The sequence below is a fragment of the Dendrobates tinctorius genome, unplaced genomic scaffold, assembly GCF_039654945.1.
Source record: "Dendrobates tinctorius isolate UK_male_01 unplaced genomic scaffold, ASM3965494v1 ptg000449l, whole genome shotgun sequence".
Classification (NCBI taxonomy): domain Eukaryota; kingdom Metazoa; phylum Chordata; class Amphibia; order Anura; family Dendrobatidae; genus Dendrobates; species Dendrobates tinctorius.
The window spans coordinates 142,957-215,045 of NW_027362111.1; positions in this window are offsets into that span (position 1 = coordinate 142,957).

The following is a 72,089-nucleotide window of genomic DNA, read 5'->3' on the forward strand; positions in this document are numbered from 1 at the left end:
ATATACAGCGCTCCTGTGTATGTCACCGGTGAACACTGTATTACCTGTACACTATATACAGAGCTCATGTGTATAATGTCACCATTTATCACTGTATTCCCTGTACACTAACACTATATTCAGAGCTCGTGTGCGTAATGTCACTGGTGATCACTGTATTACCTGTACACAATATGCAGAGCTCCGGTGTATAAAGTCAACATTGATAACTTTTACCTGTACACTGACACTGTATACAGAGCTCCTGTGTATAATGTTACTGGTGATCACTGTATTACCTGTACACTAACACTATATACAAAACTCGTGTGTATAATGTCACTGGTGATCACTGTGTTACCTGTACACTAACACTATATACAGCGCTCCTGTGCATAATGTCACTGGTGATCACTGTATTACCTGCACACTGTTCACTATATACAGAGCTCCTGTGTATAATGTCAATGGTGATCACTGTATTACCTGTACACTATATACAGAGCTCATGTGTATAATGTCACCATTTATCACTGTATTACCTGTACACTGACACTATATACAGAGCTCCTGTATATAATGTCACTGGAGATCACTGTATTACCTGTTCACTGACACTATATACAGATATCCTGTATATAATGTCACCAGTGATCACTGTATTACCTGTACACTGACACTATATACAGATCTCCTGTATATAATGTCACTGGTGATCTCTATTACCTGTACATTGACAATAAATACAAAGCTTCAGTGTATAATGTCACCAGTGATCACTGTATTACCTGTACACTGACACTATATACAGATCTCCTATGTATAATGTCACTGGTGTTCTCTGTATTACCTGTACACTGACACTATATACAGAGCTCCTGTGTATAATGTCACCAGTGATCACTATATTGCCTGTACACTGACTCTTTATACAGAGCTCCTGTGTATAATGTCACTGGTGATCACTGTATTACCTGTACACTGACACTATATACAGAGGTCCTGAGTATAATGTCACCAGTGATCACTTTATTACCTGTACACTGACAATATATACAGAGCTCCTGTGTATAATGTCACTGGTGATCACTGTATTACCTGCACACTATATACAGAGCTCCTGTGTTTAATGTCACCATGGATCACTGTATTACCTGTACACTGACACTAAATACAGAGCTCCTGTGTATAATGTCACCAGTGATCACTATAACCTGTACACGGATACTATATACAGAGCACCTGTGTATGTCACTCGTGATCACTGTATTACCTGTACACTATACACAATATACAGAGCTCCTGTCTATAATGTCGGTGGTGATCCCAGTATTACCTGTAAACTGACACTATATAGCGCTCCTGTGTATAATGTCACTGGTGATCCCTTTATTACCTGTACACTATACAATATATACAGAGCTCGTGTGTATAGAGTCACTGGTGATCACTGTATTACCTGTACACTATATACAGAGCTCCTGTGTATAATGTCACTGGTGATCACTGTATCACCTGTGCACTATATACGGAGCTCCTGTGCATAATGTCACCATTAATCACTGTATTACCTGTACACTGACACTATATATAGAGCTCCTGTGTATAATGTCACTGGTGATCACTGTATAACCTGTACACTATATACAGCACTCCAGTGCAAAATGTCACTGGTGATCACTGTATTACCTGCACACTATACACTATATACAGAGCTCCTGCGTATAATGTCACTGGTGATCACTATTACCTGTACACTGACGCTATATACAGAGCTCCTGTGTATAATGTCACTGCTAATCACTGTATTACCTGTAAATTGACACTATATACAGAGCTCCTGTGTATAATGTCACCATGGATCACTGTATTACCTGTACACTGACACTAAATACAGAGCTCCTGTGTATAATGTCACCAGTGATCACTATAACCTGTACACGGATACTATATACAGAGCACCTGTGTATGTCACTCGTGATCACTGTATTACCTGCACACTATACACTATATACAGAGCTCCTGCGTATAATGTCACTGGTGATCACTATTACCTGTACACTGACGCTATATACAGAGCTCCAGTGTATAATGTCACTGCTAATCACTGTATTACCTGTAAATTGACACTATATACAGAGCTCCTGTGCATGTCACTGGTGATCCCTGTATTACCTGTACACTGACACTATATAGAGAGCTCCTGTGTATAATGTCACTGGTGATCCCTGTATTACCTGTACACGGACACTAAATACAGAGCTCCTGCGTATAATGTCACAGGTGATCACTGTTTTACCTGTACACTGACACTATATACAGAGCTCCTGTGTATAATGTCACTGGTGATCACTATAACCTGTACACGGATACTATATACAGAGCACCTGTGTATGTCACTCGTGATCACTGTATTACCTGTACACTATACACAATATACAGAGCTCCTGTGTATAATGTCACTGATGATCCCTGTACACTATACACTATATACAGAGCTCCTGTGTATAATGTCACTGGTGATGACTGTATTACCTGTACATTACACACTATATACAGTGCTCCTGTGTATAATATCACTGCTGATCACTGTATTACCTGTACACCGACACTATACACAGAGTTCCTGTGTATAATGTCACTGGTGATCCCTGTATTACCTGTACACTGACAATATATACAGAGCTCCTGTGCATGTCACTGGTGATCCCTGTATTACCTGTACACTGACACTATATACAGAGCTCCTGTGTATAATGTCACTGGTGATCACTGTATTGCCTGTACACTATATACAGAGCTCCTGTGTATAATGTCACTGGTGATCACTGTATTGCCTGTACACTATATGCATCGCTCCTGTGTATAATGTCACTGGTGATCACTATTACCTGTACACTGATGCTATATAATGTCACCGGTGATCACTGTATTACCTGTATACTGTACACTAAAGACACAGCTCCTGTATTACCTGTACACTGACACTATATACAGCGCTCCTGTGCATAATGTCACTGGTGATCACTGTATTACCTGCACACTATACACTATCTATATACAGCGCTCCTGTGCATAATGTCACTGGTGATCACTGTATTACCTGCACATTATACACTATATACAGAGCTGCTGTGTATAATGTGACTGGTGATCACTATTACCTGTACACTGATGCTATATACAGAGCTCCTGTGAATACTGTCACCGGTGATCACTGTATTACCTGCACATTATACACTATATACAGAGCTCCTGTGTATAATGTCACTGGTGATCACTGTATTACCTGTACACTGACACTATATACAGAGCTACTGTGTATAATGTCACTGGTGATCCCTGTATTACCTGTACACTGACACTATATACAGAGGTCCTGTGTATAATGTCACTGGTGATCACTGTATTACCTGTACACAATACACTATATACAAAGCTCCTGTATATAATGTCACTGGTGATCACTATTACCTGTACACTGACAATAAATACAAAGCTTCAGTGTATAATGTCACCAGTGATCACTGTATTACCTGTACACTGACACTATATACAGATCTATGCATAATGTCACTAGTTTTCTCTGTATTACCTGTACACTGACACTATATACAGAGCTCCTGAGTATAATGTCACCAGTGATCACTTTATTACCTGTACACTGACACTATATACAGAGCTCCTGTGTATAATGTCACTGGTGATCACTGTATTACCTGCACACTATATACAGAGCTCCTGTGTATAATGTCACTATGGATCCCTGTATTACCTGTACACTGACACTAAATACAGAGCTCCTGTGTAGAATGTCACTGGTGATCCCTGTATTACCTGTACACTATATACAGAGCTCCTGTGTATAATGTCACTGGTGATCACTGTATCACCTGTGCACTATATACGGAGCTCCTGTGTATAATGTCACTATTGATCACTGTATTACCTGTACACTGACACTATTTACAGAGCTCCTGTGTATAATGTCATTGTGATCACTGTATTACCTGTACACTAACACTATATACAGAGCTCCTGTGTATAATGTCACTGCTAATCACTGTATTACCTGTAAATTGACACTATATACAGAGCTCCTGTGCATGTCACTGATGATCCCTGTATTACCTGCACACTGACACTATATACAGAGCTCCTGTGTATAATGTCACTGGTGATCCCTGTATTACCTGTACATGGACACTATATACAGAGCTCCTATGTATAATGTCACTGCTGATCCCTGTATTACCTGTACACTATACACTATATACAGAGCTCCTGTGTATAATGTCACCAGTGATCACTATAACCTGTACACGGATACTATATACAGAGCACCTGTGTATGTCACTCGTGATCACTGTATTACCTGTACACTGTACATAATATACAGAGCTCCTGTCTATAATGTCGGTGGTGATCCCTGTATTACCTGTAAACTGACACTATATAGTGCTCCTGTGTATAATGTCACTGTGATCCCTGTATTACCTGTACACTATACAATATATACAGAGCTCGTGTGTATAATGTCACTGGTGATCCCTGTATTGCCTGTACACTATATACAGAGCTCCTGTGTATAATATCACTGGTGATCACTGTATTACCTGTACACTGACACTATATACAGAGCGCCTGTGTATAATATCACTGCTGATCACTGTATTACCTGTACACTGACACTATATACAGAGCTCCTGTGTATAATGTCACTGGTGATCACTGTATTGCCTGTACACTATATACAGAGCTCCTGTGTATAATGTCACTGGTGATCACTGTATTGCCTGTACACTATATGCATCGCTCCTGTGTATAATGTCACTGGTGATCACTATTACCTGTACACTGATGCTATATAATGTCACCGGTGATCACTGTATTACCTGTATACTGTACACTAAAGACACAGCTCCTGTATTACCTGTACACTGACACTATATACAGCGCTCCTGTGCATAATGTCACTGGTGATCACTGTATTACCTGCACACTATACACTATCTATATACAGCGCTCCTGTGCATAGTGTCACTGGTGATCACTGTATTACCTGTACACAATACACTATATACAGAGCTCCTGTATATAATGTCACTGGTGATCACTATTACCTGTACACTGACAATAAATACAAAGCTTCAGTGTATAATGTCACCAGTGATCACTGTATTACCTCTACACTGACACTATATACAGATCTATGCATAATGTCACTAGTTTTCTCTGTATTACCTGTACACTGACACTATATACAGAGCTCCTGAGTATAATGTCACCAGTGATCACTTTATTACCTGTACACTGACACTATATACAGAGCTCCTGTGTATAATGTCACTGGTGATCACTATTACCTGCACACTATATACAGAGCTCCTGTGTATAATGTCACTATGGATCCCTGTATTACCTGTACACTGACACTAAATACAGAGCTCCTGTGTAGAATGTCACTGGTGATCCCTGTATTACCTGTACACTATATACAGAGCTCCTGTGTATAATGTCACTGGTGATCACTGTATCACCTGTGCACTATATACGGAGCTCCTGTGTATAATGTCACTATTGATCACTGTATTACCTGTACACTGACACTATATACAGAGCTCCTGTGTATAATGTCATTGTGATCACTGTATTACCTGTACACTAACACTATATACAGAGCTCCTGTGTATAATGTCACTGCTAATCACTGTATTACCTGTAAATTGACACTATATACAGAGCTCCTGTGCATGTCACTGATGATCCCTGTATTACCTGCACACTGACACTATATACAGAGCTCCTGTGTATAATGTCACTGGTGATCCCTGTATTACCTGTACATGGACACTATATACAGAGCCCCTGTGTATAATGTCACTGCTGATCCCTGTATTACCTGTACACTGACACTATATGCAGAGCTCCTTTGTATAATGTCACTGGTGATCACTGTATTACCTGTACACTATACACTATATACAGAGCTCCTGTGTATAATGTCACCAGTGATCACTATAACCTGTACACGGATACTATATACAGAGCACCTGTGTATGTCACTCGTGATCACTGTATTACCTGTACACTATACATAATATACAGAGCTCCTGTCTATAATGTCGGTGGTGATCCCTGTATTACCTGTAAACTGACACTATATAGTGCTCCTGTGTATAATGTCACTGTGATCCCTGTATTACCTGTACACTATACAATATATACAGAGCTCGTGTGTATAATGTCACTGGTGATCCCTGTATTGCCTGTACACTATATACAGAGCTCCTGTGTATAATATCACTGGTGGTCACTGTATTACCTGTACACTGACACTATATACAGAGCGCCTGTGTATAATATCACTGCTGATCACTGTATTACCTGTACACTGACACTATATACAGAGCTCCTGTGTATAATGTCACTGGTGATCCCTGTATTACCTGTACAGTATACACTATATACAGGGCTCCTGTGTAAAAAGTCACTGGTGATCACTGTATTACCTGTATACTGTACACTATAGACAGAGCTCCTGTGTATAATGTCACTGGTGATCCCTGTATTACCTGTACACTGCCACTATATACAGCGCTCCTGTGCATAATGTCTCTGGTGATCACTGTATTACCTGCACACTATACACTATATACAGAGCTCCTGTGTATAATGTCACTGGTGATCACTATTACCTGAACACTGATGCTATATATAGAGCTCCTGTGTATAATGTCACTGGTGATCACTGTATTACCTGTACACTATATACAGAGCTCCTGTGTATAATATCACTGGTGATCACTGTATTACCTGTACATTGACACTATATATACAGCTCCTGTGTATAATGTCACTGGTGATGCCTATATTACCTGTACATTACACACTATATACAGAGCTCTTGTGAATAATTTCATTGGTGATCATTGTATTACCTGTACACTATACACTATATACAGAGCTCCTGTGTTTAATGTCACTGGTGATCACTGTATTATTTGTACACTGACAATATATACATAGCTCCTGTGTATAATGTCACTGGTGATCCCTGTATTACCTGTACACTGACACTTTATACTAAGCTCATGTGTATAATGTCACTGGTGATCACTGTATTACCTGTGCACTGACACTATATACAGAGCTCCTATGTATAATGTCACTCGTGATCACTGTATTACCTGTACACTGACACTATATACAGAACTTGTGTATAATGTCACCAGCGATCACTGTATTACCTGTACACTGACTCTTTATACAGAGCTCCTGTGTATAATGTCACTGGTGATCACTGTATTACCTGTACACCGACACTTTATACAGATCTCCTGTGTATAATGTCACTGGTGATCACTGTATTACCTGTACACTGACACTATATACAGAACTTATGTGTATAATGTCACCAGCGATCACTGTATTACCTGTACACTGACTCTTTATACAGAGCTCCTGTGTATAATGTCACTGGTGATCACTGTATTACTTGTACACTGAAACTATATAAAGAGCTCCTCTGTATAATGTATAGGAGTAACCCCGGCACACTAATAACATGAAAGTAAAGTCTTCTCAACGACAGTCTTTAATTGTTGTGATTTTATTGATTGTGAAAAAAAAGGGTGGTGTTACAATCCAAAAAAGGGTGGTGTTACAATCCAACGTTTCAGCTCTACATCTCGAGCTTTCATCAGGGATATGACTAGATCCTTGGTTTTGAGGTGTGTGTATAAGTGGTATAGGTTTGCCTTTGTAATCCAGCTGCTGGAACGGTACCTATAGTAACCACGATGTGTAGGGTCAGCACGTGACTCCCGTCCTTGTGTCCTAAATCTAGTCAGGTGTGGAGGAGGCCGACTTCCGGCCTCCTCCACACCTGACTAGATTTAGGACACAAGGACGGGAGTCACGTGCTGACCCTACACATCGTGGTTACTATAGGTACCGTTCCAGCAGCTGGATTACAAAGGCAAACCTATACCACTTATACACACACCTCAAAACCAAGGATCTAGTCATATCCCTGATGAAAGCTCGAGATGTAGAGCTGAAACGTTGGATTGTAACACCACCCTTTTTTGGATTGTAACACCACCCTTTTTTTTCACAATCAATAAAATCACAACAATTAAAGACTGTCGTTGAGAAGACTTTACTTTCATGTTATTAGTGTGCCGGGGTTACTCCTATACTTTAGTCTTGTTTTTTCCCAGAGCACCTAAGTTGGGGTTTGAGCCTGTCATATCTACTTTACCTCTGTATAATGTCACTGGTGATCACTGTATTACCTGTACACTATATACAGAGCGCCTGTGTTTGATGTCACCAGTGATCACTGTATTACCTGTACACGAACACTATATACAGAGCTCATGTGTATAGTGTCACTGGTGATCACTGTATTACCTGTACACTATATACAGAGCTCCTGTGTATATAGTCACCATTGATCACTGTATTACCTGTACATTGACGCTATATACAGAGCTCCAGAGTATAATGTCACCAGTGATCACTGTATTACCTGTACACTAACACTATATACAGAGCTCGTGTGTATATTGTCTCTGGTGATCACTGTATTACCTGCACACTATACACTATATACAGCGCTCCTGTGTATGTCACCGGTGAACACTGTATTACCTGTACACTATATACAGAGCTCATGTGTATAATGTCACTGGTGATCACTGTATTACCTGTATACTATATACAGTGCTCCTGTGTATAATGTCACCATTGATCACTGTATTCCCTGTACACTAACACTATATTCAGAGCTCGTGTGTATAATGTCACTGGTGATCACTGTATTACCTGTACACAATATGCAGAGCTCCGGTGTATGAAGTCAACATTGATCACTTTTACCTGTACACTAACACTGTATACTGAGCTCGTGTGTATAATGTCACTGGTGATCACTGTGTTACCTGTACACTATATACAGCGCTCCTGTGCATAGTGTCACTGGTGATCACTGTATTACCTGCACACTGTTCACTATATACAGAGCTCCTGTGTATAATGTCAATGGTGATCACCATTAACTGTACACTGACGCTATATACAGAGTTCCTGTGTATAATGTCACCGGTGATCAATGTATTACCTGTACACTGTATACAGAGCTCATGTGTATAATGTCACCATTGATCACTGTATTACCTGTACACTGACACTATATACAGAGCTCCTGTATATAGTGTCACTGGAGATCACTGTATTACCTGTTCACTGACACTATATACAGAGCTCCTGTATATAATGTCAACAGTGATCACTGTATTACCTGTACACTATATACAGAGCTCCTGTGTATAATGTCACTGGTGATCACTATTACCTGTACACTGACACTATATACAGAGCTCCTGTGTATAATATCACCAATGGTTACTGTATTACTTGTACACTGACACTATATACAGAGCTCCTGTGTATAATGTCACTGGTAATCACTGTATTACCTTTACACTGAGACTATATACAGAGTTTCTGTGTACAATGTCACTGGTGATCCCTTATTACTTGTACACTATATACAGAGCTCCTGTGTATAATGTCTCTGGTGATCACTATTACCTGTACACTGACACTATATACAGAGCTCCTGTGTATAATATCACCAGTGATCACTGTATTACCTGTACACCGATACTATATACAGAGCTCTTGTGTATAATGTCACTGGTGATCCCTGTATTACCTGTACACTATACACTATGTACAGAGCTCATGTGTATAATGTCACTGGTGATTACTGTATTATCTGTACACTATAAACTATATACATATCTCCTGTGTATTGTCACTGGTGATCTCTATTACCTGTACACTGACACTTTATACAGAGCTCCTTTGTATAATGTCACTGGTGATCACTGTATTACCTATACACTGACACTATGTATAGTTTTCCTATGTATAATGTCACCGGTGTTCTCTGTATTACCTGTACACTGACACTATATACAGAGCTCCTATGTATAATGTCACCAGTGATCACTGTATTACCTGTACACTGTGCAAAATGTACAGAGATCTTGTTTATAATGTCAACGGTGATCACTATATTACCTGTACACTATATAAAGAGCTCCTGTGTATAATGTCACTGGTGATCACTGTATTACCTGTACCCTGACACTATATACAGAGCTCCTGTGTATAATGTCACTGGTGATCACTGTATTACCTATACACTGACACTATATACAGATCTCCTATGTATAATGTCACTGGTGTTCTCTGTATTACCTGTACACTGACACTATATACAGAGCCCCTATGTATAATGTCACCAGTGATCACTGTATTACCTGTACACTTTACACTATGTACAGATATCTTGTTTATAATGTCACCGGTGATCACTGTGTTACCTGTACACTGACACTATATACAGATCTCCTATGTATACTGTCACCGGTGCTCACTGTATTACCTGTACACTGACACTATATACAGCGATCTTGTATATAATGTCACCAGTGATCACTTTATTACCTGTACACTATACATTATATACAGAGCTCCTGTGTATAATGTCACTGGTGATCACTATACCTGTACACTGACACTATATACAGAGCTCCTTTGTATAATATCACCAGTGATCACTGTATTACCTGTACTGTTGTGAGTTCATTTTCCCCTTCATTACTGAGGCCCGAGGAACTCCCTCTTCTGGTAAAGAAAGGTAGTGAGCCTGATTATCAAACACCTGAGGCTGATGATGATGACTGGCTGAGTGGAGTTACTGACTGGATATTATGCTGCCGACGCCCTTCTGCCCTGCGGGTGATTTCTCTGTGGGATCCTTGGAGACCAGTCTGAATTCCTGCTCCTCTAAAGCTAAGTTTGCTGCTCGGCCTTTTGCATTTGTGCTTTGACTATGTTTTGCTTTGTTTTTCTGGATTTCTGCCATTCCCTGCTGTGGTGTGCTGAATTCATTTAGCTCTGTCTTCTGAAAACAAGTCATGCGCCAAGAGATCGATGAGATGTTAAGGCTGGGGGTGATTCGACGGTCAAAAAGTGCGTGGGCTTCACCTGTAGTCCTCGTGCCTAAGAAGGATCGAACCACGCGGTTCTGTGTGGACTACAGGGGGCTCAATGCCATCACAACCTCTGATGCCCACCCAATGCCGCGCATCGAGGATTTGCTTGAGCGGTTGTCGAAAGCCAAGCACATATCCATCATGGATTTGAGTCGGGGATACTGGCAGATTCCCCTGAGCCCTGAGGCGCAGGAGAAATCCGCCTTTATCACCCCCTTTGGACTGTACGAGTCCACGGTCATGCCCTTCGGCATGAAGAATGCCCCTACCACTTTCCAGCGGATGGTCAACCACCTGCTTCGGGGACTGGAGGAGTACGCAGTGGCGTACTTAAACGATATTGCCATCTTCAGTTCCACCTGGGAGCAACACCTTCAGTACCTCCAGGAGGTGCTCAAGCGTCTTCACCAGGCAGGCCTGACTATCAAGCCGGGAAAGTGCCAGATGGGCATGCGCGAGGTCCACTACCTGGGGCACCGGGTAGGCGGGGGTTTCATGAGTCCGGAGCCAGAAAAGGTGGACGCAATTGTGTCCTGGCCCACCCCCAGGACCAAGAAACAGGTGAAGTCCTTCTTGGGCACTGCAGGGTACTATAGGCGGTTCGTGCAGGACTATAGCGCCTTTGCCAAACCCTTGACTGACCACACCAAGCAGAGGCTACCCCAAACAGTCAACTGGACAGATGACTGTGAGGCGGCTTTCCAAGCCTTGAAAGCAGCCCTGTGCGACTCACCAGTGTTGAGAGCAGTCGACAGCAGTCGCCCGTTTCTGGTACAGACCGATGCCAGCGAGTTTGGCCTCGGTGCTGTGCTTAGCCAGGTCGACTCGGGGGACCAAGAGCACCCCGTGTTGTACCTGAGCCGGAAACTTTTGCCGAGGGAAGTGGCATACTTGACCATCGAGAAGGAGTGTCTGGCCATGGTGTGGGCACTGCAACGTTTGCAGCCCTACCTGTATGGGCGTGCCTTCACGGTGGTAACAGACCACAACCCTCTGAGCTGGTTGCACACAGTGTCGGGAACCAATGGAAGATTGCTCCGCTGCAGCCTTGCCCTTCAACAGTACGACTTTACTGTAAAACACAGGAAGGGCAGTGAAAACGGCAATGCCGATGGGTTGTCCCGCCGGGGCGAACCCACGGAGGTGCGCATGGCCGATTACCGAGAGGTAATGCCTCCTTAGCGCCCTCTTAAGGGGGGAGGTGTGATATACAATGCCTGCAAAATAGGTTTTTCTGTTGGAACTTTCTAGAAAATCCAGCCCTCTATGACCATGCAGGTTGTCAGCTCATGCAGCACCTTCCCCCCTCCTCTTTTCGCCCATGGCTCACTCACACACTGACCAGTGCCCCCCTGCCTGGGCTAGCTCTGTAACCTTAAACCAACTTCCTCTCGAAGAGCAGGGGGAAGGGATCCCTTTGTTGGGAAAAACACAGGCTGTATGCCGGTATATGGGAAACATAAAAATAAGTCATATTACGAAAACCATACACAGCAGAGATATGAAAAACATATTTTTGTAACCTGAGCTGTCCCAGCTTCGATACCGCGTATCTTTCGAAGTTCTACCCTGTCCAGAACATGAGATATGATTTGTCCCCAAATGGATGGTCATATCGCATAGATGTTTGATGTTTTCTTGATAGGCTCATTACGCTGGGAAACATGATACCACTGACGAGTCCATACCAGCTTCTCCCATAAAGTTATAGCTAATCTAAGTTTTGTAGCCAAAATATAACTTGGATTAGAGAGGTGGGATCAACCCAGAATGCACCGCTCCGTGATGTCACATAGGAAAGTCTATAAGGCATTCCCTGGCAAAACCAGCTCACAAGAGCTCCAATCCTTGTGCTGAGCAGAACCCAGATGAGCAGAGACGTGCAGCTCCGCCTCCACCCTCCTTTAAAGCTACATGGGATGCTTAACCCTCTTAATTTAACACTGTGAATTAAGTAACCGTGACTGGTGGCAGCACGTTGTGTGCGGCTATTGCGGCTTGCTGGCAGTCTAGAAGGGTCTTATATTGCTGAATGAGGGGCAGCGGCCACAGCATTGATAATTCCCTTACTGCAGAAGCCTAATTGCTGGTTCACAACAGGCAGCCCGTCCGGCGACTAATTATCCTAGGTGCAGTTCCCTGACTGACCTGAGGGTAAGGGGGGCGCCGGAGAGCTGCAAGTTCCAAAGTGGAACTGAGAAAGTGGGATATACATAAATCCCCGCAGTACTTGGAAGATTGATAGCAGTGGTGGGGCATCCAAATTAAACCCCCCCATGCGGCAAATTGTAGAGCGAGAGTAGCTTGCTGGATATTTTGGTCACATGGTGCCAGTGGTGGGATAACTAAGATAACCCCAGCTGTGCCTGTGATAGCCGTGTGCCGGCATTGTGTCTCGTCCCTCCGTCCGCTGATACACTCGTGTCAGTGGTGGGCCTGTGACATAGTGGTGACACAGGGTCCGCTGTCTGTCACGTTTTGGTGGCAGCGGGACCCCCGTTAGTCGTCGCCCGTAAGTGGACGAACGGCGGTTTGGGCCGTTCGTCACAATGATATTTTGATCTTCTCCAAGGATTGGGATTCTCATGTGGAACATATTCGGACTGTGTTCCGGATCTTGAGGGAGAATTTCCTGTATGTCAAAGGATCGAAATGCCTTTTTGGAGTACAGAGGATTTCATTTTTGGGATTTATTTTGTCTCCGTCAACTATTGAAATGGACCCGGCCAAGGTACAGGCCATTTATGATTGGGTTTAGCCCACTTCTTTGAAGGCCCTCCAGAAGTTTTTGGGTTTTGCTAATTTTTATCGGAAATTTATAGCAAAATTTTCTAGTATTGCCAAGCCATTGACTGATCTGACTAAGAAGGGTGCTGATGTGTTGAATTGGTCTCTGGAGGCTGTTGCTTCCTTTCAGGAGCTGAAGCGAAGATTTACCTCCGCCCCGGTTTTGCAGCAACCTCATGTCTCACTCCCGTTCCAGGTAGAGGTGGACGCTTCTGAGATTGGTGCAGGAGCTGTTTTGTCCCAAAAGGATCCTGTAACATCTAAAATGAATCCCTGTGCTTTCTTTTCCCGAAAATTCTCTCCATCTGAACGTAACTATGATGTGGGGAATCGGGAACTGTTGGCCATGAAATGGGCATTTGAGGAGTGGAGACATTGGTTGGAGGGAGCTAAACATCAAGTTGTGGTCCTCACTGACCACAAGAATTTGATTTACCTAGAGTCGGCTAAACGCTTGAACCCTAGACAGGCTAGGTGGGCCTTATTTTTTACACGTTTTGATTTTGTGGTCTCTTTTCTTCCTGGAACCAAGAACGTCAAGGCAGACGCCCTCTCTAGGAGTTTCTTTGCTGATTCTCCTGTGGTGACTAAGCCTGCTACCATCTTAGGCGAGGGGGTAGTTCTTTCTGCCATGTCGCCCGATTTGAGACTTGCTCTGCAAGAGTTCCAGGAGGACAAACCTGAGCGTTGTCCCAGTGGAAAGTTGTATGTTCCTGACCAGTGGAAGAAGAGAGTGATGTCTGAAGTTCATTGCTCTGCATTGGCTGGTCATCCAGGTATTTTTGGTACTAGAGATCTGGTGAGTCGCTCTTTTTGGTGGCCCACCTTGTCTCATGATGTCAGGAATTTTGTGCAGTCCTGTGGGACTTGCTCCCGGTCTAAATCTTGTTCTCGCTCTAGTGGGTTGTTGATGCCTTTGCCGGTCCCCAGGAGGCCATGGACCCATATTTCAATGGATTTCATCCTGATATGCCGGTCTCTCAAAGAATGACTGTTTTTTGGGTGATTTGTGATAGGTTCTCTAAGATGGTTCATCTTGTACCACTCCCTAAGTTGCCATCTTCCTCTGAGTTGGTGCCCCTGTTTTTGCAACAGGTGGTTCGCTTACAAGGGATTCCTGAGAACATTGTATCTGACAGAGGAGTTCAGTTTGTGTCTAGATTTTGGAGGACTTTCTGTTCCAAGCTGGGAATTCAGTTGTCCTTCTCCTCTGCTTTTCACCCTCAGACCAATGGGCAGACAGAGAACAAACCAGACCTTGGAGTCGTATTTGAGATGTTTTATTTCCGCTGATCAGGATGATTGGGTTTCATTTTTGCCCTTGGCCGAATTTGCTTTAAATAATAGAGCTAGTTCTGCCACTTTGATGTCACCTTTTTTTTGTAACTTTGGGTTTCATCCTCGATTTTCTTCAGGGCAGGTGGAGACTTCTGCTTGCCCAGGTGTTGACACTGTGGTGGAGAGAATGCACCAGATCTGGGACCAAGTGGTGGATAAGTTATCTCTCTCCCAGGAAAAGGCCCAGCGGTTTTCCAATCGACATTAGACCATTGGTCCCCAGTTTAAAGTGGGTGATATGGTTTGGTTGTCGTCAAAAAATATCTCTATGAAGGTTGCGTCTCCAAAGTACAAGCCTAGATTTATTGGACCTTACAAGATTTTGGAGATTATTAATCTGGTCTCTTTTCGTTTGGCTCTTCCTGTCACATTTAAAATCCATAATGTGTTCCATAAGTCCTTGTTGAAGAGGTTTGTTGAACCAGCTGTTCCTGGGGTGGCACCTCCAGACCCTGTATTGGTTGAAGGTAACATGGAATATGAGGTAGAGAAAATACTGGATTCCCGTCTGGCTAGACGGAGACTCCAGTATTTGGTTAAGTGGAAGGGTTATGGTCAGGAGGATAATTCCTGGGTCTCTGCCTCTGATATTCATGCCAAAAGATTGGTGCGTGCCTTTCATCGGGCTCACCCTGATCGCCCTGGTGGCATGGTTGAGGGTTCGGTGACCCCTCCTCAAGGGGGAGGTACTGCTGTGAGTTCATTTTCCCCTTCGTCACTGAGGTCTAGTGAACTCCCTATTCTGGTAAAGGAAGGTAATGAGCCTGATTATCTGGCACCTGAGCCTAATGAGGATGACTGGCTGAGTGGAGTCACTGACTGGATATAAGGCTGCCGGCGCCCTTCTGCCCTGCGGGTGATTTCTCTGTGGACTTCTAGGACACCAGTCTGATTCCTGCTCCTCTAAAGCTAAGTTTTCTGCTTTGCCTGTTAGCGTTTGTGTTTTGTTTTTGTTTTCCTTGCTTTTCTGGATTCTGCCATTCCTTGATGGGATGAGCTGAATCTCCTTTTGCCGGTTGCTCTGTCTTCAGAATATTCCTGAGTACTGACATAGCTTTTTTGAAGCCTAGCATCTTCAGGGCCTTTTTCACTGTCAGTCTGCTGACTCTTATTTTCATAGGGTTTTTCACGGATTGCAGACAGCAGCCTTCCTGTCCTTTCCTATCTAAGTAGCTTGGGACCCGTCTTTGCTCAGTCTATCTTTCTGTCTGTGTTAGTGTTTTCATCTTGCTTCACCGTCATTATATGTTGGGGGCTGCCTATTGCTTTGGGGTCTGCTCTGGGGCAGTTTGGATTTCCCCTTTCTTTCTACAGGCATATTTAATTCTCCGGCTGTGATCGAGGGGTCTAGGGCATAGTAGGAACCCCCCACGGCTACTGTTAGTTGTTGTGATAGGATCAGGGGTCTGCAATCCGGTAGCTGCCAACCTGTCTGGTTTTCTGGACTTAGCTAGCATTTCTGTTTTTGCCTCCTACGGTGACTCAATCATAACACACTGCTAACCACTGTACTACCTGTACATTACACTATATACAGAGCTCCTGTGTATAATGTCACTGGTGATCCCTGTATTACCTGTACACGGACACTATATACAGAGCTCCTGTGTATAATGTCACTGCTGATCACTGTATTACCTGTACACTGACACTATATACACAGCTCTTTTCATGTCACTGGTGATCTTTGTATTACCTGTACACTATACACAGAGCTGTGTATAATGTCACTGGTGATCACTGTATTACCTGTACACTGACACTATATACAGAGCTCCTGTGTATGTCACTGGTGATCCCTGTATTACCTGTACACTGACACTATGTACAGAGCTCCTGTGTATAGTGTCACTGGTGATCACTGTATTACCTGTACACTGACACTATTTACAGAGCTCCTGTGTATAATGTCACTGGTGATCACTGTATTACCTGTACACTATACACTATGTACAGAGCTCCTGTGTATAATGTCACCAGTGATCACCATAACCTGTACACGGATAATATATACAGAGCACCTGTGTATAATGTCACTCATGATCACTGTATTACCTGTACACTATACACAATATACAGAGCTCCTGTGTATAATGTCGCTGTGATCACTGTATTACCTGTACACTGACACTATATAAAGAGCTCCTCTGTATAATGTCACAGGTGATCCCAGTATTACCTGTAAACTGACACTATACAGAGCTCCTGTGTATAATGTCGCTGTGATCCCTGTATTACCTGTACACTATACACTATATACAGGGCTCCTGTGTATAATGTCACTGGTGATGCCTGTTTTACCTGTACATTACACACTATATACAGAGCTCCTGTGTATAAAGTCACTGGTGATCACTGTATTACCTGTACACTGACACTATATACAGAGCTCCTGTGTATAATGTTACTGGTGATCCCTGTATTACCTGTACACTGACACTATATATAGAGCACCTGTGTATAATGTCACTGGTGATCCCTATAGTACCTGTACACTATACAATATAAACAGAGCTCCTGTGTAAAATGTCACTTGTGATCACTGTATTACCTGTATACTGTACACTATAGACAGAGCTCCTGTGTATAATGTCACTGGTGATCACTGTATTACCTGTACACTATATACAGAGCTCCTGTGTATAATATCACTGTATCACCTGTACATTGACACTATATACAGAGCTCCTGAATATAATGTCACCAGTGATCACTTTATTACCTGTACACTGACACTATATACAGAGCTCCTGTGTATAATATCACTGGTGATCACTGTATTACCTGTAAACTAACACTGTATACAGAGCTCCTGTGTATAATGTCACTGGTGATCACTGTATTACCTGTACACTATATACAGCGCTCCTGTGCATAATGTCACTGGTGATCACTGTATTACCTGCACACTATACACTATATACAGCGCTCCTGTGTATGTCACCGGTGATAACTGTATTACCTGTATACTATATACAGAGCTCCTGTGTATAATGTCACCATTGATCACTTTATTACCTGTACACTGACACTATATACAGAGCTTCTCTGTATAATGTCACTGGTTATCATTGTATTGCCTGTACACTATATACAGAGCTCCTGTGTATAATGTCACTGGTGATCACTGTATTACCTGTACACTATACACTATATACAGAACTCCTGTGTATAATGTCACTGGTGATCACTTTATTACCTGTACACAATATGCAGAGCTCCGTTGTATAAAGTCACCATTGATCATTTTTACCTGTACACTGACACTATATACAGAGCTCCTGAGTATAATGTCACTGGTGATCACTGTTACCTGTACACTATATACAGCGCTCCTGTGCATAATGTCACTGGTGATCACTATTAACTGTACACTGACACTATATACAGAGCTCCTGTGTATAATGTCACTGGTGATCACTATTAACTGTACACTGACACTATATACAGAGCTCCTGTGTATAATGTCACCATTGATCACTGTATTACCTGTACACTGACACTATATACAGAGCTCCTATGTATACTGTCACTGGGGTTCTCTGTATTACCTGTACACTGACAGTATATACAGAGCTACTGTGTATAATGTCACCAGTGATCACTGTATTACCTGTACACTATATACAGAGTTCTTGTGTATAATGTCACCGGTGCTCACTGAATTACCTGTACACTGACACTATATACAGAGCTCCTGTATATAATGTCACCAGTTATCACAGTATTACCTGTACACTATACATTATATACAGATTGCCTGTGTATAATGTCACTGATAATCACTGTATTACCTGTGCACTGACACTATATACAGAGCTCCTGTGTATGATGTCACTGGTGATCACTGTATTACCTGTCACTGACAATATATACAGAGCTCCTGTGTATAATGTCACTGGTGATCACTATTACCTGTACACTGACACTCTATACAGTTTTCCTATGTATAATGTCACCGGAGTTCTCTGTATTACCTGTACACTGACACTATATACATTGCTCCTATGTATAATGTCACCAGTGATCACTGTATTACCTGTACAATATACACTATGTACAGAGATCTTCTTTATAATGTCACCGGTGATCACTGTATTACCTGTACACTATATATAGAGCTCCTGTGTATAATGTCACTGGTGATCACTGTATTACCTGTACCCTGACACTATATACAGAGCTCCTGTGTATAATGTCACTGCTGATCACTGTATTACCTGTACACTGACACTATATACACAGCTCTTTTCATGTCACTGGTGATCTTTGTATTACCTGTACACTATACACAGAGCTGTGTATAATGTCACTGGTGATCACTGTATTACCTGTACACTGACACTATATACAGAGCTCCTGTGTATGTCACTGGTGATCCCTGTATTACCTGTACACTGACACTATGTACAGAGCTCCTGTGTATAGTGTCACTGGTGATCACTGTATTACCTGTACACTGACACTATTTACAGAGCTCCTGTGTATAATGTCACTGGTGATCACTGTATTACCTGTACACTATACACTATGTACAGAGCTCCTGTGTATAATGTCCCCAGTGATCACCATAACCTGTACATGGATAATATATACAGAGCACCTGTGTATAATGTCACTCATGATCACTGTATTACCTGTACACTATACACAATATACAGAGCTCCTGTGTATAATGTCGCTGTGATCACTGTATTACCTGTACACTGACACTATATAAAGAGCTCCTCTGTATAATGTCACAGGTGATCCCAGTATTACCTGTAAACTGACACTATACAGAGCTCCTGTGTATAATGTCGCTGTGATCCCTGTATTACCTGTACACTATACACTATATACAGGGCTCCTGTGTATAATGTCACTGGTGATGCCTGTTTTACCTGTACATTACACACTATATACAGAGCTCCTGTGTATAAAGTCACAGGTGATCACTGTATTACCTGTACACTGACACTATATACAGAGCTCCTGTGTATAATGTTACTGGTGATCCCTGTATTACCTGTACACTGACACTATATATAGAGCTCCTGTGTATAATGTCACTGGTGATCCCTATAGTACCTGTACACTATACAATATAAACAGAGCTCCTGTGTAAAATGTCACTTGTGATCACTGTATTACCTGTATACTGTACACTATAGACAGAGCTCCTGTGTATAATGTCACTGGTGATCACTGTATTACCTGTACACTATATACAGAGCTCCTGTGTATAATATCACTGTATCACCTGTACACTGACACTATATACAGAGCTCCTGTGTATAATATCACTGGTGATCACTGTATTACCTGTAAACTAACACTGTATACAGAGCTCCTGTGTATAATGTCACTGGTGATCACTGTATTACCTGTACACTATATACAGCGCTCCTGTGCATAATGTCACTGGTGATCACTGTATTACCTGCACACTATACACTATATACAGCGCTCCTGTGTATGTCACCGGTGATAACTGTATTACCTGTATACTATATACAGAGCTCCTGTGTATAATGTCACCATTGATCACTTTATTACCTGTACACTGACACTATATACAGAGCTTCTCTGTATAATGTCACTGGTTATCATTGTATTGCCTGTACACTATATACAGAGCTCCTGTGTATAATGTCACTGGTGATCACTGTTACCTGTACACTATATACAGCGCTCCTGTGCATAATGTCACTGGTGATCACTATTAACTGTACACTGACACTATATACAGAGCTCCTGTGTATAATGTCACTGGTGATCACTATTAACTGTACACTGACACTATATACAGAGCTCCTGTGTATAATGTCACCATTGATCACTGTATTACCTGTACACTGACACTATATACAGAGCTCCTATGTATACTGTCACTGGGGTTCTCTGTATTACCTGTACACTGACATTATATACAGAGCTACTGTGTATAATGTCACCAGTGATCACTGTATTACCTGTACACTATATACAGAGTTCTTGTGTATAATGTCACCGGTGCTCACTGAATTACCTGTACACTGACACTATATACAGAGCTCCTGTATATAATGTCACCAGTTATCACAGTATTACCTGTACACTATACATTATATACAGATTGCCTGTGTATAATGTCACTGATAATCACTGTATTACCTGTGCACTGACACTATATACAGAGCTCCTGTGTATGATGTCACTGGTGATCACTGTATTACCTGTCACTGACAATATATACAGAGCTCCTGTGTATAATTTCACTGGTGATCACTATTACCTGTACACTGATGCTATATATAGAGCTCCTGTGTATTATGTCACTGGTGATCTCTATTACCTGTACACTGACACTTTATACAGAGCTCCTGTATATAATGTCACTGTTGATCACTGTATTACCTGTACACTGACACTCTATACAGTTTTCCTATGTATAATGTCACCGGAGTTCTCTGTATTACCTGTACACTGACACTATATACATTGCTCCTATGTATAATGTCACCAGTGATCACTGTATTACCTGTACAATATACACTATGTACAGAGATCTTCTTTATAATGTCACCGGTGATCACTGTATTACCTGTACACTATATATAGAGCTCCTGTGTATAATGTCACTGGTGATCACTGTATTACCTGTACCCTGACACTATATACAGAGCTCCTGTGTATAATGTCACTGGTGATCACTGTATTACCTGTCACTGACAATATATACAGAGCTCCTGTGTATAATTTCACTGGTGATCACTATTACCTGTACACTGATGCTATATATAGAGCTCCTGTGTATTATGTCACTGGTGATCTCTATTACCTGTACACTGACACTTTATACAGAGCTCCTGTGTATAATGTCACTGTTGATCACTGTATTACCTGTACACTGACACTCTATACAGTTTTCCTATGTATAATGTCACCGGAGTTCTCTGTATTACCTGTACACTGACACTATATACATTGCTCCTGTGTATAATGTCACTGGTGATCACTGTATTACCTGTACCCTGACACTATATACAGAGCTCCTGTGTATAATGTCACTGGTGATCACTGTATTACCTGTACACTGACACTATATACAGAGCGCCTATGTATAATGTCACCAGTGATCACTGTATTACCTGTACACTGACTCTTTTTACATAGCTCCTGTGTATAATGTCACTGGTGTTCTCTGTATTACCTGTACAATGACACTATATACAGAGCTCCTGTGTATGTCACTGGTAATCATTGTATTACCTGTACACTATATACAGAGCTCCTGTGTATAATGTCATTGGTGATCACTGTATTATCTGTATGCTGACACTATATACAGAGCTCCTGTGTATAATGTCACTGGTGATCACTGTATTACCTGCACACTGACACTATATACAGAGCTCCTGTGTATAATGTCACTGGTGATCACTGTATTACCTGTACACTATACATTATATACAGAGCTCCTGTGTATAATGTCACTGGTGATCACTGTATTACCTGTACACTGACACTATATACAGACCTCCTGTGTAAAATGTCACTGGTGATCACTGTATTACTTGTACACTGACACTATATACAGAGCACATGTGTATAATGTCACTGGTGATCACTGTATTACCTGTACACTGACACTATATACAGAGCTCCTGCGTATAATGTCACTGGTGATCCCTGTATTACCAGTGCGCTGACACTATATACAGAGCTCCTGTGTATAATGTCACTGGTGATCACTGTATTACCTCTACACTGAAACTATATACAGAGCTCCTGTGTATAATGTCACTGGTGATCACTGTATTACCTGTACACTATACATTATATACAGAGCTCCTGTGTATAATGTCACTGGTGATCACTGTATTACCTGTACACTGACATTATATACAGAGCTCCTGTGTATAATGTCACAGGTGATCACTGTATTAACTGTACACTGACACTATATACAGAGCTCCTGTATATCATGTCACTGGTGATCACTGTATTACCTGTACACTGACACTATATACCTAACTCTTCTGTATAATGTCACTCGAGATCACGGTATTACCTGTACGCTATACACTATCTACAGAGCTCCTGTGTATAATTTCACTGGTGATGACTGTATTACCTGTACACTGACACTATATACAGAGCTGTTGTGTATAATGTCACTGTTGATCCCTGTAGTACCAGTGCGCTGACACTATATACAGAGCTCCTGTATATCATGTCACTGGTGATCACTATATTACCTGTACACTGACACTATATACAGAGCTCCTGTGTATCATGTCACTGGTGATCACTGTATTACCTATACACTGACACTATATACAGAGTTCCTGTGTATAATGTCACTGGTGATCACTGCATTACCTGTACACTGACACTATATACAGAGCACATGTGTATAATGTCACTGTATTACCTATACACTGACACTATATACAGAGCACATGTGTATAATGTCACTGGTGATCATTGTATTACGGGAACACTGACATTACATACAGAGCTCCTGTGTATAATGTCACTGGTGATCACTGTATTACCTGTACACTGACACTATATACAGAGCTCCTGTGTATAATGTCACTAGTGATCAATGTATTACCTGTACACTGACACTATATACAGAGCTGTTGTGTATAATGTCACTGGTGATCACTGTATTACCAGTGCGCTGACACTATATACAGAGCTCCTGTATATCATGTCACTGGTGATCACTGTATTACCTGTACACTATACATTATATACAGAGCTCCTGTGTATAATGTCACTGGTGATCACTGTATTAACTGTACATTGACACTATATACAGATCTCCTGTATATCATGTCACTGGTGATCCCTGTATTACCTGTACACTCTACACTATATGCAGAGCTGCTGTGTATAATGTCACTGGTGATCACTGTATTACCTGTACACTGACACTATATTCAGAGCTCCTTTGTATAATGTCACTGGTGATCCCTGTATTATCTGGACACTGACACTATATACAGAGCTCTTGTGTATAATGTCACACGTGATCACGGTATTTCCTGTACACTATCTACAGAGCTCCTGTGTATATTGTCACCGGTGATCACTGTATTATCTGTACTCTGACACTATATACAGAGCTCCTGTGTATAATGTCATCATTGATCACTATATTACCTGTACACTGACACTATATACTGAGCTCCTGTGTATAACGTCACTGGTGATCACTGTATTACCTGTACACTATATACAGAACTGCTGTGTATAATGTCACTGGTGATCACTGTATTACCTGTACACTATACATTATATACAGAGCTCCTGTGTATAATGTCACCGATGATGACTGTATTATCTGTGCACTGACACTATATACCTAACTCTTCTGTATAATGTCACTCGAGATCACGGTATTACCTGCACGCTATACACTATATACAGAGCTCCGGTGTATAATGTCACTGGTGATCCCTGTATTACCTGGACACTGACACTATATACAGAGCTCCTGTGTATAACGTCACTGGTGATCACTGTATTACCTATACACTATATACAGAACTGCTGTGTATAATGTCACTGGTGATCACTGTATTACCTGTACACTGACACTATATACAGAACGCCTGTGTACAATGTCACTGGTGATCACTGTATTATCTGTGCACTGACACTATATACAGAGCTCCTTTGTATAATGTCACTGGTGATCCCTGTATTACCTGTACACTGATACTATATACAGAGCTCTTGTGTATAATGTCACTGGTGATCCCTGTATTACCTGTAAACTATATACAGAGCTCCTGTGTATAATGCCACTGGTGATCACTGTATTACCTATACACTGACGCTATATACAGTTTTCCTATGTATATTGTCACCGGTGTTCTCTGTATTACCTATACACTGACACTATATACAGTTTTCCTATGTATAATGTCACCAGTGATCACTGTATTACCTGTACAATATACACTATGTACAGAGATCTTCTTTATAATGTCACCGGTAATCACTGTATTACCTGTACACTATATACAGAGCTCCTGTGTATAATGTCACTGGTGATCACTGTATTACCTATACACTGACACTATATACAGATCTCCTATGTATAATGTCACTGGTGTTCTCTGTATTACCTGTACACTGACACTGTATACAGAGCTCCTGTGTATAATGTCACTGGTGATCCCTGTATTACCTGGACACTGACACTATCTACAGAGCTTCTGAGTATAATGTCACTGGTGATCACTGTATTACCTGTACACTGACACTATATACAGAGCTCCTGTGCATAATGTCACTGGTGTTCTCTGTATTACCTGTACAATAACACTATATACAGAGCTCCTGAGTATAATGTCACCTGTGACCACTGTATTACCTGTACACTATACACAGAGCTTCTGTGTATAATGTCCCATTGATCACTGTGTTACCTGTACACTGACACTATATACAGACCTCCTGTGTATAATGTCACTGGTGATCACTGTATTACTTGTACACTGACACTACATACAGAGCTCCTGTGTATAATGTCAGTGGTGATCACTGTATTACCTGTACACTGGCACTATATACAGAACTCCTGTGTATAATATCAATGGGGATCACTGTATTATCTGTATGCTGACACTATATACAGAGATCCTGTGTATATTGTCACTGGTGATCAATGTATTACCTGTACACTGGCACTATATACAGAACTCCTGTGTATAATATCAATGGGGATCACTATATTACCTGTACACTGACACTATATACAGAGAACCTGTGTATAATGTCACTGGTGATCACTGTATTACCTATACACTGACACTATATACAGAGTTCCTGTGTATAATGTCACTGGTGATCACTGCATTACCTGTACACTGACACTATATACAGAGCACATGTGTATAATGTCACTGGTGATCACTGTATTACCTATACACTGACACTATATACAGAGCACATGTGTATAATGTCACTGGTGATCACTGTATTACCTGTACACTATACACAGACCTCCTGTGTATAATGTCACTGGCGATCCCTGTATTACCTGTACACTGTCACTATATACAGAGCTCCTGTGTATAATGTCACTGGTGATCACTGTATTACCTGTACACTGTCACTATATACAGAGCTGCTGTGTATAATGTCACTGGTGATCACTGTATTACCTGTACACTATACACAGACCTCCTGTGTATAATGTCACTGGCGATCCCTGTATTACCTGTACACTGTCACTATATACAGAGCTCCTGTGTATAATGTCACTGGTGATCCCTGTATTACCTGTACACTGTCACTATATACAGAGCTCCTGTGTATAATGTCACTGGTGATCACTGTATTACCTGTACACTGACACTATATACAGAGCTGCTGTGTATAATGTCACTGTTGATCCCTGTTTTACCAGTGCGCTGACACTATATACAGAGCTCCTGTATATCATGTCACTGGTGATCACTGTATTACCTGTACACTGTACATTATATACAGAGCTCCTGTGTATAATGTCACTGTTGATCCCTGTATTCCCTGTACACGGACACTATATACAGAGCTCCTGTGTATAATGTCACTGGTGATCACTGTATTACCTCTACACTGACACTATATGCAGAGCTCCTGTGTATAATGTCACTGGTGATCATTGTATTACCTGTACACAGACACTATATACAGAGCTCCTGTGTATAATGTGACTGGAATCACTGTATTACCTGTACATTATATACAGAGCTCCTGTGTATAATGTCACTGGTGATCACTGTATTACCTGTACACTGACACTATATACAGAGCTCCTGTGTATAATGTCACTGGTGATCCCTGTATTACCTGTACACTGACACTATATACAGAGATCCTGTGTATAATGTCACTGGTGATCACTGTATTACCTCTACACTGACACTATATACAGAGCTCCTGTGTATAATGTCACTGGTGATCATTGTATTACCTGTACACAATGTGAGGTAGCACTGTCATTTACTTAGGGGATTCTCGCTTGCAGCGAACAAAAACCAGTTCCGGCAAGGATTTTCCATCAAATCATACAGTCCTTGCGATTTATTCACGCCTCATAAACCACAGCAGCAACAGAAAGTTCACTTGATAGCATTACCAGCATAGCGTCCATTATAATGCTTCACTCTTATTATCAATGTCCGGTACGGAGGCTCACTTAGCCTCACAATTATCTCACCCACCTCAGGGCTCCTCATGCGGCTGCAGCATTCCGCACACGTTCGTTCCCTCCAGGGAACTCTCAGGCACACATCGCCATTGCTCCCAGCCACTTCACAGGTGCTGTCAGACAGGAAGTTCCATGTCTGCAGGACCTTCCACACATGTGACCTACCCTGGCCACATTATATGGCTTATAGCCACGCCCACCGGGTCACGTGACTATGACCTCATCACAGGTCCTTCACACACTCACATGGCTTTTTTAATACAGGTGTTTTCAGACACACCCCTGGGTGGGTTTGTAGGTAACTGGCCCACCCAACTCCCAAGTTACCTAGAGACTTCTCCCTTATACCTTGAAATAACACCTCAGTAATACCATTGCTGATCAATACGCATAACTAAGTCTCCATCTCAAAGCCACCCCCTTTGAGATACACAACCATCCTTCAGGATTCTGCCACTCATCCTCTCCCTTGGAACCTCAACACAGCACCCCCTAGCGGACATAGTGGTTACTACACCACATAGCTCGCCCCTCTGTTCAAACTTGTGGGGTTGAGTACACAACATTACATCAGGCTCTCGAGACCGGGCACTCACCACACCTTGCCCTACAGGTCGAGAGAACCTTTTCCACCTGTCATACGGCCTCCTCTCTACGTTAGGCCTCCCCCGCCCCCAGCGGTCAGAATATCGGTCCTGCTCTTTGATCCTCCAGTTACAGTGCGTCATCAGACACCATCCAGTCACCACCTTCCTCTCTCTGTTTGTTCCGTTCCCCGACCAGCTCCCCCGGTTGGTACGGTCATCAGTCCTAATCAGGCCTACTGTCTGGCCTGAGTCTGATTCATTCAGGGTCTCACAGGAACTACGGTCTCTCAACGTCATCCTGCCAGTCGAACTACCACTTGCTTACATTCTTCGGCCATCTGCCCTGTCACTTCTTGGCGGAACTCTCCGGGTCCTTACACCTTGTTGGGTTGGAGGCAGCCGCCACCTGGTATTCTGTACTTCTTTATTAATTCGCCGACGGTCCTGCCTCAACTGCTCAATCTCTTGCAGGTACCTCACTCAATACTCCAATAGCATCCGAAAGTCTCTCAGGCTCTCCACGGAGCCAAACACCAGGATGGGAATCCTACCCACTTCACTAGATACTTGGTCTTCATCATCAGGAGGGATGCTCACTCTCACTACACCGGAGATATTCACAAGTTCTTGCATTACCTTCCCGGATCTTCCAATGATTCTCTCAATCAGAGCTTTGGGTACCGGCACCACATCTTTCCGCAAACCCAGCTGATCCATAGCCTCCCTTACTATCTCTAGGCGTCGAGCAGCCTTCACATTACTGTGCCTGACCCGCTGTTTGGTGTAGAGACATTGTAGATGAATCTCTTTTAGGACAGCTACTCGGTTAGATGTATGTTCTCTGTCCGATACTATCACCAACTGCCGAGTCTCAGGTGCCCAGTGCACCTCACACGCCTTGACCGCTTCTTTGAAAGCCTCATGCACACCTTCCTCCGCACAGACTTCTTGCATGTCCTCTGGTACGTCAATCACCAACTGGAAGGTTGTGATCTTGCTCTCTTCCTGGACAGAAGGCTCTAGCTTCACCATGGACACTTCCCTCACTGCCATTGACCCAACCAGGCGATTGTCTTCTTCCGTTCTTAACTCATCAATTTCATATGACTTGGTCCCTTCAAGACCCTTTGCCCCGAGGGCTACTGGCCGTTCTGTCCTGTTATCACTTACGCTCACCCGCGGTATGTCTTCATCCAACTTCTCCCGCAGAAGACTTTTAACTACTCCTCTGAGTTCTGCCATTTCTTCTGTAAGGGTCTTGTTCACGTTTTGCCACGTTGACAGGTGACTTCTGAGCTCCAAGACTTCTTTCTCAAGCCCTACCACATCCTCTCTTAAGGTGTTGTTCACACTGTGCCATGTTGACAGGTGACCTCTGAGGCTCAAGACTTCTTTCTCGAGCTCCTTCACTCTGTGCTCGGCCGTTTGTCTCCTCACACTTTCACGTTCGAGATGTTCCTTTACTGTCTCTTTTATTAACTATAACTCCTGCTCTAGTTCTCTTTTGGTCAGTGTGTGTTGCACTGCTGCTTCTTTAATCATATCGTCAAAAGGTACCCCTGGGTTAGTCCCGTCAGTCGAGTGAACCCCCCAGTTATCCTCTGACTGTATCTCTACTCCCGTTATCTTCTTGACCAGGTTACCATCCGTCCTGTCACAAGTTTCAGTCAGCACAGCACTAGATTCTGTCCTAGGGGTGGCTACTGGTAATAACACGTCGCAGTCACACCACACCGTACGGTGAACCCCCAAGGCACTATCTTTCCGTGTGTCAGCTCTGCTCTTTTTGTTTACCACACCCTTCTCATTCACACTGATGTACCCTTCAGGTGACGTCAGGTCAGTAAATTTGTCCGATGCCATTCTTTCTCCGGTCGCCCCTACGTCTGGCCTGTCCACGTTAGGAGGCGTCAGCGTCTCAGTGTCTGCTAGTCCTACAGTAGACACGTCTCCATCCTCCTGGCATAGGTCATCAAACCTGACCAAGTCGCGGCCCCACTCCGAGGCATAAACTAAGTCTGGTGGTATACTGCCACCTTGGGACTTACTGCCTCCGAACTCCTTAAACACTACTCTGTCTACCGCATAGTTGACTGTGACCCCATGTGCACAGTGAACCTGGACCATTTTCTCAGTCAGACAGAATGAGAGGAGTTCCTACCAGAGTCACCTGACTCTTTGAGTCCAGCCATCCCGATATCACTTCCTGGTGTAGCATCACAGTACACACTTGCAGCCCGTCATCATTCGGAAAGAATATCCTACATTCTGGAAATGACATACACATACACTGCGGTACTACAGACACACCCACTGAGTCACCTAGTGCTGTCATTCCTTCAAACTTGGCCCCTTTCTGGACCACCACCCCACTTTGGGTTGCGGCCCCCTCCCGGGACTCCACCCCTTTTTGGGTTACCACCCCGCTTTGGGTCACCGCCCCCTTCTGGGACTCCACCCCCTTTCAGGATCTCCCCATGTCCGTTATACCGGTCTTCTCAGACCACAGTTCACACAACACAGTTTATGTCTTTAACGATACCACACAAGTTCTTGTTGGCACCACCACAGCTCCTGCTGTCACCGATCACCGACACCACCAGCTGCTGTTCACACGCACAGCGGCTGGAGTCACTGCAGCCCCTGCTGTGCCGTCTTCGTGGACCCGCCGATCCACCGGAAGCCGCTTGTCACCTTCGTAACCCTGCCGAGTTACCGGAAGCCGCTTGTCACCTTCATGACCCCACTGAGCCACATCAAGCCGCTTGTCACCTTCTTGACTCCCACTGAGCCACCACAGGCTGAGTTGAGAAAAGAAGAAAAGAGAAAACACCACACAACTCAAAAAACTCACATGTGCTTTCTGTGTGCTATTCAGGACGTACCGTCTCCGCCTGAGACCGTCCAACACACAGGGTGCACCGGGTGCTATTCAGGGAGCGACCCTCCTCTCAGGGTTTCCCAACACACCGGCCACACCAACACAAAACTCATGTGTCCTGTCTGTGCGCTATTCAGGACGCACCATCTCAACCTGAGACCGTCCAACACACAGGGCACACTATTCAGGGAGCCAACCCTCTTTCCAGGGTTTCCCACCACACCGGCCTCACCAGGTCCAGGGGCTTAGCGGGTGCTATTCAGGACATCCGTCTCGGCCTGAGACTGCCCAACACTTACGCCTCACCAGGTCCAAGGTCATACCAAATGCTCCAGGGCTCTTCCCAACACTGACCCTCCAGGACCTTGCTCACTAAACCCTCCAGGAACACAGTCTTTACCACTGACCCAGGTCAGTACACCACGAACACCAGTCCGTTGCCTGTGTCAGCCACACAGGTTCTCTGGTACCTCTTATCCGCAGAGGCACCCTATAGCAATCACCAGTCTCTTGCTCACTGAGCCCGGTCAGTAAAACACTTTTTTTTTTTCTTTCACAACCGTCGCCTGCTGGCCACGCAGGTTCTCGGACCCCTCTACCGCAGAGGTGTCCTATCAGTCTCTTTCTCCTTGGGAAATGGCCGCACTGGACTCACCGATCTGGACAGTGCCTTACTCACTATGCCGCCCCACGGTTCCAGAACCACAGCCGGGCAGTGGCTTCCCCAACCGTCAGCCTTCCTGGATCAGCGCTGCCAGCACTGCAACATGCACTTTTTGGAAACCGTTGCACTTAGCAACCGACTTTGCAGTCCTCTTCCGTTGCTCCCAGCAACAAGGCTACAATCTTGCCCATTGCTTTCTCCACCAAATGTGAGGTAGCACTGTCATTTACTTAGGGGATTCTCGCTTGCAGCGAACAAAAACCAGTTCCGGCACGGATTTTCCATTAAATCATACAGTCCTTGCGATTTATTCACGCCTCATAAACCACAGCAGCAACAGAAAGTTCACTTAATAGCATTACCAGCATAGCGTCCATTATAATGCTTCACTCTTACTATCAATGTCCAGTACGGAGGCTCACTTAGCCTCACAATTATCTCACCCACCTCAGGGCTCCTCATGCGGCTGCAGCATTCCGCACACGTTCGTTCCCTCCAGGGAACTCTCAGGCACACATCGCCATTGCTCCCAGCCACTTCACACGTGCTGTCTGGGAGGAAGCTCCATCTCTGCAGGACCTTCCACACTGGACCAACCAGGTCCCAGCATTCACCCCATGTGACCTACCCTGGCCACATTATATGGTCTATAGCCACGCCCACCGGGTCACGTGACTATGACCTCATCACAGGTCCTTCAAACACTCACATAGCTTTTTTTAATACAGGCGTTTTCAGACACACCCCTGGGTGGGTTTGTAGGTAACTGGCCCGCCCAACTCCCAAGTTACCTAGAGACTTCTCCCTTCTACCTTGAAATAACACCTCAGCAATACCATTGCTGATCAATACGCATAACTAAGTCTCCATCTCAAAGCCACCCCCTTTGAGATACACAACCATCCTTCAGGATTCTGCCACTCATCCTCTCCCTTGGAACCTCAACACAGCACCCCCTAGCGGACATAGTGGTTACTACACCACAACTGACACTATACACAGAGCTCCTGTGTATAATGTCACTGGTGATCACTGTATTACCTATACACTACACACTATATTCAGAGCTCCTGTGTATAATGTCACTGGTGATCACTTTATTTCCTGTACTCTGACACTACATACAGAGCTCCTGTGTATAATGTAACTGGTGATCCCTGTATTACCTGTTCACTATACACTATATACAGAGCTCCTGTGTATAATGTCACCGGTGATCACTGTATTACTTGTACACATTACACTATATACAGAGCTCCTGTGTATAATGTCACTGGTGATCCCTGCATTACCTTTACACTGACACTATACACAGAGCTCCTGTGTATAATGTCACTGGTGATCCCTGTATTACCTGTACACTATGCACTATATACAGAGCTCCTGTGTATAATGTCACTGGTGATTACTGTACTACCTGTACACTATACACTAAGCTGTGTATAATGTCACTGGTGATCACTGTACTTCCTGTACACTGACACTATATACAGAGCTCCTGTGTATAATGTCACTGGTGATCACTATATTACCTGCACACTGACACTATATACAGAGCTCCTGTGTATAATGTCACTGGTGATCCCTGTATTACCTTTACACTGACACTATACACAGAGCTCCTGTGTATAATGTCACTGGTGATCCCTGTATTACCTGTACACTATGCACTATATACAGAGCTCCTGTGTATAATGTCACTGGTGATCACTGTATTACCTGTACACTAACACTATATACAGAGCTCCTATGTATAATGTGACTGGTGTTCCCTGTATTACCTGTACACTGACACTATATACAGAGCTCCTGTGTATAATGTCACTGGTGATCCCTGTATTACCTGTACACTGACACTATATACAGAGCTCCTGTGTATAATGTCACTGGTGATCACTGTATTACCTTTACACTATACACTATGTACAGAGCTCCTGTGTATAATGTCACTGGTGATCACTGTATTACCTGTACACTATCTAATATATAAAGCTCAAAGTGTGTATGAATGTGTGTATGTACAGTATGTATGTGTGTGTGTGTGTATGTCCGGGATAGGCATCCGCACCGTCGCAGCTACAGCCACAAAATTTGGCACAGTCACACGTCTGGACCCCGAGAGCGTCCTAAGCTATGTTGTGAGGAGAAATTTTAACCCCGCGCGTTCCAATTCACCAAACAATTTTGCCCCTCTCTACATACTGGGGAAAAAGTGTGTGCACGTCAAGCCCCGCCCCTCATTGTGATGTCATAATGCCCCTATTTGCATACTGGGGAAGCAGTGTGTGCGTATCAAGCCCCGCCCCTCATTATGATGTCACAATGGTTGCCATGGCGACACTGATGTCATCAAACGTTGCAAGCCCTGCCGCCGCTCATTATGATGTCATAATGGTTGACTATGGGGCACTGGACTATGGGATGGAGGATATGTATATGGGCACGGGACTATGGGATGGAGGATGTGTGATGGGTATATGGGCACTGGACTATAGGATGGAGGATATGTTTGACGGGTATATGGGCACGGGACTATGGGATGGAGGATGTGTTATGGGTATATGGGCACTGGACTATAGGATGGAGGATATGTATGACGGGTATATGGGCACGGGTCTATGGGATGGAGGATGTGTGATGGGTATATGGGCACGGGACTATGGGATGGAGGATGTGTGATGGGTATATGGGCACAGGACTATGAGATGGCGGATGTGTATGATGGGTATATGGGCACGGGACTATGGGATGGAGGATATGTATGATGGGTATATGGGCATGGGACTATGAGGTGAAGGATGTGTGATAGGTATATGGGCACTCGACTATGGGATGGCGAATATGTATGATGGGTATATGGGCATGGAACTATGGGATGGAGAATATGTATGATGGGTATATGGGCATGGGACTATGGGATTGAGAATATGTATGATGGGTATATGGGCACGGGACTATGGGATGGAGGATATGTATGATGGGTATATGGGCATGGGACTATGAGATGGCGGATATGTATGATGGGTATATGGGCACGGGACTATGGGATGGAGGATATGTATGATGGGTATATGGGCAGGGCATGGGACTATGAGGTGAAGGATGTGTGATGGGTATATGGGCACTCGACTATGGGATGGTGAATATGTATGATGGGTATATGGGCATGGAACTATGGGATGGAGAATATGTATGATGGGTATATGGGCATGGGACTATGGGATGGAGAATATGTATGATGGGTATATGGGCATGGGACTATGGGATAGAGGATGTGTGATGGGTATATGGGCACTCGACTATGGGATGGAGGATATGTACTGTATGATGGGTATATGGGCACGGGCCTATGGGATCGTGGATATGTATGACGGGTATATGGGCACGGGACTATGGGATGGAGGATAATTATAATTTTCTATAACTAACCATAGTTAGTTACTATGCCGGGCAGCGCCGGGCTCTTCAGCTAGTACACTATAAACAGAGCTCCTGTGTATAATGTCACCGTTGATCACTATTACCTGTACACTATATACAGAGCTCCTGTGTATAATGTCACTGCTGATCACTGTATTACCTTTACACTGACACTATATACAGAGCTCCTGTGTGTAATGTCTCTGGTGATCACTGTATTACCTGTACACTGACACTATATACAGAGCTCCTGTGTATTATGCCACCGGTGAGTCTCTGTATTACACACATGCTCTATATTACATACACATAGGTACAGTACGCCTATCCATACATTACATATATACTATACAGTATATTACACACACATAGAAGCTATACACCTATCCATACATTACATACATGCTATATATTACACATAGATACAGTGGAGGCAATAAGTATTTGATCCCTTGCTGATTTTGTAAGTTTGCCCACTGACAAAGACGTGAACAGTGTATAATATTAAGGGTAGGTTAATTTTAACATTTAGAGATAGGATATCAAAAATAAAATCCAGAAAATCACATTGCATAAATTTTATACATATATTTGCATTTTGCAGCGAGAAATAAGTATTTGATCCCTTTTGCAAACCAGACTTAATACTTGGTGGTAAAACCCTTGTTGGCAGGCACAGCAGTCAGACATTTCTGATGATGGTTTGTGCACATGTCAGGAGGAATTTTTTGTTCCACTCCTCTTTGCAGATCATCTCTAAATCACAGCCACCTCTGTCAGTACTAAGATGTCGCTTAACATTGATGTATGGAGTATCACCTGCATTCCTGCTGTGAAGATTCTTAGCGCATTCATTTGTCAATTCATGAGAGCTTACCAGCCACTACTAGGCGACCTGTTTGATGGGACTCTGACCTTTCATTTTATCAGATGCCTCACCTGGGAAAAAGGCTGCAAATGCGAAGGGCAGGTAGGATCCAGCACCTTCATTAAACCCTCTGCAGGTGGTGACGGCCTCCATATGTGATTGATCTCCCTCCTTCAGTCTCTGGCACTCTATAATCAGTGCTGGATCCTACCTGCCTTTACATTCAGTGTCTGATAAATGGTAGCTGACGAAGGATAACGACAACCTCAAGATGCCAACAAGTCACTGACAGCAAACCGAGCTATTGAAAATGATGCGTGATAGAAGCACAAAGGCTATTGTGCAGTCATGAGTTTCTATTTACAGAGGACTGCGCCGGCCCAGTACCTGTCACCTAATGAGAGTTTGCAGGACTCCAGGTGTCAGTTAAGCCCTCACCTATGGGAGCAGCAGAGTTACAGTACCAGTCATATAGCAGAGAAGAGATGTCTGAAATGTGCCGGCACCTGAATGGCCCCTCCGGGCCCAGAGGTAGACTCATGTCATGGAGGCAGGGTCCAGCTTTGGGCAGCACCCACAGCCCGTCACCTTATATGTAGTGAAACATTAATCCTGGTGACGTCCCAGCACATAAATTGCTGCATCCTGGTCACCCTGATCACACCACGCCACCCAAGCACCATGAGGACCGCCCTGCGCCTCCTCACCATCTCTATCTGCATTTCTCTTCTCTTCTATGCTGCAAATTGGATGTCAAACACTCTAGGTAAGAAAATATACATTTTGTGGTCGCTGTGTGAATGGTGAGGTCGGGGGCCGTAGCCAGGGTCCCACAGATCAGGGGATGAAAGGAAGGACCCGAAGCCGGGAGTTCTTGCTGTGGGGGAAGGTTCTTCTGATGTCGGTATTTTTTCATACTATTTTTAATTGCTGAATGATTTGTTCTTGGGCTGCGAATGAGAATGACGTAGAAGGCGGCTGTGATGGTCGCTAGTGATCGATATGTGCACAATGCAGGAGGCACCCCTTGTCTGCTCTGCTCCCTGCGGACATCGGAATACCCTGTGCCATATACTCCCAGAAATCAGCATGTATTAGCGCCATATACTCCCAGACATCGGCACGTATTGGCGCCATATACTCCCAGACATCGGCACGTATTGGCGCCATATACTCCCAGACATCGGCACGTATTGGCCCCATATACTCCCAGACATCAGCACGTATTGGCCCCATATACTCCCAGACATCGGCACGTATTGGCCCCATATACTCCCAGACATCGGCACGTATTGGCCCCATATACTCCCAGACATCGGCACGTATTGGCCCCATATACTCCCAGACATCGGCACGTATTGGCCCCATATACTCCCAGACATCGGCACGTATTGGCCCCATATACTCCCAGACATCGGCACGTATTGGCCCCATATACTCCCAGACATCGGCATGTATTGGCCCCATATACTCCCAGACATCGGCACGTATTGGCCCCATATACTCCCAGACATCGGCATGTATTAGCGCCATATACTCCCAGACATCGGCACGTATTGGCCCCATATACTCCCAGACATCGGCATGTATTGGCCCCATATACTCCCAGACATCGTCACGTATTGGTGCCATATACTCCCAGACATCGGCATATATTGGCCCCATATACTCCCAGACATCGGCACGTATTGGCCCCATATACTCCCAGATATCGGCACGTATTGGCCCCATATACTCTCAGACATCGGCACGTATTGGCCCCATATACTCCCAGACATCGGCACGTATTGGCGCCATATACTCCCAGACATCGGCACGTATTGGCCCCATATACTCAAAGACATCGTCACGTATTGGCGCCATATACTCCCAGACATCGGCATATATTGGCCCCATATACTACCAGACATCGGCACGTATTGGCCCCATATACTCCCAGACATCGGCACATATTGGCGCCATATACTCCCAGACACCGGCATGTATTGGCGCCATATACTCCCAGACATCGGCACGTATTGGCCCCATATACTCCCAGACATCGTCACGTATTGGCGCCATATGCTCCCAGACATCGGCATATATTGGCCCCATATACTACCAGACATCGGCACGTATTGGCCCCATATACTCCCAGACATCAGCACGTATTGGCCCCATATACTCCCAGACATCAGCACGTATTGGCGCCATATACTCCCAGACATCGGCGCGTATTGGCCCCATATACTCCCAGACATCGGCACGTATTGGCCCTATATACTCCCAGACATCGGCACGTATTGGCGCCATATACTCCCAGACATCGGCACGTATTGGCGCCATATACTCCCAGACATCGGCACATATTGGCACCATATACTCCGAGACATCGGCACATATTGGCACCATATACTCCGAGACATCGGCACGTATTGATGCCATATTCTCCCAGACATTGGCACGCATTAGCATCATATACTGCCAGACATCGGCACGTATTGGCGCCATATACTCCCAGACATCAGCACGTATTGCACCATATACTCCAAGACATAGTAAACAACTGCCAGGAAAACTAGGTGGCTCAGGTTTCGGGGAGGTCAGCAACCTGGGTGTCTTCATCACCTCCGTGGGTAGGACACATTTTTTTATACCAGCTCTAGTCCACCTGGGTGGGTTTAAGGTGGATGTGTCTGCTTTTCTGGACAGTTGGGCGGGGTTTAATTTGATCAGCGCTAGGTTTGTCCAGGTCCAAGGCCTCATCCCACATACTCTGTCTAGACCCACACCCATAATCGCCATCGCCTCTGCACCCTTGAGACAGGGGCATATTTCTCAAGTCGTCCAAGACTTACAGCTTGAGTTGGGGGCCATGCACACTGAGGTGTTGGACTGTTATGTGCTAGAGGGTCTGCCCTCACTTGTGGTGCTGGGACTTCCTTGGCTCACTCTGCACAATACTGTAATAGACTGGCAGACTCAGGAAGTAATTAAATGGTGTGCATATTGTCAAGGACACTGCTTGGGTGGATACCCTGTCTGTGCCTAGTTATCTGTCGGATTTTGGGGACGTGTTCTCGGAGCAGGGGAGCTAAGAACTCCCTCCCCATCGTCCTTATGATTGCACCATTAATCTCGTCCCTGGTGCCAAGCTGCCCAAGAGCAGACTCTATAATATCTCTGGTCCAGAGAGACAGGCCATTAAGGACAACATCACAGATAGCCTGGCTAAAGGTCATATCAGTCCATCCTCCTCCCCCTTTGCCGCAATTTATTTGTAAAGAAAAAAGATGGGGGGTTACGCCTTTGCCTGGATTTCCGTGAACTAAATATGATCACTGTCCATGATCCTTATCCGCTCCCTCTCATTTCAGACCTCTTTAACCAAATTGTAGGGCAAAATGGTTCTCTAAGATGGACCTCAGGGGTGCGTATAACCTCACAACCATCTTCCCCTACTGTTGTTTCCCCCTTTTGGGTTTTTACCTCGTTTTTCATCATATATTTTATGCCTTAGGTTGGAGATAAGTTATAATTACACCTTTTGCCTCATGGGCCATTAAGAGGCGTGTTTTGGACAAGTATTGATGTGCTATTCTTATGTACTGGGGTCATTATTTTGTAAATTGTTGTGGTGTGCATATTTGTGTAACCTCACAACCTCATCCGCGTTAAAGAGGTGATGAATGGAAGACTGCCTTCACTACGCCTGAGGGACGAGTGCGCCCGCCGTCTTTCAACAATTTATAAATGACATCTTTAGTCACCTGGTAGGCAGATTTGTGGTTATCTGGATGACATATTAATTTATTCACCTGATCTTGAGTCACACCAGGGACATGTCAGGCAGGTCTTACAGAGACTCCGAGACAATAAATTTTATGTCAAACCCGAGAAGTGTATGTTCTCGGCTGAAGAGATCCCTTTCCTAGGATATGTGTTGTCTTCAACCCATTTTCGCATGGATCTGGTGAAAGTCCGGGCGGTACTGGATTGGGATCGCCCTGAGGATTTGAAGGTTTTCGTTACATATGAGTAAATATTTTCTATGTCTGGAGTTTTCTTTTAACCCTTGTTTGTGCTGCCTTGTTGGGTTGGTGTACTATGGTGAACAGTAGCGCCCCCTCTTTCTTGGGTGAAGGAAGAGAATAGACGGAGAGCTAACTCAGGAGATAAGGCAAGGGCAGAGGCCCCGACATCTTTGCTGTCTGAAGTATCCCAGGGAGCAGGGCGAGCTAGGGCGCCCCTTAGTGTTAGGGACAGGGACGGAGCCCCTGGTCACCTGACAGCTGTGCCGTCACAACTCCTTTGTCCTCTTGCTTCCCCAATCGTCTCTGTCCTCTTTCTCCCTCACTCCTTTGTTCTTTTTCTTCTCCAGATGACCCTGTCCTCCTCTTAAGGGGGCTTTACACATAGCGATATCGCTAGCAATATTGCTAAAGCGTCACCGATTTTGTGACGCAGCAGCGATATTGCTAGCGATATCGCTACGTGATACTTACCTCCGACCGGCTCCCCCGCTGGTTATCGCTGATCTCACGAGATCGGCCTGGTCCATTTCTCATTGTCGGCTTCCTACTGGCACCGACGAGCGAGCCTTGGAAGCAGGCGGAAGACGGACACCCTCGCCGCGTCTAAAAGGTAAGTATCAACCGCCGACCGCTGCTGCATCGCTGTGAGATCTGCCTGTGTGGCAGCTCACTAGCGACCATTTAGCGATGCACCAGCGATCCTGACCGGGTCGTATCGTGGTCGGCATCGCTGGTGCATCGCTAAATGTAAAGGGGCCTTTACTCCAGACTCCTCTGTTTTCCACTGTCAGGGAATTATAATTTATCAGGACTTTCTTAATCCCACAAATTACTGATATCAAAGGCTGGAAAGGTCACAAGTACCACCCGCTGTGACCTTTGGCATGAACAGCTTCCTGTGGCCCCCTATCGTCCATACAGTTACACGATTGGTCGTTGAAGATGAACAGAGAAGGCCGCAACTTATTCGCACCACCAGGCCGGCTATTGAAATATGGAACATGTGTACACACCCCGGTACGGTCACAGCTAACTCTCCGATACCCCAGACTAGTCACAGCCACACTAATCTGTCTCGGTCGATTAGACACTATATACCGTAGCTTATGCCTTCGGGGCGTAGTTTACAGAACAGAAGGAACAGAAACTATTAAATTTGATATTTAATCCAAAGGGAGGCAGTGTTTATGAAAAAATATACAAAAGATTTTACAAAGGGACAAAACAATTCAGCATAACCCGTTACATAACATAAAAGGGATTATCAGGAGAACTGACTACACGGATGACAGAGACGATTCAGTTTAGCCGAAGGAGAGCGCTTCGATTGGTCTGTCGATAAAGAGGGTCCCTACATACATGATATGTAACTCTCTGTATGATCGCTGATGATAATTGGGATTTATCCATCAGACCCTGAGTCCCATCCACACACCCCTGTGATGACCTCTCAAGGGCTCGGTTGTGGGCCGGACTCAGCCCTTCATGATTTTAGGAAATTCCAATTCATGCAATATCTCCTCATAGAGCGATCACAGAAGGTCGAGACTGAGGTCATCTTTTGTATTAAGATTTCATCTGCACTTAGACACAAAACATGGCCTAGCTGCTGGTGGTTATATGGCCCCTATGGGGCCATAAGACACAGATTAGATATTAGAAAAAACTTTTTGACAGTTAGAGTGATCAATGAGTGGAACAGGCTGCCACGAGAAGTGGTGAGTTCTCCTTCAATGGAAGTCTTCAAACAGAAGCTGGACAGACATCTGATTGGGATGATTTAGCGAAACCTGCTTTGAGCAGGGAGTTGGACCAGATGGCCCAGGAGGTCCCTTCCAACTCTACGATTCTATGATTCTATGATTCTATGGAATTGGGGCCTTTTGGCGGGGTTTATAGCTAAGAGAAAATGTGTGCATTTTTGCCTTATTCCAGTGCTGAAAATGCACGTCTCATTAATATCGGATGATAGAAATTCCAGTATTCTATATTTTCTTCCAGAGACATACTGTCTGCTGGTTTATTGTAACTGCAATGACCATGGCCATTTGTAAAGGTGTCAGATCTTCTTTGATCTGTTCAAAAACTAATAAGACTTTTCCTGTCTCTCTCTGGACAATACTCATCCTCCTCAGTCACCAGGGCATAAAGAGGAACCCTCGCATTTAATCTGCAACATCTCTGTACACGGCGTTTTACATAAAGGCAGGATGGAGTGTGTAATGTCCACACGGTATAAGGAATTCAAGAGAGAACGCTTTAACTGTACTTTATTCTTCTCCTTCTTCCTCCAGCACACAGCATCACATTTCCCTCATCAGGCAAAACTGAAACTGAACCTCCACCAACCCACTTCCTGTCTATAACCTTCCAGTCACAAGATTTCCTTTCTTAAAGAGACAGGTCGAATCATTATACACTACATCATCCCTCTTTTTTTTTTATATATATATTAACAAACTCAAAATAAATATTGACAAGGCAACAACGCGAAAAGAAGAAAAAGAAAAGAGAAAAACAAAAAACAAAAAAGAACATACAAGAAAAGACATATGTCTGTACTGTCTTATTTGTTCATTTCAAATCAGGCATTTTAATTACATCTCTTCAATAAGTCACGATGGAGCCCTTCTTTCCCGTGTAGGGTAATGTCTCGGCTCATTGGGGGTGCCCATTGATGACGGATCAACTACCCCCTGTTGGTAATAAAAGAAGAAGCGATCCAGCTGAGTGCTCTGGTGATTTATTGAATGCTGTTCAAACAACAGAAAGAAACGCGTAAACAACGTTCTGTTGTTTGAATAGCATTCAATAAATCACCAGAGCACTCAGCTGGATCGCTTCTTCTTTTATTATTGCTGTGCGACCAGGGCAGGGCCGGATCCCAGTCTGAGGTGCGGTGAAGTCAGACGTGGGTGAGCTGGACTTCTATACAAATTACCCCCTGTTGGCCCTCTCCACCGTCGGGTACCAACTCTTCTACCGGTGGGAGTTCATTACCATTGTCCGGCGGTATAATTTTAAAATGTGAGGAATTTCAGGTTATAGAGTGTCCATCTTGCTCAACCGTGACCATGTTGCCTCTTCTCTCAGTAACATTACATTTCGCCGGACCATATACAGCTGAGGTTTTGTTGTTTGATCTTTGACACACAACAATGATATCACCTCTTTTGATGGCACTTGGCTGTGCCCTTCGCCTTCTGTCTGCATAATGTTTCATGGCTTGCTTGTTAGAGAAATCTGTTGATCGCACTGAAGAGTCACTGGTAGGGGATGGCTGGTCATATCAGGGATCCGTATACCAAGAATTCTGCTGAACATTAGATGAGATGGAGCAGCATTAGTGGTGGAATATGGCGCATTGCGGTAATTGCGCAAGAATTTGTATAGTGACTGTTTCAGTGGGGTGTCCTCCAGACTAGCTGCCTTGATTCGTTTCCCCATAGTGCGCATGAAATGTTCTACAATTCCATTGGCTTGCGGCCAGCAAGGTGTGATTTTCCTGTGGCTGAATCCTAAGTATTCAGAAAACTGTGTAAATACATGTCCATTGAATGGAGGTCCATTGTCTATTTTAACCACTCTTGGAATTGGGTCGCCCTCCCAGGGCTGTGGGGTACTCGGTACCAGGCCGGTGTCAGGGGAATGTGTCACAGCAGCGGTGACCCGGTTTGTGGCCCTGGGCGCCCAAGTAATGGGGGAATGTAGTTAATGGAATGGAATACTTCGTGACGCCACCTGTGGTGCTCGGCAAGGGAGGTGTTAAGCCGACGCTGCATGCAGATCTGCTGGGACTGATGGTAGGGTGCAGCAAGGTTGTAAAAGCTCCCCACAGGTGAGGCTATAGTCCCAGGGCTGTGTAGAGGTGGATGGCATGGTGATGTAGCAGTGCCGTAAGGGTAGGAAGCAGACAAGACACAGCAGGGTGCAGTTTCTGTACCTTTACTTGATAACTGCAGTCCAGGGTCCTGATTACAGATGGTAATGGAGCAGGCTAGCCTGGAAGCAACTCAAGGATTCTCTCTCAGCAGGCAGGCTGTGCAGTCTCCTTCCTAACGCTTGTTTGAATGAAGCACTCCAGTACTAAGTTAATCTGAAGTTCCTCCTGTCAGATATTCCCAAGAACCTTACTTGCACGGCAGACAGCTGTAACCTCTCTCGGGGACTCCTCTTTCTCTGAATCCTGGCTCTCTATCCAAGCTGCTGTGGTGCCTCAAGTCTTAGATGGGAGCAGGGCATTTACAGCCTCCTACTCCTCTGGTATGTGTTGTAGGACCGTAAGTGTCCGTACAACCGTGGAGATCAGGCTCCAGTTCATGCGCTCTCAAGCTGAGGGAGCTCTCCTTCCTAGCTCAACCTCCAGCTTCTCTCTTCACGTCTGCACACTTCACCCTCCGCAGACTAACTGACTACTCCCTCCTCCTGGCCCTCAGAGGGCACTCCTCCCCTTAATCCTGGTTCAGAGTTCCCCTGCTGGCCTGGAGTGGAACTGTTTTGCATGTATGGATTGACTGCGAGAGAGACCCATCATTGCCTCCAAGCCTGGCATTACCCTCCCCTGGAGGAAGGTAAAGCCACTGTTGCGACCATACTCCTGGGGGCACCACATTCCCCCTAGTGCAAGTCAGCACTCCTGGGCTGAACAAAAACATGAACCATATGAACAGTTACAATAATAATTGTACAAGATTTAAAAAATGAAAAAAGTACAAAAACCAAGTGCTTCAAAAATGGTCCTATGATGGCAAGTCCAAGCATCAATGTCCATTTTCCATTCCTGGGCAAATGGTAAAAGTTTTTGACCACACACAAGTCCTGTGGTTCAGTGTCCATAAAACAAACCAGGAAAATTCAAAGGAAACTCTTACAGGATACCTGTAGGCACAAAGATTAAGGACAGTTACATATTTACACATACACAATTCCAACAGTTACATTTATTTTGCTAAATGCGATATCTAAGGGGTGGTATACCTTGTGTAGTGCGACTAGACCTGCGTAAGACTGGTGCAGTGGGTAATGTACTGGATACACTACTGGGGGTTCTATGTAACACAGGGATACTAGACTGACTGTGACCTCTTAGACTCACCAAGGGTACAATAGGTTCACCACTGGCAGGGCGAGGGTTCTCTGGCTCCACTGCTGGTGTGGCATCTGCTACCCGATTTTCCTGATTCTCTTGAGTCACATCTTCCTGTGCTACCAATTGTGGAAACATCAACACTGGCACCACTATAGCATTGTTCACTCTATTCCAATTCGCAGGGAATTCTCCAAGCACTGTGCTGACCTTCTATTCTTCCACTATGGGCTGGATGTTATCTGGTTCTTCTTTTCTTTCTTTTAACTGGTCAGGGCATAACTTCCAAGTGATCTCTCGATATCGCTGCTGAGGTCTCTCCTCCATCTTTACTCACAAGGCATACCTTAGTATTATCAAAGTTCGAGGGCAGAATGGTATAAGGTTCAGCTTCCCACTGATCATCCAATTTGTGCAATCTTCTCTTTCTTTTCAAGACTTGCTCTCCCGGCGACAAAGGGACGGCAGGTGCATTTTGATTGTAAACCTTCTCCTGCTTTTGCCTTGCCTGGACCAAACTCTTCTCCACACATTCTTGAACTCTTCTGTGCTGTTGCTGCCTCTCCGTGTCCCAATCAGCATCTGGGGATGCCACTTCAGGTGTCAGGACCCCATGTCTAAGTCAATAGGCAGCTTACCAGATCTTGCTCTCATTAGATAGGCTGGGGTACAGTTGGTAGAGTTCACTGGAATATGGTTGTGGAGGTCAACCAAATCGGGCAACTTCTCTGGCCACAGATTCCTCTCCTCCAATGGCAAAGTCTTCAGGAGATCCATCACTACCTGGTTCATCTTCTCGCACATACCATTGGTCTGTGGGTGATACGGCATTGTCCGGATCTTCTTACAACCATACAGGTTACAGAATTCTTGGAACACTTCTGCCTCGAAAGCTGGACCTTGATCTGTAAGCACTTTTTCCGGGTACCCATATGGTCTGCAGAAGTGCTGTTAGAACGCTCTGGCTGCTGTCCTGGCAGTTTGATCTTTGACAGGCACAACTACCAGGAATCTTGAGTAGTGGTCAACAATGGTAAGTGCATAGAGGTATCCTGACCGGCTTGGAACCATCTTCACATGGTCCAGGGCTACCAACTCAAGGGGCTGTTTGGTGACGATTGGCTGTAGAGGAGCTCTCTGGCTGTCCCGATCCTTTCTGCGTAGGTTACATTGTCCACACTCCCGGCACCACCTCTCAATGGCTTTCCTCATACGAGCCCAGTAGAACCTCTCTCGGAGCAATACTTCCAACTTCTTCCATCCGAAGTGTTCAGCTCAATTGTGGTATGCTTCCAGGACCATTGATGCCTCTCTCCTTGGGACTATCACCTGCCAAACCAGCTCATGAGTGCGGGCATTGATACTCCTCCGACACTGCTTCCCTTCATAAATGAACAGCCGGCCTCTCTCCTTCCACAACTGTTGAGTTTCTTCAGGAGCATTCGACTCTGGACGTGAGTCAGCTCGTGTCAGCAGCTCCTTCACCAGGCAGACTGCAGGGTCACTATCTTGCGTTTCTGCCCAATCATGATGGGGCAATGGATTCAGGGTGACCTCCTTCAAGCCAGACTGTCGGTTCCTCACTCCTTGAGCACGTTGGGCCGCAAGTGGCCGGTGGAAGGGAGGTAGCTCTATCTCTTCAAGAGCCTCAGGGTCTTCTCCGGCATCTGGTAGGTTAGGCATTCTGGACAGCGCATCAGCATTGGAATTCTTGTGCCCTGCCCAGTACTTGATGGTAAACTCATAGTTCGATAGCCGAGCCATCCATCGCTGTTCCAGTGCATCTAGTTTTGCAGCGTCCAAATGCGTCAACGGATTGTTGTCCGTGAAGATAGTGAACTTGGCAGAGGCTAGGTAATGTTTGAACCTTTCAGTGACAGCCCAGACTATGGCAAGGAACTCCAGCTTGAAAGAACTGTAATTATCAGGGTTCCTTTCAGTGGGGCGCAGCTTCCTGCTGGCATAGGAGATCACTCTTTCTTTCCCATTCTGTACCTGCAACAGTACTGCTCCTAGTCCCATGTTGCTGGCATCCGTGTACAGCACAAAGGGCTTGTCATAATCTGGGTAGGCCAGAACTTCGTCTCCTGTGAGAGCCATCTTCAACCGGGTGAAGGACCTTTCCAACTCTTCAGTCCATTCAAAGGTGGAATTTTTCTGTTTGGTCTTCTTGGACTGCCCCACCAGGAGATTTTGCATAGGGGTGGCTATTTCAGTACAGCCCTGGATGAATCTTCGGTAGTAGCCTACCAGTCCAAGGAACTGGCGTACTTCATGAAGGTTGCTGGGCTTCGGCCAGTCCCGGATGACTGTGACCTTGTCAGGATCTGGTGCCACACCTTCTGCACTGACCACATGACCGAGGTACTGCACCTTGGGCTTCAGGAGGTGGCACTTGGAGGGCGTCACCTTCAGGCCAAAATTGGACAAAGCTTCAAACACTTCAGCCAGGTGCTCCAGATGATCTTCATAGGTTTTGGAGAAAACAATGACATCATCCAGATACAAAAGGACCGTCTCAAAGTTCATGTGTCCCAGGCAGCACTCCATCAGCCGTTGAAATGTTCCTGGAGCAGTGCAGAGCCTAAATGGCATATAATTGAACTCACAGAGACCCATTGGAGTGGTAAATGCGGTTTTCTCCTTGTCTGCCTCTGCAACGGGAACCTGCCAATACCCACTAGTGAGATCCAAGGTGGAAAAGTAGTTAGCAGTTTTAAGTGCAGCTAAGGATTCCTCAATCCTAGGTAATGGGTAGGCATCTTTATGTGTAATGCTGTTAATTTTCCTGTAATCAACACACATTCTCATGGTACCATCCTTTTTCTTTACAAACCCTATTGGAGCTGCCCAGGGGCTACAGCTGTCTCTGATAACCCCAGCCTCCTTCATCTCCCTCAACATACTCTTAGCACATTGGTACTGTGTTGGGGGTATAGGTTTGTACCTCTCCTTTATAGGTGGATGATCTCCAGTGGGGATATGATGTTGAACCCCTTTTGCCTGCCCAAAATCCAGTGGGTGTGTGCTGAATACCCGCTCATACTCTTGTGTCACTCTGTAAACCCCATTTTTCTGGTGTGAAGGTGTAGAGTCAGTTCCCACCTGCAGTTGCTGGCACCACTCCTCTGGCTGCTTCACAGAGCCATTGTCCTCCACCTGATTGGATGAGACCAAGGGTTTTGCTGCCTGTAAAGAGTTGTTATTAACGGTGAGCAGCTTAGCAACTGTGGCGTACCGAGGTATTGTGGCTTCTTCTTCCCCACAATTCAAAAGGCGTACAGGTACTCTCCCTTTGCGGACATCAACCACCCCTCTGGCCGTCAGGACAGTGGGCCTGCTCTCGGAGTATACTGGTTCTACCAACGCCTGGTAATCTTTCCCTCTAAGACCTATAGCTACCCGACAACAAACCAACATTTCACATCTGGGGGGTATTACAATGGGAAAAGCATCACTCACTCTGATGCTGCCAATCTCTCCGCCAGCGAGTTCCACCTGTTGTCTTTGCATCAGGGCTCTGATCTCCTTCTGCAGGACTCGTTGTTCTCCGGAACCAGCAGTCTCAGCCACCTGTTGCAACAAGACAATAACCTCGGACAGACAGTTTTCAATTACATTTGTACCAAGATTCATCATGGGATTACATTCACGTCGGTCAATATCAACAACTATTAACCCTTGAGACTTTAGCTCTACCCTCCCCACTTTGACAGTAATTTCTTTACATCCTATCTGCGGTAAAGACTGACTATTACTAGCAACTACTGTCAGTTCGTCAGTTGGGCCACGGGTAAGCTCTGAATCAGCCCAATATCTCTTGTACAGAATGTACGGCATAGTGGTCACCTGGGAGCCAGTGTCCAGCAAAGCGTTCATGGGGATGCCGTCAATCACCACAGGAAGGATTGGTCTCCCTCCCACATACTTGGCTCTCCAGTTCCTTGGGCCTGGGGATTCTACTCCTGGGGGTTGGCCCTCTGCCCCAGGCGTCGCTCGTTTAATGGACAATATCTGGCAAGATGACCGGCCTTGTAGCAGCGACGACAGATGGGACGTCCGTCCTGGTCATAGCAATCGTTGTTCCTTCCTCGGAGTGGCGGGGCTCTCCTCCTCCGGAGCCATGGGACATTCTCTCGACTGGAAGCAAGCTGGATCTTTTCTTTGGAGGACACCTGCAGGGACTGCATGGTTTTGGTAAGTGCAGCCATCCCTTTGGTCAACTCCTGGACCTGAAGACGCAGCTCCTCTGTTGGATCTTTATCCAGAGTCTGTGTATCAGCCTCCACAGGGATGGAAGGAAAGGATGTAGCTTCCTGATGGTAGGTGATCGCTGGGCGCCTAGGGGGCGCTGGACGGCTGTCAGTGGACTCCTGCAGTACCCGAATAGCCCTGTCCTTAAAATCAGCAAAGTCCAGATCAGGGTTTTGCAGGGTTATAATACGCAACTGTCCTCTGTGGGTACTGGACAGGAGTCCTTCAATGAACTGCTCCTTTAACAGTTTATCTTCCTCCTTTCCACTGTCAGGATCAACTTGCTTAACTGCTTGCAGCGCCTCCTGCAGGTTGAGAGCATAATCCCTGATACTGTCCTGCACTTTCTGTTTACAGCCAAAGAACCTCATCTTGATTTCAGCTGCAGTACAAGTGTCAAAGGTGCTTCTCAGCTTGGCCAGGATCTCTGCAACATTCTCTTTATCAGTGTCCTGCCAGCCTTTCACCTCTCTCTGCGCTGCACCCGTTAGCTGTCCAATCATGATATTCACCTTCTGGCTTTCAGACAGAGGGTAAACTTTAAACAAACTACACAGTCTCTATTTAAATTCACTCAGGGTATGTGACTCACCCGAGTACTGCGGTAGCCAGGCCGCTCCCGGTATGTAGGGCATAGACAGCGGCATTATGGAGACCGCTGTGGCAGGCGCTCCTCCTGGCAGTGCTGTGGAGTTGGCACCGGCGCCTGCCGCTGCATCACCATTTGGCACGGACATCCTCTTCCCCCCTAGTTAACGTTAGCCAGGGCCAGGGGTTATGGGAGCTCGCCGGCGGACGCTTCGCAGGACCAATGCTCCGGGCTGCAGGCCTCAGCTCCTCCTCCTCTTGCGCGCTGTCCTCTCTTCCCGCGCGGCACTTCACTTCTTCGCGCTCTGCGGCAGGCTCCGCCCACGAAGGCCCGCCTTTCTTCCCGCGCGCACCAAGCAGCGCGGCAATGGCGGCAACTGGCGCCAATTTCACACAGTCTTTTACACAAACACAGTCTATGGCACACAGGACCCGGGGGGGTACCGGGCTCCGTAATCCTGTTTGTGACGCCAGATTGGGTCGCCCTCCCAGGGCTGTGGGGTACTCGGTACCGGGCCGGTGTCAGGGGAATGTGTCACAGCAGCGGTGACCCGGTCCGTGGCCCTGGGCCCCCAAGTAATGGGGGAATGTAGATAATGGAATGGAATAGTTCGTGACGCCACCTGTGGTGCTCGGCAAGGGAGGTGTTAAGCCGACGCTGCATGCAGATCTGCTGGGACTGATGGTATGGTGCAGCAAGGATGTAAAAGCTCCCCACAGGTGAAGCTATAGTCCCAGGGCAGTGTAGAGGTGGATGGCATGGTGATGTAGCAGTGCCGTAAGGGTAGGAAGCAGACAAGACACAGCGGGGTGCAATTTCTGTACCTTTACTTGATAACTGCAGTCCAGGGTCCTGTGTTATGAATGAGTCACCGTAGGAGGCAAAAGCAGAAATACAAGCTAAGTCCAGAAAACCAGAGAAGTTGGCAACTATCAGATTGCAGACCCCTGAACCTATCAACACAACTAGCAGTAGCCGTGGGGGGTTCCTACGATGCCCTAGACCCCTCGATCACAGCCGGAGAATTAACTAGGCCTAAAGAAAGAAAGGGGAAATCTAAACCGCCCCAGAGCAGACCCCAAAGCAATAGGCAGCCCCCAACATATAATGACGGTGAAGCAAGATGAAAACACTAACACAGACAGAAAGATAGACTGAGCAAAGACGGGGCCCAAAACTACCTAGATAGGAAAGGACAGGAAGGCTGCTGTCTGCAATCTGCCAAAACCCTATCAAAGACATAAGCCAACAAGCTGATATGAAAAAGGCCCTGAAGCAGCTAGGCTTCAAAAACTAAATCAGCACTCAGGTATTTTCAGAAGACAGAGCTAAAGGAATTCAGCACACCCCAGCAGGGAAAGACAGAAATCCAGAAAAACAAAGCAAAACGAAGTCAAAGCACAAATACAAAAGGCCGAGCAGCAAACTTAGCTTTAGAGGAGCAGGAATTCAGACTGGTCTCCAAGGATCCCACAGAGAAGGGCGTCGGCAGCCTTATATCCAGTCAGTAACTCCACTCAGCCAGTCATCATCATCAGCCTCAGGTGTTTGATAATCAGGCTCACTACCTTTCTTTACCAGAAGAGGGAGTTCCTCGGGCCTCAGTAATGAAGGGGAAAATGAACTCACAACAGTCCTGATTACAGATGGTAATGGAGCAGGCTAGCCTGGAAGCAACTCAGGGATTCTCTCTCAGCAGACGGACTGTGCAGTCTCCTTCCTAGCGCTTGTTTGAATGAAGCACTCCAGTACTAAGTTACTCTGAAGTTCCTCCTGTCAGATGTTCCCAAGAACCTTACTTGCACGGCAGACAGCTGTAGCCTCTCTCGGGGACTCCTCTTTCTCTGAGTCCCTGCTCTCTGTCCAAGCTGCTGTTGTGCCTCAAGTCTTAGATGGGAGCAGGGCGTTTACAGCCTCCTACTCCTCTGGTATCTGTTGTAGGACCGTAAGTGTCCGTACAACCGTGGAGACTAGGCTCCAGTTCATGCGCTCTCAAGCTGAGGGAGCTCTCCTTCCTAGCTCAACCTCCAGCTTCTCTCTTCACGTCTGCACACTTCACCCTCCGCAGACTAACTGACTACTCCCTCCACCTGGCCCTCAGAGGGCACTCCTCCCCTTAATCCTGTTCAGAGTTACCCCTGCTGGCCTGGAGTGGAACTGTGTTGCATGTATGGATTGACTGCGAGAGAGACCCATCATTGCCTCCAAGCCTGGAATTACCCTCCCCTGGAGGAAGGCAAAGCCACTGTGGCGACCATACTCCTGGGGGTGCCACAGAATGCCATATGCAGAGAATATGTTGTCCACTTCTGGTATAACACTATTAGCAGATGTTGAAGAGATGAACGAAATAACAGGGTATCTAGAATATTCATCAATTGTTACTAGAATGTATTGGTCATTTGGTAATAGTCCATATATGTTGATGTCCACTTCCTCCCAGACAGCAGTGGGTAATCTTCTCTTCCACCAATTGATCCATATTTGGGAACCACACTTTTTCTCTGAGTAACTTTTTTGTACCAACAATTCTTAGATGACCTTCGTGTGTTATCTGTATGACTAAGTTGTGCAAGGCCTTAGGTACAACCAGTTTGGTACCTCGAAGGATGACTCACAATTCCTCACGTATATTTGAAAATAGTTTTAATTCCTTCAGATCAATCCCAGAATCAGGAAATTTTTCCTTTTGAATTTCATGCCACCTTCGATTTTGGATGATGAGTATTAAGGCACAGAGTGTCTTGTCACTTGTTGTTGAATTTACAAACTGATCAGCAGAAAGTGCTTTTGGCACGGCGTGAGCTGCAACTAATCGTATGTATTCTTCCATGGAGGAATGTCCAGGCATAGCATCATTCACAGGATGTCTTGAGAGATAATCAGCCGGATTGTTATATTTTCCAGGTTTGTGAACAATGTTATAATTGTAGTCCTGTAGACGTAGACCCCACCGTTCGATCCGGGCAGGCATTTTAGCTCGGGGATTTCCAAAAATTGTGAGGAGAGCTTGATGATCCGTGACAATGGTGAAGGGAGCTACATAAAGAAATAAGTGAAAGTGTTCACATCCGCAAACAACTGCCAAGCTTTCTTTTTCAGGATGTGAATATTTTCTTTCAGTGTTTGTTAGGCTTTTGCTTGCACAGGAAATTATGTGGGGACTTTGATTGTCATCCTTGTATTGCGCTAAAATAGCACCCAGTCCCACAGGACTGGCATCCACAATCAGTTCAGTTCGAAGAGCTGGATCAAAATAAGCCATAGCAGTTGTCGAGCAGAGTTCATTTTTAATTGTGTCAAAAGAGGCCTGACAGTCCTGGGACCATTGAAAGACACAACTTTGTTTTGTAAGTTCCCTTAAAGGAGTGCTGACTGTTGAAATACTTGGAATGTATCTAGCACAGTAGCTGGCCATCCCAAGAAAAGAGCGCACTTCACTGGCATTCTGTGGAATCGAGGCTGCTCTGATGGATTCCACTTTCTTGGGATCAGGTCGTACTCCTTCCACCGAGAAGATGTGACCATAGAACTCCAATGAACTTTTATCAAATTCACAGCAGAGAGCAGGCATTCGAAGATAGTATATAGAGCACGATTGTGTTCAGCTTGAGTTTTCCCAAAAAACAGTATGTCATCACTATAACTAAAGGCATTCGGAATGTGTTGAATGACGCTCCTTATCGGGTCTTGAAAAATTTCCGCTGCTGAGCAGACCCCTAAAGTCAATCTTTTATATCTTCGGAGACCCACATGGGGGGAAAAGGTTGTCAAATATCTGGATCCAGGACTCAATTCTAACTGATGATAGCCCTTATTGAGGTCGAGCTTTGAGAAAACGGTTGCTCCATTTAATAGATGAATGATGTCATCAATCGTAGGTGAGATATGTCTTTCTCTCTGAATAGCGGTGTTGGGCAGGCGCATGTCAATACACCGTCTCACCTGCTCTGGAGTCTTTGGTTTTGGAACTAGCACAAGTGGAGAGACCCACGGAGTGGGATCAGTAACAGTTTCAATAACGCGTCATCCATGAGAAATTGGAGTTCCTTTTCTACCTTCTCTCTCAGGTGAAATGGAATCCGCCTGTGAACCTGGGCTACTGGACGAACACTGTCATCTACATGAAGATGCACTTGAGGGTTCTTTAGTTTTCCCAAACCACTAAATAGGGAGGGAAAGCTGTTCACCATGGCTTGTTCATCCAGATCTGCTGGGTCAGTTATAGTATGAATAATCTGGATAAGTCCTAGTTTCAGGGCAGTGTGATAGCTGAGAAGACAGCCTCCCGATCCTTGGAATGTGTGAAAAGTGGTTTTCTGCCTCTTTTCTTTATAGCTAAGTTCAGCGTCAAATTGTCCCATTGTAATTAGAGGTGTTCGAGATCCATATGGAAAGATTTTAGTCTGCACCTGCTGTAAGACTGGCTTTGTTTTGAATTGTTCATATGCATTGCTGTCTATGATATCCACTGAAGCTCCCGTATCTATAGTAAAGGTGATATCTGTGTCGCCGATGGCGAGCGTGACACAGGGAGACTGCACTGAGCCAGTGACAGAGGTCGTGAACACATAGTTCTCAGCCACAGATATTTCTTCTGTATCCTGATTTACCATTTCTATATTCGCGGGCTTTGTCATAGACACAGGAGACTTCTTGTGCACTGGCTTGCAGACAGCTGTAAAATGATTCCCTTTTCCACATTTACTGCATGTTTGTCCTACAGCTGGACATTTGTTCAGGTGGTGAGGGAAATCTTGTCCACATCTGTAGCATTTCTTCTGTTTCGGGGCTTGCTTGTCTTGTGCACTTTTATGTTTGAGATTATGCACATGTGAATTATCCCCATTCTCCATCGCGGTGGCCTGATGATCAGCTATCTCTATAGCATGGGCCATCTTGAGTAAATCACGCAGAGAGAGATCCTGCTGCAGCGCTTTACACCTTATGTTATTAGACGAGCAGGTGACAACTACTTGAGTTAGAATTTCATCATCTACATCCGTACATGCACATCCATGGGCTAGCTCTTTTAGCCTTGTGACATAGGTGTCTATGGATTCTTCTGGAAGCTGCTTAGCAATCCTGAACTTGTATCTTTCATTTCTGATGTTCTGTTTGGGGTTGAAGTAGTCAGTGAGAGCTTTGATGCAGTTGCTGTACGTGTCTGTCACTGCTGCAGGTAATGTGCTGTATATGTCATAGACTCCTGTGCCCGCACAGTGCAGGAGCACGGCTCTCTTTTTTTCTTTTTTATGTCCATAGCTTCCAGGAAATTCTGAAACCGGTTTAGCCATTTTCTCCAGTTATGAGAGAGATTAATGACATCAGTCATATCAAACTGGGGGAACGTGTGCAAGTAGTCAGTCATGATGGAGTCTCTCTGTGGCGCTGGCGTGTGAAGCAGTAAGGCAGGGGTGAGTACTCACAGCAGCAGGTGATTGTATCCCATCCTCGTCGCCAGTTGTAATGTCCACACGGTATAAGGAATTCAAGAGAGAACGCTTTAACTGTACTTTATTCTTCTCCTTCTTCCTCCAGCACACAGCATCACATTTCCCTCATCAGGCTAAACTGAAACTGAACCTCCACCAACCCACTTCCTGTCTATAACCTTCCAGTCACAAGACTTCCTTTCTTAAAGAGACAGGTCAAATCATTATACATTACAGAGTGCTAGCTCCTGTCTCCTCATGACAAATGGTAGATGAAGGAAAAGAGGGGGGATATGAGGGAACTCAAGGACTTTTAATATTTTCTATGACATCCTCCTTCTCCAGTCTCCATTGACCTATCTCTCCTTCGAGATTCATCTGCCCCTTTTCTACTCCAGACTCATCTGTCCTTTCTTCTTCAGACTCCTCTTTTCTCCTTACTCCAGACTCCTCTGTCCTTTGCATTTCGAGTCCTCTGTCCTCTTCTTCCTTGAGACTCCTCGGTCCTCCTTCAGACTCCTTTGTTCTCATCCTCCTCCAGAATCCCCTCTCATCTTTCTCTTGTGGACTCATTTGTCCTTTTCACCTCCAGACTCCTCTGTATTTTTCATCCAGATTTCTCTGCTCTCTTTCACCTCCAGACTCTTCTGTCCTCCTTATTCTTCAGGCCCCTCTGTCCTCCATCCTCCAGAATCCTCTGTCCTCCTTTCTCCAGACTCCTGTCCTTTTCGACCTTCAGACTCCTATGTCTTCCTCTTTCTTCAGACTCCTCTGTCCCCCTTGTCCTCTAGACTCGTCAGTCCTCTTCATCCACCATACTCCTGTCCTTTGTCCTCCTCCCTCTAGACTCCTCTGTCCTCTTACTCCTCCATTCTAATCCTCCTTCTGCTTCCTCAGTCCTCTTTCTCCTCCAGACTCCTCTGACCCATCCTCCTCTAGACTCCTCTGTCTTTGTCCTCTCTCCAGATGCCTTTGTGCTTTTCCTCCTCCAGACAGACTCCTCTGTCCTCTTCCTTATACTCCAGATGCTTTTGTCCACTTGCTTCCCCAATCTTCTCTGCCCTCTTTCTCCCCTACACTCCTTTGTTCTTTGTCTTCTCCAGACTCTCTGTTGTCCTGCTTATCCATAATCATGTGTCGTCTTCTTCCTCCAGAATTCTATGTCCTCCTCCTTTAAACTCTTCTGACCCATCCTCCCCAGGCTCCTCTGACTCAACCTCCTCCAGGCTCCTTTATGTTCATCCTTTCTCCAGACGCATCTGTCCTCTGTTAGCACCACACCGGAGTTTCACTCATCCGCGCTGTGGTCGGTTCCTCTCCTCCTCATGCTCTGCATGCTAACAGCAGCACTTCCAGCCATGTCCTTAGGGAACGCACGCGCTCCTACCCTTTTAAAGGGCCAGCGCGTGCACTTGCTATTTCCTCTCCAGCCAATGGTTGCGAGGCATTAGGTATATATTGCTTCCTCTCCACTGGGGAGGTGCCTGAGCAACCTTCCTGTTTTGCAGTCAAAGTTGTGTAAGGTTGCATACAAGTCCCTGCTGCACTCTGGTGCAGTTCCAGCCTGATGCACTCTGGTGCAGACCCTGCCTGCTGCACTCTGGTGCAGACCCTGCCTGATGCACTCTGGTGCAGACCCTGCCTGCTGCACTCTGGTGCAGATCCTGCCAGATGCACTCTGGTGCAGCTTCTGACTGATGCATTCTGGTGCAGATCCTGCCTGGTGCAGATCCTGCCAGATGCAGTCTGGTGCAGATCCTGCCTGATGCACTCTGGTGCAGAGGCTGCCTGCTGCATTCTGGTGTAGACCCTGCCAGATGCACTCTGGTGCAGATCCTGCCTGATGCAGTCTGGAGCAAATCCTGCATGATGCACTCTGGTGCAAATCCTGCATGATGCACTCTGGTGCAAATCCTGCATGATGCACTCTGGTTCAGATCTTGCCTGATGCACTCTGGTGCAGATCCTGCTGACGCACTCTGGTGCAGATCCTGCCAGATGCACTCTGGTGCAGATCCTGACTGATGCACTCTGGTGCAAATCCTGCCTGATGCACTCTGGTGCAAATCCTGCCTGATGCACTCTGGTGCAGACCCTGCCTGCTGCACTCTGGTGCAGACTCTGCCTGATGCACTCTGGTGCAGACTCTGCCTACTGCACTCTGGTGCAGATCCTGCCAGATGCACTCTGGTGCAGCTTCTGACTGATGCATTCTGGTGCAGATCCTGCCTGGTGCAGATCCTGCCAGATGCAGTCTGGTGCAGATCCTGCCTGATGCACTCTGGTTCAGAGGCTGCCTGCTGCATTCTGGTGTAGACCCTGCCAGATGCACTCTGGTGCAGATCCTGCCTGATGCAGTCTGGAGCAAATCCTGACTGATGCACTCTGGTGCAAATCCTGACTGATGCACTCTGGTGCAAATCCTGCATGATGCACTCTGGTTCAGATCTTGCCTGATGCACTCTGGTGCAGATCCTGCTGACGCACTCTGGTGCAGATCCTGCCAGATGCACTCTGGTGCAGATCCTGACTGATGCACTCTGGTGCAAATCCTGCCTGATGCACTCTGGTGCAGATCCTGACTGATGCACTCTGGTGCAGATCCTGACTGATGCACTCTGGTGCAAATCCTGCATGATACACTCTGGTGCAGATCCTGCCTGATGCACTCTGGTGCAGATCCTGACTGATGCACTCTGGTGCAGATCCTGACTGATGCACTCTGGTGCAAATCCTGCATGATACACTCTGGTGCAGATCCTGCCAGATGCACTCTGGTGCACATCCTGCCTGATGCACTCTGGTGCACATCCTGCTGACGCACTCTGGTGCAGATCCTGCCAGATGCACTCTGGTGCAGATCCTGCCAGATGCACTCTGGTGCAGATCCTGACTGATGCACTCTGGTGCAGATCCTGCCTGATGCACTCTGGTGCAGATCCTGCCAGATGCACTCTGGTGCAGATCCTGCCAGATGCACTCTGGTGCAGATCCTGCCTGATGCACTCTGGTGCAGATCCTGCCTGATGCACTCTGGTGCACATCCTGCTGACGCACTCCGGTGCAGATCCTGCCAGATGCACTCTGGTGCAGATCCTGCCAGATGCACTCTGGTGCAGATCCTGACTGATGCACTCTGGTGCAAATCCTGCCTGATGCACTCTGGTGCAAATCCTGACTGATGCACTCTGGTGCAGATCCTGAGTGATGCACTCTGGTGCAAATCCTGCATGATACACTCTGGTGCAGATCCTGCCTGATGCACTCTGGTGCAGATCCTGCTGACGCACTCTGGTGCAGATCCTGCCAGATGCACTCTGGTGCAGATCCTGCCAGATGCACTCTGGTGCAGATCCTGCCAGATGCACTCTGGTGCAGATCCTGACTGATGCACTCTGGTGCAGATCCTGCCAGATGCACTCTGGTGCAGATCCTGCCAGATGCACGCTGGTGCAGATCATGCCAGATGCACGCTGGTGCAGATCCTGCCAGATGCACTCTGGTGCAGATCCTGCCTGATGCACTCTGGTGCAGATCCTGCCTGATGCACTCTGGTGCAGATCCTGCCTGATGCACTCTGGTGCAGATCCTGCCTGATGCACTCTGGTGCAGATCCTGCCTGATGCACTCTGGTGCAGATCCTGCCTGATGCACTCTGTGCAGATCCTGACTGATGCACTCTGGTGCAAATCCTGCCTGATGCACTCTGGTGCAAATCCTGCCTGATGCACTCTGGTGCAAATCCTGCCTGATGCACTCTGGTGCAAATCCTGCCTGATACACTCTGGTGCAGATTCTGCCAGATGCACTCTGGTGCAGATTCTGCCTGATGCACTCTGGTGCAGCTTCTGACTGATGCATTCTGGTGCAGATCCTGCCTGGTGCAGATCCTGCCAGATGCAGTCTGGTGCAGATCCTGCCTGATGCACTCTGGTGCAGAGGCTGCCTGCTGCATTCTGGTATAGACCCTGCCAGATGCACTCTGGTGCAGATCCTGCCTGATGCAGTCTGGAGCAGATCCTGCCTGATGCAGTCTGGTGCAGATCCTGCCTGATGCACTCTGGTGCAGATTCTGCCTGATGCACTCTGGTGCAGATCCTGCCAGATGCACTCTGGTGCAGATCCTGCCAGATGCACTCTGGTGCAGATCCTGACTGATGCACTCTGGTGCAAATCCTGCCTGATGCACTCTGGTGCAGATCCTGACTGATGCACTCTGGTGCAGATCCTGACTGATGCACTCTGGTGCAGATCCTGACTGATGCACTCTGGTGCAGATCCTGCCAGATGCACTCTGGTGCACATCCTGCCTGATGCACTCTGGTGCAGATCCTGACTGATGCACTCTGGTGCAAATCCTGCCTGATGCACTCTGGTGCAGATCCTGACTGATGCACTCTGGTGCAGATCCTGACTGATGCACTCTGGTGCAGATCCTGACTGATGCACTCTGGTGCAAATCCTGCATGATACACTCTGGTGCAGATTCTGCCTGATGCACTCTGATGCAAACTCTGTCTCCTGCATTCTAATACAAACGTTGCCAGCTGCTCCCTCCAGTCTGTCCTCTGGGTCCAGCTGCTGTGCATCCGTTGGTCTAGAGATAGTTGGTGTACACGTCACTCGGTTGGTTCAAGGTGCACGGAAAAGGATACCACTCCTCAAATCATATAATACAAAAAGATCCGGCACTCAAAAGGAAGTATATGCAGAAAATGTTTTATTTGTACATCTGATTATCCCAATGTCATGTGACGTTTCAGTCTACAACTCAGACCTTCCTCAGACCTTATTGGGACCAGAATCTTGGGACAAAGGGAGGAAGTTTCTGTGGGTGCATAATCCAGTGTATACGCAGCGCTGTCAAAGGGGCTAGGGCGCCCCGTGGTTAACCTCCCTCTGGTCTCAATAAGGTCTGAGGACGGTCTGAATTGTAGACTGAAATGTCACATGACATTGGGATCATCAGATGTACAAATAAAAAATTTTATGCATATACTTCCTTTTGAGTGCCAGAACTTCTTGTTCTACATCCGTTGGTCTGTCCGGGAGTGGCACCTGATGTTCATCGGGAGCCAAGTCTAACCTCACCATCAGAGGCTCTAGAGTACAGCCAGGTGTTCGCTTAGTCATGCCCCTCCACGATCTGTGGCACAGTGGTTCCACAAACCACATCCGTGACATCCTCCTCCTCCAGACTCCTCTGTGCTCTTCCACCTCCAGACTGCTTTGTCATTGTGCTTCCCCTATCTTCTCTGTCCTCTTTCTCCCCCACACTCCTTTGTTCTTTTTCTTCTCCAGACACTTCCGAATGCCAAGACTCTTGCTCAGGTGTTTATAAACAAGATTGTGAAGCTTCACAGGATTCCCTCCAATGTGGTGTCAGATCTGGGGGACCCAATTTGTTTCCAAGTTCTGCAGGGCAATCTGTTCTTGACTAGGGGTGCAGCTGTCCTTTTTCTTAGCTTTCCATCCCCAGTCGAATGGACACACTGAGCGCGTTATTCAGAACTTGGAGACTTACCTCAGGTGTGTGGTCTCTGAGAATCAGGAGAATTGGGCATCATACTTACCATTTGTCAAGTTTGCTATTAATAATCATCAGGAGTCTACAGGCAGATCACCATTCTTTGGTGCATACGGTTTCCATCCTCAGTTTGGAACTTTTAGTGGGGGAGGGGCTTTGGGAGTTCCTGAAGAGGAACATTTTGCTTTGTCGCTCTCATTGGTGTGGCGGGGGGTTCAGAGTAATTTGAAGATCATGGGAGACAGGTACAAATGTATGGCTGACAAAAAGTGCTTGCCTTGTCCCGACCTGAATGTGAATGACTTTGTGTGGTTCTCTACCAGGAATATCAAGTTCTTTCCTGATAGTTGGGTCCTAGATTTATTGGTCCCTATATAATAACCGACGTCATTAACCCAGCAGCGTTTCGTCTTGAGCTACCCCAATGTCACGGGGCAGTTGGGGGGAAAACAGGAGATGTGGAACCTGGGCCCCTGAACTGCCCCTCAGGCTAAGGGGATGCCCTGACTCTCCTTAACTTGGGGGGGTACACTGGATGGTAGTGAGGCCCAAGTCCCCAACCTGTCCCTATCTCCTGTTCAGCCCTGAGCTAAACCCCCAACCCCCTCCCCAGGGGGTGAGACAGGGAAAACATGTACTGCACCAAAAAACAAACAAGGAAAGATACAACAGACACCTAAGGGTAAAATAAACTAAAAAACAAGACTTAGCTTCTCTCCGCTGCTAATGCTCTGAGCAGCAGAGTAAGGCACCAGAACAAGGGGATAGCTGGAGCTCCACTGCAGCACAGCTTGCTCCTGAGTACAGCTTGGTTGGTCTCCAAATGAATATCACCAACAGTGAGTGCAGCACCTGATGACCCTTTATAGGAAGGAGGGAGTGGTCACACCTGCTGACTGATTAAACATGTAGTAACACCAGCGGCCACCGGGGGAACACAGCAGCAGACTCACTAAACTTGTAGTAACACCAGAGGCCATCGGGGGCAAAAACCCATATTAACCCCCGAGGGCCAGAAAGGAAAAAGGTTTATATAAGAGAGTCCAGACTCTGACAGATCCAAAAATGGATCGTGACACCCAGGCCCTTAAGATCCACAATGTCTTTCACAGGTCTCTGCTTAAGGCTACTTTCACACATCAGGTTTTCGGCGTCAGGCGCGATCCGGCGTCGTGCCGGAACGCCGGATCCGGCAAATGTTTTGTAAAACCGGATGTGACGGATCCGGTTTTCTGCCGGATCCGTCTTTTTCTTGACAGACAAAACCGGATCCGTCTCATCCGGTTCATCCGTTTTTCTATCCGTTTTTCGACGGATTACGCTGGATCCGGTTTTTAAAATTGACCCTTGTGGCTACTGAGCATGCTCAGACCAAAAAAACGGGATCCGGCCACCGGATCCGGCTTTCGCCGGATCCGGCGCATTGCGGCGCTCATAGGCTTCCATTGTGTGAAAAAGCCGGACGCGCCGGATCCGGCGTGTCCGGCTTTTTCGCCGGAGACAAAAAACGTTACAGTAGACGTTTTTTCCAGACGCCGGATCCGGACACATTGCCGGATCCGGCGAAAACCGGATGAAACGCATGGCCATCCGGCGCGATCCGGCGCAAATGCAAGTCAATGGGGGGGAAACCGGATCCGGCATTGCATTTCGCCGGATCCGGTTTCTGTCAAAAGCGCCGGATCGCGCCTGAAGGACGAAAACCTGATGTGTGAAAGAGGCCTAAGAAATATGTGGAGCCAGTTTCAGATTGCGAGGATTGTAGATTTTCGCCTTCAACGTCGTTCCCTACTATACTTGATGCACTGGAAGGGTCATGGCCCAGAGGAAAAGATGTGGGTTTCAGCATCAGAGGTGAATGCCCCCAGGCTGGTTCGTTCATTCCACACCTCTTATCTTAAGAAATCTGCTCCTGAGTGTCTGTAGGCCACTTGTAGAAGGGGGTACTGTCACGGGTGTGTCAGAGGCAACAGTCACTCTGCATCTGGTTGTAGAAGTCTCTGCGTTTGGCATTGCAGATGCCTTTTTAATCCTTCTGACTTTTGGACCCAGTTGCAACCTCCCTCCGGCTCTAATTGACACAGAGACACCTGTGTGTTTATAGACTCTAAGCCTACTTCAGGGAGCTGCCAGTGATATTAAAATTTCCCTTTGTGAAAGCTTGGAGCTATAGCAGTTGTCTTACTTCCTCTCTGGTGCTCTTGAAGGACGATGGTGTTACTTCTCTGGAGTCTGCTTAAGATAAGCTTCTTCCCCCTTGTTTGTCTCCCTTCTTGTTTATCATGTACAGTGTGGAATGACCAGTGCTCATCCCCCTGCCCTATTCAGGGCCTAGCTTTAGGGATATACAGGGCTTAGGTTCCTGCTCGGTGATTGTTGTGGAACCAATATAGGATGGTAGGGTAGGCAGGGTGCTATTAGATCTGCCTGGGGGTCTCCACTCCCCCTTTCCCTAGCGTTTTGGCTTCCTTCCCCTCATCCCCTCATGTTGCACTTAGTCTTCCCACACAGAGCGTGAAAATAGCACAGAGAGAAACAGCACAGGGGGAACAGAGCAGAGGGAAGCAGCACAGGGGGAACAGAGAAGAGGGAAGCAGCACAGGAGAAGCAGCACAGAGAGAAGTAGCACAGGAGAAGCAAAGCAATATGAAGCTGCATAGTAGAAGTGCTCAGGAGACACTCAGTGAGCAGCAGATCTGGTCTCTGCATGGAGAGCTGCTTCTCCAGTATGTGTAGCTCCAGCCTCTGTAATACAAGCTTTGTTCAAATCGTCCCTTCAGTCACTGATCACCCTTCACTGTGTCCTGATAGATTTATTAACAACCGAACTACAAAAAGCAGCTGACCTCACAGGGCCTCCTCTATACTGCTGATGCAAATACATCTATTAGGACATTGCAACACTCTGTGTGACAATGACTGCATCATTCTGTGTGACAAAGACTGCAACTGTTATGAATGGGTCACCGAGGAGGAAAAAAACTAAACATGCTAAGCCCAGAAAAACCAGAGAGGTTGGTAACTATGCAGATTGCAGATCCCTGATCTTACCACACAACTAGCAGCAGCCGTGGAGTGTACCTACGATGAACCTAGACACCTCATCACGGCCGGAGGACTAAATAAGCCTAAAGCAAGAAAAGGGGAAAACTAACTGCCCCAGAGCAGACCCCAAAGGAATAGACAGCCCCCACACATGTATTGACGGTGAAACAAGATGAAAACACAAACACAGGCAGGAAAATAGGCTGAGCAAACGATGGGGCCCAAACTAACTAGACAGGAAAGGAAAGGAAAGACACTGTCTGCAATCTGCCCAAAACCCTACAAAATAATGTCCAACTCTTCTGATAACAAAATTAACCCTGAAGTCACTAGACTTCTCCCACTATATCAGCACTCTGAAATATTCTGAGACAGAGCAAAAAGAGGCCAATCTAATAAGGGACTGCTACAGAACCACTCAGCACCCAGGATATGTTGTGCAGTTATATGTATATATAATAGGTTCCATGTGAGATGCATGTCCCTAATGTATCAGCAGTGTCCACCCTCCCCCCACCTTTGTAATTCCCACAGTAAACATTTGCAGGCTCCGGCCACCTGCGGCTTTTGTAATGCATGTCTGGCCTGACGCTTGTCTATTGGCCGGCCCTCTGTATCTGTGTGATATATTCTGTGTCCTGTGAGTAAAGTGTTGTCAGACTGGAAATACATGGAGAAGCAGTGATCTTTTATATGCGCCCATGCACTCAGAGGAATTCCAGCCAGCGTCATTCATTCAGACTCCAGCCAACGCAGAACGGACCTCCGAAAACACGGGGTGGTACTGAAAGAGGTACCCCAGCTTGGAAGACCCCGTTACACTGGTGGCAGACAGCGGGATTTGATACCCCTTCTACAGGAGGAAAGGAATGAATGGAAAATAACTACCAGAAGTTAAAGAGGACTACATTAAAATATCTGGTGGAAGCCCGAGGGTTGATCGCCAGCAACAAAACAAAAGCGGATTTGATAGCAGCCATCATGGAACATGACAGTGCAGTGCCCCCCAATGTGAACGTGGAGGAGACCGAATTCCAGAGGGAGGTAAAGAACAGACTGGCGTTCTATGGCCCAAACCCTGCAGTAGAGATCATACGAGAGGTGATGGCTGATGTGCGTACTGATCTGAAGGAAAAGATGGCCGAGCGGGCCAGGATAGAGCTAGCCAAGATGGAGATGGCAGAGCGGACCAAAGTGGAGCTGGCCAGGATGGAGATGGCAGAGTGGAGAGAGGAGAGTCAGCGAGCAGGGGGAGCTCTGGCCTTTGACCAGGTACCTTCAACAGTAAGCCACAAAAAGATCCAGTACAATGCCTTCCGACAGTTGGGGGAGGCAGAGGAAGACATTGATGGCTTTCTGCAGGACTTTGAGCGGCAGTGTGCCCTTCATCAAGTAAAGCCGGAGGAACGGGTTCAGATTCTGGCCAGCAAGCTGACAGGCCGGGCAGCGGACGCCTATCGCACGGTACCTGATGAGGACTGTATGGACTATGAGCGGATCAAAGAAGTGATCTTGGCCCGGTATGCGCTGACACCAGAGGCACACAGCCAAAAGTTCCGCGGACTTATATAACGCGTAACCGATACCCACGCTGAATGGGCCTGTAAATTACGGCGGTCACTGCTACAGTGGGTACAAGGGAGCCAAGCAACCACTAAGGAGGACGTCCTCCAGCTCTTCCTGTTAGAACGATTCTCTAATGGACTAAACCCCGAGACACAGGAATGGCTTCGGGACAGGCGGCCAACGACTCTTGAGGAAGCCGCTCGTCTGGCCGATGAACATCATGATGCCAGGAGGCCGCAGTTCTCCGGATCAAAGGTGGTCACTAGGGGCCCGCCCATGGACCTGGAGGGCCCCAAACCACCGAAGATTGTAGGGGGATCAGCTAGAAACCCAGCCTACCACAGTCCCCCTGGGGCGCGATGCCACACCTGCCGTCAGCTGGGCCACCTGCAAAGACAATGCCCCAACCGGACTCAGCATACCCAGTGGCCAAAGGCGGGAACAGCTACCTTCAGCCGGGCTGCTGTACACTGCTACCAAGGCGAATCTGACCCGGCATTGGGGGCTACGACTAACCAAGGGGTGGAAGAGATGGAGGAAGTGCAGCATGAAGTAGACCCCGTGCAGGCAGCCCGGGCAGATAATCGACAACAGCATCGACAGGTCGTGTGGGTTAATGGGAAAGGTATGCAGGGACTAAGAGATTCCGGAGCAACTTTGACCCTTGTGAAGCCTCATCTCGTCCGGGACCAAGAGAAGACGGACCGGACAGTGGCAGTCCGTGTAGCAGGGGGAGCCATACATCGACTACCCACTGCCAGGATTCACCTGAACTGGGGAGTCGGGGATGGCCTTGTTGAGGTTGGCTTGATGGAGGATTTGCCTGCAGACATCTTGCTGGGAAATGACTTGGGGCCCATGTTGTCTGCATTCTCGGTGGCCCCTCTGGCTGAGACCTATCCTGTGACCACCCGGAGACAAGCTCGAGCTGCGGAGGCGGAATCACACTCAGAGGAGGCCCAGGTAAGACATCCCAGCCCTACACGTATTCCCATAGCCAGACACATTTCTTGGTCCACCCCAGATGAATTTAAGAGGGAGTTACTTGAGGATCCTTCATTGGAGCGATATCGTGGGAAGGCACAGGAGGGGAGAGGGGTACTGGAAGGGGAACAGTTTGTATGGAAGCAGGGACTCCTCTACCGGATCACAGAGCAGCACCACACGGGGACGAGCCCCACTATAATACAACAGCTGGTAGTTCCCAAAAAGTATAGGCTGGAGCTACTGTGAATCTCTCATGATATACCCTTGGCCAGGCACTTCGGCATCAGTCGCACCAGGCATCGTCTGACACAAAACTTCTTTTGGCTGGAGGTAACCTATGATGTTCGTCAGTACTGTCAGACCTGTGACAGTTGTCAGCGCTTTGGCAAGAGGGGGGATCGATGCAAGGCCAAATTACACCCCCTCCCCATTGTGGAGGAACCATTTAGCCGAGTAGCGGTCGATTTGATAGGGCCATTAGCCAAACCCAGTCCATCCGGGAAAAAGTATATATTGACAGGGTAGATTATGCCACACGGTATCCAGAGGCAGTTGCGTTACCTAACATACTGGCAGAGACGGTGGCAGCCGCCCTGCTCCAGGTTTTCTCGTGGGTTGGATTTCCCCGGGAGATTATCTCGGACCAGGGTACCCAGTTTACAGCAGAGGTGACCAACCAACTGTGGAAGCTGTGCGGCGTAAAGTCCATTAGAAGCGCCCCGTACACCCGCAAACCAGTGGGTTGTGTGAACGCTTTAATGGGACATTAAAACAGCTCATTGAGACTTTTACCAGGACCTACAGGAACTGGGAGAAATTCTTGCCACACCTCCTGTTTGCCTATCGGAAGGTGCCCCCAAGAATCCACGGGGTTCTCCCCGTTCAAGCTGGTATACGGGAGAGGCGTAAGGGGACCCATAGACTTAGTGCTGGAACACTGGGAAGGGGAGGGCCTCATAGAAGGGGTACCTATTGTACCCTATGTGCTGGAATTCCGGGACCGCCTACAGGAGCTGACTCAGGCTGTACGTGAGAACATGCAGGCGACCCAGCGGCGCCAGGGCATATGGTACGATCGGAGGGCCAGAGAGCGCACCGTAGAAATAGGACAGAAGGTCCTGGTGTTAGAGCCCACTAAGCAGAATAAGTTTCAAGCTGCATGGCAGGGGCCCTACCAGGTAGTGGGGAAAATAGCCGACACAACCTATAATGTCGCCGATTGTGACGACCCCAGGGTTATCCGCATGTTCCACGTGAATATGCTGAAGCCCTACCGGGAGCTCCCTGAAGAGGTAGTGGCCATTTGTGCACCTGAAGCAGAGGATTTAGCCGGACTTCCCTTGCCGGATGTCTTAGGGGAGAGGACTCAGTCTAAAACATGGGACCAGGTACACTTGGGTGAAGACCTAGGCCCCCGGGAGAGACAGCAGGCAGAGGCGCTGTTGAGGCTGCGACAGAGGATGTTTTCAGAGAGACCGGGGTACACTCGCCTGGCACAACACAAGGTTGAGACCCAGGATCAGACCCCCCTGCGACAAAACCCCTTCCGTGTCCCTGAGTCTGTACGAGAGGGGATGCAACAAGAGATACAAGAGATGTTGTGTTTAGGGGTCATTGAAGAGTCAGATAGTCCCTGGGCATCCCCCGTAGTGTTAGTGCCCAAGAAGGATGGGACTACACGGTTTTGTGTAGACTATCGTAAGCTCAATGAGAAAACAGTGACGGATGCATACCCCATGCCGCGTGTGGATGAGTTGTTAGACCGGCTGGCGGGGGCAAAGTATTTGACCACCATCGATCTATGCAAAGGCTACTGGCAGATTCCCCTTAGTCCTGACGCTATTCCAAAGTCGGCATTTGTCACCCCGTTCGGCTTATTCCAGTTTCGAGTTATGCCATTCGGGATGAAGAATGCCCCGGCGACCTTCCAAAGGCTGGCTGACCGGCTTCTGGATGGTCTCCAGGACTATGCTTGTGCCTACCTGGACGACATCGCCATCTACAGTGCGACATGGGAAGAGCATTTAAATCACCTAGAGACAGTATTGGACAGGATCCACCAGGCCGGAATCACCCTGAACCCAAACAAGTGTCATGTGGGCAAAGCAGAGGTGCAGTATTTAGGGCATTGGGTGGGAAGTGGGAAACAGCGACCAGAACCAGCCAAGATTGAGGCCATAGCCAAATGGCCCATCCCACGCACTAAAACCCAGGTCATGGTGTTTCTAGGGACAGCGGGGTATTACAGGAAATTTGTTCCCAATTACAGCAGCGTAGCCAAGCCCCTCACTGATTTGACCCGTAAGAACCAACCCAGCCAGGTAACCTGGACCTCAGAGTGTGAGGAAGCCTTCCACCAACTAAAGGACGCCCTCACCAATACCCCTGTATTGGCCGCACCCGATCCAACTAAACGTTTCCTGGTTCCCACAGACGCTTCTATGTTTGGATTGGGGGCAGTACTGAGCCAAGTCGGGCCGGACGGCCAAGAACACCCGGTAGCTTACCTGAGTCGGAAACTACTGCCCCGTGAAGTAAGCTATGCGGCCATCGAGAAGGAGTGCCTGGCGGTAGTATGGGCACTCAAGAAGTTGCAACCATATTTGTATGGACGACAGTTTTCCTTCCTAACGGACCATAATCCCCTAGTCTGGCTTAATCGGGTCTCCGGAGACAACGCCAGATTGCTGCGGTGGAGTTTAGCCCTACAACCTCTGGACTTCACCATCCACCACAGACCCAGCAAACAAAACGGTAACGCCAATGGACTAAGTCGACAAACGGAACTTGTACCAACCCCATAAACTTCGGTCATCCCCAAACCGATCCGTTGAGGATCAGACTGTGTATGCCGATCGCGTCGCTGAAAAGGGGAGCCGTGTTTCAGAACCACTCAGCACCCAGGATATGTTGTGCAGTTATATGTATATATAATAGGTTCCATGTGAGATGCATGTCCCTAATGTATCAGCAGTGTCCGCCCTCCCCCCACCTTTGTAATTCCCACAGTAAACATCTGCAGGCTCCGGCCACCTGCGGATTTTGTAATGCATGTCTGGCCTGACGCTTGTCTATTGGCCGGCCCTCTGTATCTGTGTGATATATTCTGTGTCCTGTGAGTAAAGTGTTGTCAGACTGGAAATACATGGAGAAGCAGTGATCTTTTATATGGGCCCATGCACTCAGAGGAATTCCAGCCAGCGTCATTCATTCAGACTCCAGCCAACGCAGAGTGGACCTCCGAAAACACGGGGTGGTACTGAAAGAGGTACCCCAGCTTGGAAGACCCCGTTACAGGGACAAAAAGCAAATTGGCAAATACAGATAAATAAGAGTGGAAATTCAGCACAGCCCCAGCCAGGGCTGGCTGACCACACAAAAAACTGAACAGAACAACAAAATCAAGTGTGAACATTAGCAGAGAAACTTAGCTTGAGCTGACTGGAACAGAGCTGAGAACCAAGACCTGACAAGCAGAAGGAATCACCAGCACCAGAGTAGGGCGTCGGCTGTCTTAAATCCAATCTGAGATTCCAGAGGTCCAATCGTCATCCTCATTATCAGGTGGCAGATCTCTACTGATTAAATCAGCCTCACTACCTCCTGTTACCACCAGAGGGAGCCTGGAAGGAGAACTCACAACTGGTAGACCAGAAAATGAACTCACAACAGTACCCCCCCTTGAGGAGGGGTCACCGAATCCTCATCCACGCCACCAGGCCGATCAGGATGGGCCCGGTGAAAAGCACAAACCAATCTATTGGCATGAATATCAGAGGCAGAGACCCAAGAATTATCCTCCTGGCCATAACCCTTCCATTTGACCAAATACTGGAGTCTCCGTCTAACCAAACGAGAATCCAATATTTTCTCTACCTCATATTCCACATTGCCTTCAACCAACACAGGGTCAGGAGGTGCTGACCACTGGCTCAACAAACCTCTTTAGCAGAAATTTGTGAAATACGTTATGGATCTTGAACGTAACTGGAAGAGCCAATCGAAAAGAAACAGGATTAAGAATCTCCAAAATTTTATAAGGTCCAATAAATCTTGGCTTAAATTTTGGAGATGCAACCTTCATAGGAATATTCTTAGATGACAACCAAACCATATCACCCACTTTATACCGGGACCAATGGTCCTATGCCAGTTGGAAAATCGCTGGGCCTTTTCCTGAGAGAGTGACAACTTATCCACCACTTGGTCCCATATCTGCTGCATTCTCTCAACCACAGTGTCCACACCTGGGCAGGACAAAGATTCCACTTGCGCTGAAGAGAATTGAGGATGAAACCCAAAATTACAGAAAAAGGGTGACATCAGAGTGGCAGAACTAGCTCTATTGTTCAGCACGAATTCGGCCAAGGGCAAAAATGAGACCCAATCATCCTGATCAGCAGATATAAAACATCTTAAATAAGACTCCAAGGTCTGGTTTGTTCTCTCAGCCTGTCCATTGGTCTGGGGATGACACGCGGAGAAGGATAACTGAATTCCCAGACTGGAACAAAAGGCTTTCCAGAATCTGGAAACAAACTGGACTCCTCTGTCGTACACAATGTTCTCAGGAATCCCATGTAACCGAACCACCTGTTGTAAAAACAAGGGCACCAACTCAGCGGAAGATGGCAACTTTGGGAGTGGTACAAGATGGACCAGCTTCGAAAATCTATCACAACTCACCCAGATAACAGTCATTCTCTGAGAGACAGGAAGATCAGAAATAAAATCCATTGAGATATGGGTCCATGGCCTCTTGGGCACCGGCAGGGGCATCAGCAACCCACTAGAACGAGAACAGGGTTTAGACCGAGAACAAGTCCCACAGGATTGTACAAAATTCCTGACATCACGAGATAAGGCAGGCCACCAAAAGGACTGACTCACCAAATCTCTGGTACCAAAAATACCTGGATGACCATCCAATGCGGAGCAATGAATTTCAGACATCACTCTCTTTCTCCACTGGTCAGGAACATACAATTTTCCCATAGGGCAACGCTCAGGTTTATCCTCCTGAAATTCCTCCAGGGCGCGTCTCAAATTGGGCGAAATGGCAGAAAGAACTACCCCCTCACCTAGGATGGTAGTAGGCTCGGTCACATTAAGAGAATCGGCAAAGAAACTCCTAGAAAGTGCGTCTGCCTTAACATTCTTAGTGCCCGGAAGAAAAGAGACCACAAAATTAAAATGCGTGAAAAACAAGGCCCATCTAGCCTGTCTAGGATTCAAGCATTTGGCCGACTCCAGGTAAATCAAATTCTTGTGATCGGTGAGGACCACAACTTGATGTCTAGCTCCCTCCAACCAATGTCTCCACTCCTCAAATGCCCATTTCATGGCCAACAATTCCCGATTCCCCACGTCATAGTTGCGTTCAGATGGGGAGAACTTTCGAGAAAAGAAGGCACAGGGATTCATATTAGAAGTCACAGGGTCTTTTTGGGACAACACAGCTCCTGCACCAATCTCAGAAGCATCTACCTCCAACTGAAATGGAAGTGAGACATCAGGTTGCCGTAAAACCAGAGCTGAAGTAAATCTCCGCTTAAGCTCCTGAAATGCTGAGACAGCCTCAGGAGACCAATTCAGCACATCAGCGCCCTTCTTGGTCAGATCAGTCAGTGGTTTCAGAATACTAGAAAAATTACCTATAAATTTACCATAGAAATTAGCAAAACCCAAAAACTTCTGGAGGGCCTTCTAAGAAGTAGGCTGAACCCAATCATAAATGGCCTGTACCTTGGCCGGGTCCATTTCAATAGTCGATGGAGACAAGATAAATCCCAAAAATGAAATCTTCT